This window comes from Leptidea sinapis, chromosome 24 (assembly GCF_905404315.1).
Source record: "Leptidea sinapis chromosome 24, ilLepSina1.1, whole genome shotgun sequence".
NCBI lineage: Eukaryota > Metazoa > Arthropoda > Insecta > Lepidoptera > Pieridae > Leptidea > Leptidea sinapis.
Window position 1 is genome coordinate 7,730,510 of NC_066288.1, and position 72,089 is coordinate 7,802,598.

Below are 72,089 nucleotides of genomic sequence, written 5' to 3' on the forward strand. Positions count from 1 at the left end.
ATGGCTGCGAGTTAAGCATACGATACTCCGAAATATTTTTGCATTTTGAATTAATTTCGGTCGATTTCCGTGTTATTTATACTTCAGTAATGAACGTTATAAAGTTCCGAATTTTTGTTGTAAATAGTTTTCCTATCGATGTACAAAAATATGTATTGTTTTTAACAAGATCTACTAATTAGAAGTTCTAATATTGACTCGACTTTGTTTCGGAGCCATCATAAAATATATTGTATGGAGGGGAAGCGGAGCCCAAGTTCCTGACAGATTACGATTGAGACAACTTCTGCAACACTTCATTATGGGATACCCAACATATAAGATACCATTATAAATAACATATAATTATAAAATAATTTTCATTATATTATACTAAAACTTTGCTGACTGGCCATTTTTAGCTAGCGGTATATCATAAACCATAAAAAGGCATGTATTTCTCAAAATTTATCTCGTTAGAATTCTTTTTGATGTCGTTTCTAATATACTACTACCGCTTCGAAAACAAATGGCGCTCTGAGAGAGAAGAAGCGACGCTAGGAACTCTCCCAGCATTTTTTTACGCTCTTTTTAATTAAATATACAATATCGACATAATATATACAATATAGACAGCTAAAATTTGACAGTTACCGCGATAACTATAACTAACTTTTTAGCAACATATTTAGAACAGAAAATATATCTTATCAGAATTATCTTATTAGAATTTATATTTACCAGGTCTTTGCATGTAACTTGCACACCAACATCTTTCCGTGCTTTTACATTTTATTGTTCTTAAGTATAGTCATATCCTTAGACTTGCAATTTAAAACTTCTCTAAAAGAGTTACAACAAGATAGAAAAGGTAAGCAAATTTGTTGCCACCACCGACCTGTATAAGTACCACTGGACAGGCTGTTCCATATGTTTGACAGCAATTTTTTTGTGTCTATTTGAAGCGCCACTAGCGAGCGTCCAGAGAACTAATTTTGACGTATAATACAAATGGCTGCGAAGGAACGTACAATACTCTGAAATATTTTTGCATTTTGAATTAATTTCGTTCGTTTTCCGTGTTATTTATACTTCAAGAATCAACGTAATAAAGTACGCAATTTTTTTGTAAATAGTTTCCCACCATCTACGTTTGCTGAGGTTGTCATGTCATTTTAGTACCGCAGATTCTCGCTACATGGCCAACAGCGCCAAAATGGTGACTATCAAACAGGCACAAAAGCACTTTAACAGCCGCCAGTCCAGTGGTATATATATAGTAGAGGTCAGTGGATGTCACCCACTAGCTAACGCATAATCAAATCAAAATTGGTCATGCTCTATCGAGCTGTTAGGTTGGTTTATTTGTTAGTTTATTTTAAAGATTAAAGAGTTTATTACTCCATTATATTTACGTAAGTCAATATATTTTTATTTTTTACATAATGTGTTCAGTGGATACCTGATAATTTTCACCCATCGATTTCCTATTAATGTTTGCTGCAACTGCAACATTATTTATTACTAGGATTGAAATATAGGTGTGTGCTTAATAATATTGGTGGAAATTAGATGTATATAACAACATAGGTAATTGTAATAAATAGGTTTTGTTTACTTTTATTGTGTTATTGTTTTATACCCTTCATTCCGATCAACACATACAACTGCGGACGCGGGAACACTGGTACTAGAGCGCCGATGATGTGTCAGGCCTGGAGGCGGAGCTCGAATACAAACAAGTTTGTAGTTTGATCAGCAGGAAGAAGGCAAAAATTAGTGTCTGTTGCAACAATACAACGCGGCTGTTTTTATATATGACGGCCTCGGAGCAATAATATAAAGCATGCAGCGAACATTTAATTGAACATATGTAGCCGTTTTTAATTTCACTAAAGTAGTGCTTTCCACTATAATATCGACAAAATATCGATTAATACAAAAGTGTGAACATAAGAAATAAAGACACATGCTGTTCACGGACGGGTAAAAAAAGAAGGACTCCGTGTTACCTACACAACAGTGAAGCATCAAAACAAGCCTACATTTTTTTACTCGTCCGTGATGCTGTTGGGCTATATTAATGTAGCTCTTGATCTCTCTCCAATCTTGATTGATATACAAAATTTACATAAACCTGCCGATACATTTTGACGTGAAAGGACAAACCAAAGAGGATGTAAATACTACCTAATAAGAGGCGGTACTGCCTAAGTAAAAATTGGATGTATGCATGTTACATAAATTTAGTTCAATTTTTTTTTTTATCTTTATTATTATTGACTTTATCTTAAATAGTTTTTTCTTATTACATTTTTGCTGAATAACAAATAATAAAATAAACAAAAGTGCAATAAATACGCGCGACATATAAAACATCGAAACGCAACGCTATTGGTTGAAGCCAACTGTGACGTCAAAGTCTAGATAAACATAATCACTGGTATGGGGACTAGGTTTTATTTTCGGTGGTTAGCGATATATTAAATTTTATGCTGGATTTTTCATATTCAATAATCTATATAATTTTATTTACAATGACTGAAAATGGTATTTTTAAAGGGCAATCCGCAATTTTATTCTTCCAAAAATAGACGTGTTTATTATGCTATTGATTATTAATAACATAGTATTTGTAGAATAGAACAAGTTTTTAATGGGTAAATAAAGATTTAATATTATTATTCGATGACGCGTTTTATGTGTTTCAATCCTAGATTTTATTTGTGCAGTATTTAAAAGATTGAAAACTACAATTAATTATGTGAAAATAAATTTAATAGTTAAGTTGTTTCAATTTATATTTTCTCACATTAATTTGTGAAAGTAAACATAATCTATAAATGCAGAAAATTAAAAATTTAATTGGAATTACTATATTCAATGTTTTTTCTGTTATTAAAGATTTTAACGAGAATCATATCAATGTTAAGGGTCTGTTATAAATTTAAAGTAAAAAACCATAAAATTATAAACTAAATAAAGTATAATATATTCATTAAACTCAATTCAAAATTGGTACCTTGAATATATATGAAGAGAGGACAAACGTGCGTCATCTGATGTTAAGTGATCATCGCCGCCCACATTCTGCTGCAAAACCTACCAGAGGAATCACAAGAACGTTGCCGGCCCTTTAAAAAAGCGTAGTATGCCCTTTTTTAAGGTATCGACGTCGTATTGTCCTGAAAACAACAAAGAAGCTTATTCCACAGCTTTGTTGTACGTGGCAAAAAGTTCCTTGAAAACCGCACTGTAGAGGAAGGTCAGACGAATGTGCCTTATCAAACAGCTCTTCAGGATCACCCCCTGTGATGAATGTGGCAGAAGATACACAATGAAACGACGTATCTACGCAACGCCAAGTTATCTAGCCGTTCACAGAGCACTGGGTCGGGGTAGTTGAGTCTCTTGGAATTATGACAAATACTTTATCTAGTGCACTTTACGAAGTATTTTTGTACGTCATCATCATCAGCCGGAAGACATACACTGCTGGACAAAGGCCTCTGCCAAAGATCTCCACGACGATCGGTCCTGCACTGCCCTCATCCAACGTATTCCTTGCAAAGTATTTTTTGCACATAGGCACCAGAAAATACTTTTAAGTAAGATTTTATTCACAAAATGTATTCAAATTTAATATATTTCACCAGAATTATTACAGATTTGTTTATACTAGGCAAGTGCTGACCCGGCAATACATTGAATTATCACAATTTGAAATGTCATTAATGGGTATTTCTAACTCATCAAAATATAGGTTCCAGATAAGTAAACACCAACTCGTGAATGCGAAGCCATAGCGAAGGAATAGTTATACAAGTGGAAGTGCTATGCCATCTCTGGTACCCCAGTATCAGCTCGATCCACCACCACGATCCGATTAGACAACGTTCACCGCAGAGCAACTCAAATCGTTGGGGACTTAATTTTTTGTGAACGGCTGAATCACTTTTCCTTGCGTGTGGACGTCATGCATTCTGTGTCTTCTACCGCATTTGTCACGGGGAGTGTTCCGAAGAGCTGTTTCACCTGATTCCTGCCAATGAATTCAGCCTTCGCACGACACGCCACAAATAGGCTATCATCCCCACCATCACCATTGATGTGTGGCGTTGTTTCACAGCGCGTTTCACTGTATGATGAGCTGCCTTGTGCGGTGTTCCGAGACGATACGACATAGATACCTTAAAAAAAGCGCGTACACTTTCCTTAAGGGCCGGCAACATCCTGTGATTTCTCTGGTGTTGCAAGAGAATGTGGCGGCAGTGATCACTTAACATCAAGTTACCCGTACGCTCGTTTGTCCTCCTGGATGCTATTTATTTTTTCATTATTTCTAGTTTCACAAGCAAATAAAGACCTTTTCCCTAAAAACCAAATATTCAATCTAAATATTAAAAATGTGATAATATGCTTGTTTGTGTTTCACGTCAAAACGTATCACTTCGGAAGGTTTGTGTGAATTTTGTATGAATATAGTAGAACAAGTCACATCAATTTAACCCAAGAACATGTTTCTACTTATTTACGATATTTTGTCGATGTTATTGTGGCACCCACTATCTTTCTGGAATAAAAAATGGCTCCATATGGATTTCAATTGAAGCATTTCCGAAAGACGTCTAGTTCTATGGCACCAGTAGGCGTATATGATAAATTAGTGCCACTACATAAAAATGTTCAATTAAATGCGCGCTCTCCAGGCTTTATATTATTGCTCCGAAACCTAAAAATTGAGTCGCTAACTTTCAAAACCAGCCAAGACACAAAATATTGGCTAATTACTTTTTTATTGTCTTTGGTAGAGAAAGTAACTGTCTAACTACTCATTTCATCAAAATAAACCAAGTCCCTTTATATTTCATACAAAACGCCTTCGAAAACAAGCATTTTTATCAAAATAAGCCAAGTCCAGTAACAAACTCTTATCAAAACCAGCCATGTCCCCGTCAACCAATCAGAGCTTCCGCATGGTCCAAGATGGCTGTCAGTCGTACTTCGGCATAGCTACTGTATTGAGACCGCGTTAGATATTTTAATCGATTTTGATAATAAATTTGACAAAAAACAATGGAAAATATACCAATTATGCCTCCAGATAAAGCAAGGAAACAAGTGATACCAAAAAGTTCAACCAAAAGTGAGAAACAGAAGGAGAAACGGTATGTTTATGTTCCTATTTCCCACTATAACCTCGATTTAGCCATGGCCGCATCACGCACGTTTTAAAATAACGGTCATAACTTAGCAAACCTCTGGAGTCACTGCTTTTGTTTGGAATATATTCTCATATATTTTTTATGTACTTTTGAATTAAATTAAACCCGATATTTCATTTCAAACTCTTAACCTATTTGTTATCTTTTATTTACAAGTTTCAAATAAATCAATTAGGTAATTTAAGTTCTGTTGTACATTCGTAACACGCACTTTTTTCAAATAAGTAGGTAGACACCTACTTACCTACTGTAGACATATTTTAGTCAATACTAGTAGTAATGTGAGTAGAAAGTGTAACTGTAGTGTATATAGGTACCTAGGTTGGTTTACTAACTAAATACGAGCATACATTTTACTTTCATATATTCAGCGGCTGGTCTACCGGTAAAACCGAAGTACACACATAACACTAAACAGATATATCAGTGCAGCCATCTGACATCCAATGACGTTTTCCATTTTCATGCAAATTTTTACCGCAAAGAACAAAGTAGACCAAGACAACTACATATTACAGTTCTGTAAGACTGCTAAGATAGAACGAAAGCGTCCTAGAGACAATACAAAAAACAAAAATATGTCTGTTAAATACTTTGTGAGAAAGCACAAGACAAAAACCAACATTCAAGTGTGCCGGGCAGCCTTTATTGGCATTCTAAGAATCACTCCAAATCGGCTTAAAGGTGTGCTAGCAAGATATTGGAAGTCTGGCTGTATAGCCACAGAAAATCGGGGAGGAGACCGAAAAGAGTTTGAATTCCGGACAAGAAAAGAAGCTGCCATAAATTTCATTCGAGATTTTAAACCTCTTGAAAAGCATTACACACGCGACAAGATAAGGCAACGAATCTATCTAGATCCATCACTCAACATCATAAAGATGTTCAAAATGTATAATGACCAAGCAGCGCCCGGAATGTCAGTATCAGAATCATTATTCAGAAAAGTTTTTAACCGAAACTTTAACATTGGATTTGGATCACCAAGAACCGATGTGTGTTCAACCTGTTTACAACTACAAGAACAAATAAAATTTGAAAAAGGGACAGCTGAAAAGACAGTTAAGAATCCACAAATTGAGAGCGAAGGCGTTTTTTGACAAACTTAGGGAGGTGAAAGACGAAATGATCACCATCAGCTTTGACTGTCAAAAAAACCTACCTTTGCCGAAAGTGTCTGATCAAATGACGTACTATTCCCGGCAACTTTACCTCTATAATTTCACTGTAGTTATAGGGTCTTCTAATGCCGAGCTTCAAAAAGAAAATGTCAAATCATACGTTTGGACGGAAGACATCACTGCCAAGTCATCAAATGAAATCTGCAGTGCATTATTGCACTGCTTAAATTCAGTGAATACTGAAAATATAAAGACTATTCGATTAATGTCAGACGGATGTGTGGGCCAGAACAAAAATTCGTTTCTCATCGGCATGGCCAGTAAATGGCTTTCCGAGGCTCCGCCCACGTTGAACGTTGAAATTATTTTTCCAGTTACAGGGCACTCGTATATGCCAGCTGATCGCGTATTTGGCCTGACGGAAACGAAGATACGTAAACTTGAAACAATAGTTGATCCAAAAGAATATGAAGAAATATTGGCAGAGCACGCAATGGTTTATAAATTAGGGACTGAGGTTCCCGTTCATGATTACAGGACTGCCGTGGGAGAAGTGGTGAAGCCTACTAATAAGTGGCACTTTCAGATAACTAAAATAAAAAGAGTTATTTTGAGAAGAGGCAAACGAACCCACAAAATTTTGACAAGGGGTGAGATCTCATACCAAAGCGACACTGGAGTAGCGAAATGCCTACTGCGTCCCACCAAAACTTTCATGGATATGACTCCAGAACAAGTCCAGCTGGGAGTCGGCGTGAAGGAAAAGAAATTAAAAGATGTGGAAACCTTGCTAAATACACACTACGGCTGTAACTGGGCTAACCTAGAGGAGTTGGCATTTTATAAAAACGTACTGGCCACAGAACATGAGATAATTTTGTTTTTAAGAATTTAATTTTAATTATACCTACGTTTCTTTAATAAACTTGTTCGTTCTATTTATTATTCCTACCTAATATTAATCCTTTATCATTTTTATACTAATATTATTATAATATAATCAATATTCCTTGTCCTTAGTCCGTCCACTTGAGAGCTGTTATTCAAACTCCTAACAAACGCAGCCAAGTCCAGTACTTCGGTCTCCGTTTGTCAAAAACTGCTCAAGTCCAAACAGAAAAATGCGTTAATGCTGTATCTGCCACACTTATTCAACTTAAATGTTAAACAAAGATAGAGGATAGTATAAAATAGATAATTTGCCAGCAAAAAAATAAATGTGTACCGTTACTACGTAAAAACAAAATAAAAAAACGTTTTGTGGCTAGACAACCTTTTTGGACTTGGCTTGTTTTGAAATTTAGCGACTCAATTATTGGCTGAATGCACAATGCAGAATAAAGCTGATTGATAGTCTGACTTTCTAGAATCATGACAGGCGACAGTTGACGCCTGACAAGTGACAGCTGACAATGATTATTCAAGAGACAACTAGGGATGGTGATTTTTCCTGACAAGATCTATTTATAAATCGATGCGAATCGTATGCTGATGCATCGATTCACAAAAAAACCAATATCAAAAAATTCGATTGCTATAAAAACGTTATTTTATCCAGTTTGCATTTATAATGTAAATCAATCAGCGGTTTTACCTCAGGGAATTTGATAAAAACAATCTTTTTTATTACCAAATCAAAGTCAGATCAGGTATGAAAGAAAATGTTTATATACAAAATATTTTTTTTTTACGATAAAGTTAAATTTTCCAATAAAATATATTTAAACTAGGTATTTAGAAATAAGTTTTTCCAGTCTTTTCAGATTCTAGCGGTTCCACTTATCACTTGCAATTTCGTGGGCCATTGAAAAAACCGCTCATTAGGAACGTATGATCCCATAATACTCGTATTTTTTTATGAAAGCTGAGATAAAGTTTTTTTTGTTCTTACCAGTATAGTTTACGTACGTAAAGATTTTTTTTCCTATAATAGAGGGAAAGCAAACCATACAGTCATCTTACGCGTTAGTACTTATCCCTACTTTCAACTAATTATTATTGAAAATATTTTTTTTATATTATATGATTGATAAATAGCTGAGTAGCGATTTTTCAAGGGTGAAATGTTGATTCACTGGATAAAACCATGCTGCATATCGATTTAAAAAATCGATGTTTTCGAACTGAAAGATCTATTTTTCGATTATTCGATCTTAGATCGTCATCCCTATTCCCTAACAACCAGATATTTTAAAATTTTTGATTCTTGTTGGTTACTTCTTGTGTGAAATGTTATTTTGACGAAATGAAGCGTTGGACTTGGCAAACTTACAAGCGTTATACTTTAATGTAGTATTTATATATAATCATAATATTGAGCTGTCGATAAAATATTCTTTGATAATTTAAAAACCCATGTCATATTCTACTTTGCAAGAAAACCCAGTGCAACAGCCATCTATAATTCCAGAGTCGGTAAAGGTTAGTTCCTGGATACATTTAAGTTGTTTTAAAGTTTGTGTTGACATATATTAGTTATGTTTTTAACATTTTTACAGAAAATAATCTCAATGGAAAAGGATAATGAAACTAACGCTAATCGAAAGTCACGAATTGACCTAAATGCACTGCCGGCTCGTCAATACTTAGACCAGACAGTGGTACCAATATTGCTGCAGGGATTATCAGCACTCGCGAAAGAGAGACCCTCAGAGCCTATAAACTACTTAGCAGCTTATTTATTAAAAAATAAAAACTCTTTTGACATTAATAATTCTAATGGCAATAATAATACACCACCAAATCCACAGACATAAATTAAGTTTATTATTATTTCAAATTTATATGCTGTGATGAAGCCAAGAATTAGGGTTACACCCTGTGTTCGGAGACTTTTTTTGTACAAAACATGTAGGTATAATGATACATTAAGATTTGTATTGATAAGCCATAAATTGAAAAGGAAGTGTTGTATTTAAAGTAGACAATTTGTTTTTTTTATTTAATTTTTTGTCAGTTGTACAAAGGTAAACTTTTCGAGTTGAAGAAATTGTAAGTTTGAAGTTGCTTTTCAGATAAATTAGTATTGTATGGTTATTGTCAATTGTAATTCTGAAAGCCATGAAAATTGGTAAGGTCATCCTGTCTTATGTGTCTCTATGTAAGTGTTGATGCCTCTATAAGTATATAGAGGAATATATGTATAAGATTTTTAGAGCATCCTATTAGCTTGGTATACTATATAATAATTTTACCAGTAGGAGGCTGCTTTGCACAGGATGCCGGCTAGATTATGGGTACCACAGTGGCACCTATTTCTGCAGTGAAGCAGCAATGTGTGAACATTACTGTGTTTCGGTCTGAAGGGTGCCGGAGCTAGTGAAATTACTGGGCATTTAAGCTTTTTCCAATAATCCTGAGTACTGTATTGTAATGGCCAGGGTGATCAATTACCATCAGCTGAACACCTCGCTCGCCTCATTCTCTTATTTTCATATAAAAAAAAATCAACATTTTATTTGCAGCCCATCCATTTAATACTTTTCTTGATGTTTCTATTGATCACAGTAATATACATACTATACACAGAATAGTTTGCTCAGAATTCTTGGTAAAATAAATTTGACATTTTGGAAGAACATAGTCTTAAACACAAATTTTGGTCACATATAACTGCTAAAGAAGAAAAATATATTCATGGAAATGTTTTCTAATGGAATGGAAAAGTTACTTAACAAAATTGTAAATTTTTGTACTCAAAGTATAATAAAGCTGTGTAGATAAAATATTGAGTCTATTTGTACTGGATAAAGCATTTATTTGTCAAAATTCAAATTACTTAATATGTATTCAATTTATATTGATGTACCATAATTTATACTTGTTAACATCAGCGTAACTATCATTCAATATGAATTCTATCTTATTCATTGTAATTATATTATATTAAATACTTTTAACTCATGCTTTCTGTTTTATTTAAATATGGTTTATGAATAAATAAGATATTATGTAGAATCAGTTTTCAAATCCACACAGTTGAAGCGGTCATTAATTTATTCATTATAAACAAATTACATTTACAAATTTCACAGCTTAGTACAATCTTGTGGATGTGATTACTAATTGACAGTAATCACAACCACCATTTTCACAAAGCATCCTTACACAAACACAATTCAAGCTTCAGATAATTTATATATTCGATAATTATATTATACAGTTTATTCTTTTACACTATTCATATATTGGATGCAGCACCTTACAAACTAATTTTTTATTTATATTACAGCAATTGTAAAATACCCTATCTGATTGAAAAGAATGGCTGTTGAGTTTCTTGATTGTTCTTCTCACGAGCTCTACTTTTTCCGAACATTTAGTAGAATCAGTATTTCAAATTACTGAATCATTTTTAATCAAAAGCACATAGGTGCTAAAACATTACACAACTTTAAAACTAAAGAATTTACGAATACCCTCAATGTCACCAATAAAAGTATAATACTGCATACAATGTGTCTGTCTCTTGCTATCATTTGCCGTTATGTATCTTTATCTACACCCATGCTTTAAGTCCTCTATTAAAGATTCTGAAACAGTTAGCTTATTGGCAACATTCAAAACACCCAATGTTCTAATAACCATTACATCATCCAAACGAGTGTTGTAATGTTGTACTGAATTTTACAACAACACTCATATGTTTTTGGAGTTTACTCCTTTAGAATCGATTTTCATATAAAGCGCCCGGTATGAGACAAAAATTTTGACAATAAAATCTGCTCATCAAAATTTTATAGTACCGTTTTTCTCATTTAAATAAAAACAGACTTTGTCAGCTTACAAATAAGGCAACAATTAGCATTGTATTTTCCTGTCGGCCACCTAGCGTTACTTTTGAAAATTATTTTATTTTGCAAGAAGAAGTGTTGTGGCTAATGAAATTTAGTTTCCTGAACTTTATTAGATGGCGTTGAACCACAGACCCCATCTTGGTTCAAATTAAAAACAAATAATACTAGATTAAACGTCATCTAGTGTCACTTTTATAAACTATTTCGTATTTCCAAATCGAACGCTGAATCTTTCGAGTAATACGACAACAACTTTTTATTATATTGATATTGGTTGATATTATAAAAGACACTAAACTTAAACTACATAGAAATTGGAGGAAAACCCAGCGGCTATATGACTTCCGGGCCTTTTCGGATATGAGAAGTTCATTAAAACGTCGAGCTGCTGAGGCTTACAAAGCATATATTACGCGTAGAAAATAATATCAAATCTAATCCGCTTGAATTCTGGAAGCACATAGCAAGTCTTCATTCCAAAGAAGGTTTTGAGCTAACGGTAAAGTTCCAGGATGACAGTTTTACGGGAGCTGCATTTGCCAGATTCTTTGCAAGTGTGTATTCTACCAATATTCCCCAACTAAATACAGCACAAGCCAATAATAATGACACTTCTCATAATAGCAACTATGTAAATATACTTAAATTCACATCTCAGGATATTCTATATGGTATTAATAAATTAAAATCTTCCAGTTCAGTAGGACCTGACTGTTTGTGTTTTAACATTAACAGAATTTATATCAACACAATTAGATACACGATGCCTTCGACAGGGTTAATAATGACATCCTGCTTGCTATACTTTGTGCTTAGGTTTCTTTATGTGGATGACCTAAAATTATATGCGATCATGCAAAATGAGGCACAATATGAGGCTATGGAGGCTGACATAGATGCTGTTTATAATTTGGGTGTGCATAATAAAATGGAACTTAATCTCACTAAATGCTATATTGTCACTTTTTGTCGAATGCGACACCCAATCACTTTTCAGTAATTAATTAAAATTAATGGTAAGCTCATACGTGGGCGAAATTCAATGAAAGATCTAGGTGTGACATTTGACCAAAAGCTTACCTTCCATGACACAATCACACGACCTCGATATAATAACAGTCACTCAAGAGTCCTTTATGAGACTAGGGTTCGCATTAAGGAATGCGCGCGATTTCCACAGCGTCAATATAATACTGCTTTACCCTTGTGCGTAGTAAGCTTGAAGCGAGCTCGTGCGTATGTTATCCCTACGAAGTAACCTATTCCCTTATGCTGGAGAAAGTACAAAAAGCATTTTTGCGTTTCCTGTATAAGCGGAAACTGGGTTACTACCCGTAGTTGTACTCGTCGGTTGCCTCGATAACACAACCCTCTGGAAACCAGACGGGCTCTCGACCAGGCTATTTGCTACCTGGTAACTACCTTACCTACCTGGTAGCACGCACTGCGGCGCCCGTACCGCGAGCCTTGAAATTGTTTAATCACCTCGTAGAAGCCCGCCCTGATTGTTATCTATTTATTAATACACTTGAGATGTTGGTGCAGTTGCTGCTCCAACTTTGTAAATCCTCGCATTATAGCGTCTAGCAATAGTATAATGTACTTGATTAATGCAATTGGTGTTGTAACCGATTTATTCAAAATAAATAACGGTTTTCGATAGATGGCTTAAGAAAAATCACTATTAACTATGAAGTTATTCTATTTTTTTAATATCTATATTTTTTTAATGAATACGCTTTTATTAGCTTCTGCTATTTCTCTGTTTGTCTGACCGACTCCAATTGGACTTGATTTGGTTTAGTTCCTGTTCAAAGACAACCGTTCTTGAGGAGTAAACTCCAGTCGTGCGTCGGAGCTGACATACACGCTTTTTTTTCGATCCCTTCATGCGCAGAGTTTCAATAGACAGCCACATTCTTATTGCCCGATCCGTGGTATCTGTATGAATTTAAAAAAAAATAACGGTTTCGTTTACGCACGTTCCATACTACTAGAACGTCGCGCGCCGTAAACAAAGTAGGTTATTCGAATCCTCGCCATTTTTCTTCGATATTTTTATTGTTTTGTTTACAAAAAATGAGCGGTTCAAGTTTTGAAAGCACACCGCCAGATATTTTAAACGCTGCAAAAGAACATAATATTCATAGATGATATTAGGTTACTACAAGGACTGGCTATTTTAATGTTAGCAGTTAGACAACTGCTTCTGAATCTTTTAGAGGATTCAAATTCTGGGTGTAGATAAAGTCTTGTATGCAACTGTTGATGATTAGATATTAAAACACTCATGTGATACTATTATCGCCCTCGGCTTCGCCTCGTGTGATAAACCCACATTCGTGTTTTAATACCCCTTATTACACAACAGTTGCATAAACAACTATTGCGTCTTTATTGCTTTTTATGCAGAGTGAATTTTTTGTTGACTAACAACGTAAGACGTGACAACAACGAGGAGGGTGAAAAATAAATATTTTATATCCACGTTAATTCACATGGAACATTAATTTAGTTCTGAAGGTAATATTGTTTTAATTTAAATTTCAGATTTTTTACTGTTTAGGCTAGTTTCATCTTACTTTTTAAACACTGTCCCCCTTATTCATAATAGTCTGCTAATTTAAAGCATTGCTAATTCTCACTCTGTCTTCTTCTACTGACCTAAGTCAGAATGAGAAAGAACACTCCTTAGCGACTGTTTTAAGTTAGCGGACCATTATGAATAAGGGGGTGAGTCTCTCATTTTAGTAGTTCTTTAACTTTATTTAGTACTTCCTTTGGTGGGTATAATGTAATTTTTATGGTTCAAGGTGGTAATTTGCAATATTCAAATGGTTAAAATGGTAATTAATGGATTTTTTTTTTAATATTAGGCGGTACAATTGTTTTTAAGATTCGCAATTGCAACGCATAAATTTTGTAAAGGTGACTTTCATAGGACCTTCCAAAGCTTGACGGTTCATAATTTAAAATTGATTCAGCCAATTGATACTTATACAGTAATAGTTGAAGTCGAATCTGAAACAAATAAATAATGATTAAATTGTATACAGTAATTTATCTTGTCACTGTGTTGATTCTGAAAAAAAGGAAACCGAAATAAGTTTATAAAACCTATATTTATATAGGATTAATGTGATGAGAAATGTATATTATTCCATTTGTTAAATGGAGAGGTGTTAATCAACTGGTATTAAAGGCATTACCGCTGATTCCGAATTACAATAAGGCCTCCACAAGAATTGGCCAAAATACACACAGGCAGAATTTCATTATCTATGGTTCCTACATACGTTATAATGGGGCAATATAGCTGCTGTTCTAATACGATTTTTGGGCTGCAAAACTGCTGCATGATGCATTCCAATATATTCATGATTATATAATGAAGGCATGTATTTCTGTACTATCGTATTTTCCTACAGTCATAATAAACAAGTCGTATAAAAGGTCGACATTCGCTTAAACACGCATTTACTAAGTAGGTAACTGTTTATCATTTTATCTACACCCATGCTGTAAATCCTCTATTAAAGATTCTGAAACAGTTAGCTTATTGCCAAGATTAAAACACCCAATGTTCTAATAACCATTACATCATTCAAACGAGTGTTGTAATGTTGTACTGAATTTCATAACAACACTCCTATTTTTTTTTCAATCCCTTCATGCTCAAAGAGTTATAACAGACAGCCACATTCTTATTGCTCGATGCGTGGTATCTGTATGAATTTAAAAAAAATAACATTTTCGTTTACGCGCGTTCCACACTACCAGAACGTCGCGCGCCGTAAAAAAAAGTAGGTTATTCGAATCCCCGCCATTTTTCTTCGATATTTTTATTGTTTTGTTTACAAAAAATGAGCGATTCATTTTAAACGCTGCAAAAGAACATAATATTCAAGTGAATTTTAATTATTGCACTAAACAAAATGTAAATTACTACTAAAATAATTGTTTCATTAATAAGTACTTAGTTTATTTGTAGTAATGGATGATATTAGGTTACTACTAGGATTGGCTGTTTTAATGTTAGCAGTAAGCTAACTGTTTCAGAATATTTTAGAGGATTCATATTCTGGGTGTAGATAAAGTCTTGTATTTAATGTTTGATAATTAGGTATTAAAACACTCATGTGATACTATTATCACACTCGGCTTCGCCTCGTGAGATAAATCCACATTCGTGTTTTAATACCCCTTATTACACAACAGTTGCATATAACAATAATGTTACAATAACTATAATTACACACTAACAGTCCACCAATTGTCATACAATCTTTTTCGTGGCAATATAAACCCAACTGTTTTTTATGATTTTAGAATTGTCAGCAGGTTCATGAATCAATTATGTCGATGGTACCTACCAAAGAGAATTTTAACACTACGTTAAGCTACGGCACATTATCGGATTTTTAAAAAAGAACAAATAAAAACTTGCTATACTCTTCGCCGAAGTCGTGTTATTCTCTATTATTGTATGGAAGAGGATGATAAAAGCTGTGTGTGATGATACCCTATGTGTCTAGTGATACCTATATGATCACCGCGGCCCGTAGGTACCTTACATCAGAGTCTTGTTGAACTTATGAAGCGAAGAATATACGTTTATATGAATTCGATAGTAGGTACATTGATACTTGGTGGTCGAGGATCGAACCAGGGCCACCATGATGAGTGTCAACTGTTCTACTGCTACACCAACGCGACGCAGTTAACTGTTTTGTTGGATAAAGTAAGTATATTCTTCTTCGACAGGATCCCTTCTACAAAAAGTATAATTTGAATGGTTTTCCCATATAGTTAAGTACATTTACCTATTTATCTTTGGTGGGTCTGTTAATTCTCAAAGAGCTTTTATTAAAAATTGATTCGAAATAAAGAGAGACCTTACCCATATACATCGGCAAGTAGTTGTTGATAAGCAACTCTTGTATCAATACTACTGATACAACAATCGTATATACGACTCCATAGACACAAGTTACAAAGCACACAGCAACGCTGGAAAATAATATGTCATTATTACTTAAGTATATGTTTCATATTCTTAGATTAAGGCAATCCTCCGCTGCGCTCTAACTAGATGGCGTAGTCACAAAGTGCGGCTTGCTCCGTTGCAAAATACTAGGCCCATGTGGGCGTACTCGAGCCAGTCTCGAACAATGTGTGACATTGACGTGCCACATATTCTGTTAAACTTTGCTAATAATTGAAACTAAAATGCTGGGTTGCTAGTAAAACTTTGTTAAAAAAATACAATAAAAAATAATGATACTGAGATCACATATCATCAGTAAGTATTTTGTATTTTATTAATTTCAATGTAAAATAACACGAATCGTATGTTACAAAATATGAAAGATGCCACTGAGTGTCAAGATTCCGCGCACACAAGCATCTAATAATTGCCGTAATAAGACAGTTATTGTACTTAGGTAGTGCGGTATCTAGTTAGAGCGCAGCGGAGAGCAATACTTTATCTAGTATTATATCCTATTAATATCCTATATATAATGAGGGGATTTTGTCCCGAATGGGACGATCTTTTGTTGACTAACAATGTAACACAAGAACGACGACGAGGGTGAAAAAATAAATAATTTATATCTATGTGAATCAAAACATTGAGTTTTGACAGAGATTGTGTTTTAATTGAAATTTCAGATTTTTTCGCTGTAAGTCTTGTTTTATTTATTTATTTGTTATATGCAGGCAGTACATTAATAAGGTAAGGAACCAAGTAGTTGAGCATGTTCTTACCATAAACATTTGAAAATCTTGGTAAGAGTTATTTTAAGTCTTCCATACTACAAGTAGGTACCTACATACTCGTAATACACTTATAGCTTTCGTCTTTCTTTTTAAATACTTTGAGGCTCTCATTATAGTACCCACTCTCCCTTTAGTAATGCAAATGTAAATTTTTTATTAATATTTTTTTATGGCAAAGGAGGTCAAACGAGCGTACGGGCCACCTGGTGTTAAGTGATCACCGACGCCCAGATTATCTTGCAACACCAGAGGAATCACGCAAGGAGCGATGTCGTCCTATAAGGAACACCTAATGTGTAAAATAAATATTATTATTTCTGTGAAGACGTTATTCTTTATCAGTTTTTACGTCACTATGTGGGTACAACAGCACTTCAATTATTGTGGTTTAAGTTATATAGATTGTACAATTTTTATTGCTTTCAAACAATTACAAGCTCACTCTGCAGTTTTCATTCTCTCCCTACCACACACATTAATTTATTTATGTTCTACTCTAACGAAATCGACTGTAACGTGGAGAGGGCTTTATAAAGCACCTTATCGGCGCCCCTTTATTATAAATAGTAATAGTACTTATACAATTACTAATATTATTTAACAACGAATAGCCAGGTTTTCCCTAGTTTTCCATCCCTTAAGACCATAATATTGTAATAGCTTATAAGTTTAATTAAGTCTAAGTTATAGAAATAAGTTTTCTGATATCTACATATAAGACCAAAATTGTTTATTGCTTCTATAATTAAACGTATCAAAGAATTTTGTAATTTGATTTTTTACAATTACTAATAGGAGTTAAATTAATGTGTCAACCTGGAAGTCCAGCTACATAAGCTGGAGTTCCAGGTTTCATCACAATCGGTAACAGTCTTTGCTATACAATTCTATAAAATTAAAGAATATTTTACTAATACTTAGAGAAAGAGGGTGTTTCATTTGAGTGACTGAAAGAGAAATGTCAGCTTCTCGCTTGCTTTCAGTCACTTTATGAACAAAATCTTACAATTTTAGGGACGTGCTAATTTACCTTACAGTGTCTCTGCTCTTAAATAGTTAGTATATGTTAGTCAGTAAACTTACAATACCTACTAATTTCTTATACAATTTATACGTCTAGATAGAGTCTCTCGCTGTTAGGCAACCGATAAAAACAGGCCAGAAATATTAGTTTAGTGTGTGTGACAAGCTACGTCTTACATTCGCGATTTGTATGACACTTTGTGTCAAATAGAGGTTTTCACATCTGTCATAGTCTATCTAGACGTATAAATAATCTTAGAGTAATTTTAATTAAGTAAAAATAGACTAACGTAGTAATAATTTATGAATTTTTAATAGGTGGACAAACGAGCGTACGGGTCACCTGTTGCTAAGTGATCACCGCCGCCCACAATCTCTTGCAACACCAGAGGAATCACAGGGGCGTTGCCGGCCTTTAAGGAAGGTGTATGCGCTTTTTTTGAAGGTACCCATGTCGTATCGTCCCCGAAAGACCGCACAAGGAAGCTCATTCCACAGCTTTGTAGTAAGTGGAAGAAAGCTCCTTGAAAACTGCACTGTGAAGGACCGCCACACATCCAGATGGTGAGGATGATATCCTAACTTGTGGCGTGTCGTGCGAAGGTGGAATTCGGCGGCAGGAATCAGGTTAAATAGCTCTTCGGAACACTCCCCGTGATAAATGCGGTAGAAGACACACAATGAAGCGACTTCTCTATGCAACGCCAAGTGATCCAGCCGTTCACAGAGCACTGGGTCCCCCACAATTCGAGCTGCTCTACGTTGCACGCGGTCAAATGGATCGAGCTGATACTGGGGTGCGCCAGACCAGAGATGACAGCAATACTCCATGTGTGGCCGGACCTGCGCTTTGTAGAGCGCTAGTATGTGGGCCGGCTCGAAGTATTTCCGTGCTCTATTAATGACGCCCAGTTTCTTTGAAGCCAATTTGGCTTTGCCCTCCAGATGACCACGAAATTGGCAATCGCTCGAAATTTCGAGACCCAGTATGCCGATACTAGTATCGTAGTAGTTAGTAGCGAGGCTTTAAGGGAAGTGTTGTCGAAGAGCGGTGATACGACAAATGGGGTTTTTTTTAGTGGTAAACGCGCAAAATTGAATCTTCTGAGGGTTAAATTGGACAAGGTTCAATTTACCCCATTCCGCGACCTTCTCAAGAGAGGACTCGATAAAAGACACAAGATTCTCCAGGCACTGGTCGACGATTTCCCGAGAGAGCCCTGCATGGCCCCTGTATACGGCATCACCAGTGCTGTCGTCTGCATAGCAATGAATGTTGGAGGTGTCCAACATATCACTGATATGCAGAAGAAACAGCGTGGGAGACAGCACACAGCCTTGGGGAACTCCAGCATTCACGAGCATCGGGTTCGAGCAATATCCGTCGACAACGACCTGTATGCTGCGCCCAGTGAGGAAGCTGGAGGTCCACTTGCACAAGCTCTCGGGAAGACCAAATGATGGAAGTTTTGAGAGGAGCGCCTTGTGCCAAACACGATCAAAGGCCTTCGCTATATCCAGGCTAAATGCCAGGCTTTCCCCCTTACTTTTAATAGCCGCAGCCCATCTATGTGTTAGGTATACCAGAAGATCACCTGCTGGCCGACCATGGCGAAACCCGTATTGTCGGTCGTTGATCAACTGGTGACCCTCTACGTATACCAAGAGCTGACGGCTAATTATGCTCTCCATGATTTAAGAGAGCAGGAAGGTAATAGCAATAGGTCTGTAGTTTGCCGGATCGGAACTGTCTCTTTTTTTTTTGGATCGGATGGACAAGGGCTGACTTCCATGAGTCAGGGACTACGCCTTTAGAATAAGAGTGCCGGAATAAACGCGTAAGCACCGGCGTCAACTCAGGGGCACACGTTCTTAGCACGATTGGAGAAATGTCATCCGGTGCGCTCGTCTTCCTGACGTCCAACGAAAACAGAGCTCGCCTAACAGTTTTCTGTCTGAACAATACTTCAGGCATAGAGCTCTGACACCGCGGGATGGTCGGCGGTGTTTTTCGGCGAGATCGGCTTTCCCTTTGCAGTATGGGCCAGGGTGTCATTCCTCATGTGCAACGGCGGCATGGACGGCTGGCTGAAGCTACCAAGAGCAGCTTTCGACAATGACCAGAACTTGCATGTTCCGATCGGGTAACTGGAAAGCTGCTCGCCGATTTTGACGACGTGTTTTGACTTTGCACGGGCGATTTGCCGCTTAAAAAATCTGGAGGCACGGTTGTATTTCCTCTTAAGAACTATGCAGTTCGGATCCTTTGTGCCCAGCGCCGAAATCCAAGTTCGATACGCCTGTTATTTTCTATCAGATGCTGCTTTAACTGACGCATCGAACCAGGGCTGTGATCTGCCACCGATCGGTACTACAGAGCTTGGTATAAAAATATCCATGCCCGGCAGTATCACATCGGCTACTGCAACGGCGCAGGCACTAGGATCATCCGACGGGGAAACAAACCCTGTCCCAAAGGTAGGATGCAAAAAAGGAACGCATCCTATCCCATTCTGCTGACTTGTAGTGCCAGACGCGGCGGGTCGCTGGTGGTCTGCGACGTTGGCGTCGGATAGGCACTACACTCCTGACCAGGCAATGGTCAGACGTTCCGAGAGGGGCGTCGACAAAGACCTGGTAATCATCGGGATGTGTAGTCAGCAGAAGATCTAATAAGGACGGCATGTGGCTATCCACATCCGGGAGCCGCGTTGGCGACTCAACCAATTGGGACAGACCATACGCCAATGCAAAATTATGCACAGATCGCCCTGCGTAGTCTGTGGTACGTGATCCAAGCCATTCGGCATTGTGCCCGTTGAAATCACCCAAGACTACGATTTCAGCGGAGGGGATCTGTGCAAGCACGTCGTCAATTGCCGCTTGAACGCAGCCCATGAGATGATCGGTTTCTGCGTTACCACTATGGGACCTGTAGACACACGCATAGATGCGGACGCGGTCCTCTAAATCTACGCGGAGCCAGAGAGTGGACAGGTGGACCCTTAAAATTGCTGAGACGGCGACAGCAGATATCCTCCCTAACTTACACACATACCCCGGCATGAGGCATAAAATTGTACTCAATTTTGTACCCGGGGTACGATAAATATGACGTTTCGCTAGGTCGAAATATCTGCGTCTCCGTAAGGAAACACAAGGCCGGCTGCGCCGTCTCAAGGTGGTGGTGGACGGCGTTTGTATTGGAGTGAATTCCCCTAATATTGCAAAAGTCCACGTTGAGTGTGTGGGTGTTACTGCCTCGTTTGTCCTTGGTCATGCGCGGTTCTGTGCCCTCCCCAGAATACGAAGGGCAGCCCGAGCTAGAGTGCTCGGGGAGGGATTCTCCGACTTTGGTAGAGCCGGTTCCCTCCTGGGGTAAAATCGCTGTCGCTTGAAGATCCGCTGTCATATTCGGGTGGAGAGTGGGGGGGGGGGAATGGCCACTGGTCCTCGACACTAACTTAGCGAAACATAGCGGCACTAGGCCGCTACTTCACGCCGGTATTCTGTGCGAGTGTGGTAATTAACCCGGACGAGTCTGGCCCGATTATGCTGACGTCAAAAGACGGCAATGAAACGTTTTATATAAGTTTATTTTTCTTACAAACATTGATATAAACCAATATAGTCCCTCTTTAAATACTCGAGAAATGATTATCGATCGATCGATCGACGATCTATTAAGTATAATAATATTACTTACAATACATCTAAGTATACATCGTTGCAGTCGTGTGTCATAAGAACCAAACCAAACATCATGTATGGCCGGCAAACACTTGTTAAACCCAAGTGCAATGCGTAGACAAGTGTTAGAAACGCAAGCACGTGGCCACATAGGTAATGCTTATAATTTTCTCTGAAAATATAACAGTCCCACCTGGAAGCATTTACATAATGAATGTATTAATTAAAATTATATATCTGCTAATGTTTGTCTGATGATAATAATAATGTTTGGGCAAACATGAGACGGAATGTTTCATGGTTCGAATCCTTATGTTAAGATTGTTAAACTTTAAAATTTTTATTACCTACTTCTAAATATAAAATACGTCAGTTTAGTCCCATAACCCTAAAGTTTACCTACAAGGATTAGATTATTAGATGAAATACTTTATATTCATTTTGTCTAATAAAAACAATGTAGAAAATATTGTTCTTGACTTGGCTTATCCCGGTAATCCAGAATATCTCTACTCTTTCAATACTTAAACTATGTCCATCTCATTACATTAGATATATATTACAATACTTGATTGTGGATTACGCATTTTGAAACGCCTTCTGAACTACGGGTTGAGGCCCGCGCAACACGGTGTCCGATAAACATCCTCGATAGTCGATACACACTCATATAAAAAACTAACAACACCTAACAGTACTGAGTCTTTACTCAGACTTTACTTACGAAAACCTTAGCTGAGTGTGATAAATCGCGAACTTAACTTTTGTATTGGGCTGTCGTAGCTTTAAGCTGAGCATAATTTCAGCTGTCAAATGACTATAAAAACGAAATCAAAGAATATGCTAAGCTTACCTAGTAATTACCTTACTTACTCAGGTAAGTTTTACGTGAGTAAATTCTGAGCAAAGTCAAATATCGCTCTATGACTACAGATCTATGCTTTAGAGCTATAACGCTGTACGCACTGTAGACTGATCTTCAGCGATTCAGCGACTGTGACACTCTATGGTTTACGCTGACTTCTAGTAGTGTTGTCTTTAGTCAAGACGACTGGATACCGCGCACAAAAATGGCTCACGCTTCCGGAACAGATTTATCGAGTAACTAGTAATTCTAGTAGGATTATTGGAAGGTGAGATTATCAGATGCGGAAAAAAATATTTCGTGCTTGGTCTCCATTCTAGTTGCCTATGGCTTATACATAATAGCTCTTATTCCTCAAACCTGACGACGTGTTTATATAAACTTTCAACAAAAAAAAAATATTGAAGTAGGCGTTACTTTGCGGAAATCCATAATTATACAAATGCTTTAAGTTTTCTTTAGTGTTAATTCCGCCAATATATGTTTTGAAACTATTCGACACGTGTTTCGCCTCTACACGAAGCATCCTCAGGACGTGTTGTCTCGCCAAAATCTGGCACGAGACTACACTCAATTATGCTCAATTTGTAAATGATTTAGAGACAATGTAACTAATATTTAATTCTAATGAGTAAGAAGCTGGTCCCTGCAAGGAATTTAGTACCTAGATCTTGCTTTGAAAATAATTGAACTCTTTACAACAACCAACTTTTCCAAACCTTACGTTATCCTTCAGTTTCCAAACATCCTTTACTAAGTTCGTAGATCCTGTGGCTTAGGCTCTACGTTGATGAGTCTATACAAGTAATGTTAGATCATTTGTACGTATAGATAGACTGTGACAGCTGTGAACACGTCGAAAGAAAATTGAGTTTAGAGTTCACCTTTATTTTGAACAATGCACGCACACTAACACAAAGTGTCATACAAATCGCGAGTGTAAGACGTAGCTTGTCACGCATACTTAAAGTAAACCTGTCCTGTTTTTATCGGTCGTCTAACAGCAAGAGACTCTATCTAGACGTATAAATTATCTAAAAAAGTATATTTAAGCAAGCAATTTAATATTTTTTTTAATTAATTAAAAATCTGTCTTGAAATATTTACCATACTGAGCGAAAATATATTTCTACAATTCCCTTCTGATTGTAATCTAATTCTGATGAAGTTTCGATACTGTAATAAAATATTGAAAAATAATTATTGTGTTATTCATCAAATTAATATACATTTTTTTGTTAGGATGGTAGGTGATCACCTCCGACTCGGGGCAAAAACACCCGGAACATTTTAGATCGAACACATCTCTTATTACAGGACATCCACAGTGTCTGCGAGGCAAGAAATTCAAAAAGAAATCTTCTTAACTTTGCCATTTTTTTTTCAATATAATAATATGTTTTTAATTTATTCATAGCTCATTTATTTTTATTTTTATGTAAAAATACATGAAAAAGAAATATCATTAAATACTTAATATTATTTTTATCTTAAACCAAAATAACTTGATTTACGCGAATTTTATATTTTGCATCATATTTTAAAACTGACACAAAATATAGGCCTATATCACGGAGTAGTAAAAAAAGAAGGACTCCGCGCCGTGATATTAGCAAGTGAAGCACCTTTATGCTAGTGTGTGTGCGGTTACGGGGAATACCAGTTACACAATTTTTTCTCCCTATAATAATCATATGTCCACAAATACTTTTATAGTATTGTTTTTACACTTTTTCACAACGCACGTCGGTTTTTTTAAAATATTTTATTGCGATGCAAACTGATCTGTCACAGACGATGGCAAATCTCATAATGGCGGCCGATCGGCTTGTATTAGTGTGAGTGTATGCGTGGAGCTATGTATTTACACGTTTACCGGCTTGTTTTGGTGCCTCAATGTTGTGTAAGGTGACACGGAGTCCTTTTTTTACTCGTCCGTGGCCTATATGAGTTATATCACTCATTACTTTCTTTAGCATAAATTAAGTTCTAGGATAGAAAAATATATGTCAATGAAAAGATCGGATTTACAATATTATATGAACTCATTATTATTCGTAGCTGGTAGTTACCTGCAGTCATTCTGTTTTGCTTCCTTAAGTAACTTCCATTGTTCCTTCATTTTGTTTAAACAATACCATGTACTTGATAAAAATATAAGAAATACTATGTTCTCTGTTGGAGTAATCTTGTTTAGCATTATAATTCCCATCTCAAACACCAGGTACATGTAAATTATTGTGGCCAAAGTCCAATAATAGCTAAATCTGAAAATTAATACTGCACTTATTAAAGTCGGTACTTATAATTTCCACGACTTGGAACTGAGAAAGAACCTTTTGAAAACGTACTTTTGAATTGACAGATTCGATTTGCCTTGATCTGACGTTTCACATTGTATCAGTGATGCGAACACTGACATGTATAAATACCACTGGACAGGCTGTTCCATATGTTTGACAGCAAACAGCTTTTTGTGCCTATTTGAAACGCCACTCGCGAGCGTCCAGAGAATAAATTTTGACGTATAATACAAATGGCCGCGAAGGAACGTACGACAATCTGAAGTATTTTTGCATTTGGAATTAATTTCTTTCGTTATCCGTGTTATTTATACTTCAAAAATCAACGTTATACAGTACACATTTTTTTTGTAAATAGTTTCCCACCATCTATCGATGTTTGCTGAGGTTCTCATCACTAGTTTTAGTACCGCAGACTCTCGCTACATGGCCAACAGCGCCAAAATGGCGAATATCAAACAGGCACAAAAGCACTTTGACAGTCGCCAGTGCAGTGGTATATAGTAGAGGTCAGTGGAACAAGAAACGTTGGTGCGATTTCGCTATGATTAATTTAATTTCTAGAATTCAATAGGAATTAATTTTCATTCAGGGACTCGCGCCATAAAATATTATTTTGCGCACGAGATTGTTTTTCGCATTTTGCATTGATTTTGTCGTCCTGGCCGCTAAAGAGACCATGCCTTGCGCTCTATCCGAGGAAACGAGTGTATGTCGCTTGATACAGCCGCCCACATTCTCTTGCAACACAGAAGAAACACAGAATCGTTGCTGCACGATGTAGACGCTTTTTTCGCTGATGCCGCTGAAGCTCATTCCATGCCAGGCTGTACGTGGCAGATGGGTTAAAACTTTTTTTTAAACCGCACTCCACAGGAACGCCACACATCCAGATGACGAGAATGATCGCCGAGTTTATAGCATATCTTGAGATATTGGAATTGGGCGGCAGTCAAAGAGCTCTCGGAACACTGATGATAAATGCGGTAGAAGATACACAATGAAGCGACGTCTATACGCAACGCTAATAGTCTAGTCAACAAGTTGAAAATGGTAGAAAATAGAGATACTGTTAAATTTATGCTTTACTCGATATTTATAGAGATACTCTTAAATTTATGCCGTACTCGCTTTTGACGCCACGCGTTCAACCTAAAAATGTGTCGCACAGACCTATTTTCAGCGTTAAATTAATATTATAAATAATGGAGATAGAGTTCCGGGAGTTTAGAGTTTTTATTGGAAACTTCCTCTTCTTTCGAAATCTTTTTTTGAAATTTCTTAAATTTTACTTTTCTTCTTTATGAAATATTAGCAAAAAACGAAATGCCATTTTTTTCATCTTTAATTGTTTATAACTTTTGCAATTTTTTATGTGTCATTCCGGATCCAATGAGCTATCGCACATAATTTTAAGAGCAGAATCTCTATTTTGTACCATTTTCAATGTCGATTAGACTATAAGTGATCCAGCCGTTCACAGAGCACTGGTTCTTCTACAATTTGAGCGGCCAATAATATAATAAGCTTACTTAAAGTGCTTTATTTCACATAGGTATTTATTAAAATTTGAGCCCCTCTGAAAACGTGATCCTGCAAAGGTCAAGATACGTCGGGTTAAAGTTTAAACAATAATAAGATTGTAAGTATAAAGTGACACGCGTTTTTACCCTTTAGAAGTCATTTTTTGTAAGTTAAAGTTTACTTATTCTTAATTATCATAGATACATATTTATTTGCAGGAGAGCCGTCTGCGGTGGCGCGGTCACGTTATGAGGCGACCATACAACCACATGAGAAGAAAAGTGCTAGATATAGAAACTAAACCCCGAGGACGAGGAAGACCCCGAATCACATGGATGTCTATAGGAAATAAGAACCTCAAAGAAGCCCAAATACACAAAGAGACGACCCAGGACCGAGCCACCTGGAGACAAACGATACAGTGGGCCGCCGCAAATAAAATAGGAGAGGGCCAGGCAAAGAAGAAGATAGATAAATATTAATTTAACCTCATACCTGTTTCTATGATGTTTTTTAAAATGAACATACAAGGCACATATTCCAGTGAACAGCACAACTACCACTGTGGCTGCTTCCGACAGTGAAGCAATTAGTAAAAGACTTGGGATCAGAACAAATGGCAAAATTCGTTCTATCTCCATTATAATAAAAACTGCGTTTAATCTGTATTGATACTTCCGTAAAAGTTGAAATTTTAGTTCACACCTAACCTAATATTTACATAATACGAAACACGTTTCAGCGGAACGCATTGAAAGTTATAATAGTTTGTCATGAAACTAGAATTACATCGAAATAGTAACTACCTACTTATCAATCTTCGGAAAAACAAAATGACCTTGAAACAAATTTATTGGAACACCCTTTTTTGCAGAATATTAAGTATGTAGGAACTAAATTATTTTTGCGTGCCTGATATAAGACATGATATAGGCACAATTACAGGTGTTGGGTTCCTCATCTATTAAGTCGATGCACGTTTATTAATTTCGAAAAACACTTTCCCCTTATTCATGGTCCGCTAACTTTAAACAGCCGCTAAGGAGTGTTTTTTCTCATTCTGACTCAGGTCAATAGAAGAAGACAGAGCGAGGATTAGCAATGCTTTAAGTTACCAGACTATTATGACTAAGGGGGTTAATAAACAAACGTTATTATAAGAGTATATGTTATAATATTATACTAGCCGTTCCCGCCCGCTTCGCTGGGCGAATTTTAAAAGGAAATAAATTAAATTTTATTAATCTTATTACAAATACACTAAAATAAGTAGCCATAAACCATCTAGGATAAATTTCGCAACGAATGGTGGTAGTTTAATGTCGATACGATCAGTAGTTTATGCGTCAAAGAGCCTTAAACATAGACCATTTTCATTATATGTAATAGATAGAAGATAAACTAATCAAGTATTATAATAAATTAATATAAAAAAATATAAATGTATGTTGCTAAGCGCAAACACTCGAAGTTCATTATGGCAAAGCATAATATTATGTAATAATCACAACCATCATGTTCACGAAGCATCCTTACACACACAATGCAAATTCAAGCTCTAAAGGTTGATGCAATATACTATAATTTATATTTTTACAGTTAATTCTTTGTTACTTTTTATGAAATATTTAATATTATTTAAACACGATTCATATATTGGATGCAGCACCTTACAAACTAATTTGTTATGTATATTACAGCCATTGTAAAATACTCTATTTGATTGAAAACAGTGGCCGTCGTTAAGTTTCTTGTATGTTCTCCCGAGCTCTACTATTTCCGAATGTATGGTACATTCATTAATTTAATTATTATTTAGTGACGATTCAAAATCGCTTAGTTCAAGCCTAATTGAATAATGTTTATTTGACTTTGACGGTTTTCACAGTTTTCAGGACACAGTTAAAAAACACATCCTCACTATAGGTACCATGATACTACGGAAATAGTCTTAGGGAAATATAAGAGATAGACACTTTATCACATTTATTTTAAGCTTTCTATTCAGTGCCCTCAAGGAACTGCTGCCTATGCAACAGCCATGAGTCATTATCATTTCCGCCTTCCTCTTCCGGAGTCACTGAGGGCGGCTCAAAGTGCATCACATCGGTTTCAAAACTGCCCGCCGACAACGAAGGTAGGGAGTCGTGGATGGGCAGAGGGACTGCCTCCGGCGGCAGGAACTCGGCCATGTACGCGGTTACGTTTCGCGCACGCCATGTTGCTATTTTACCTGAAACATTCTCATAGTTACAGTTACATACAAACATACATATAATCACGCCTCTTTCCCGTAGGGGTAGGCAGAGACCACTTCTTTCCACTTGCTACGATCCTAACATACTTGTTTCGCTTCGTCCACTTTCATTATTCCTTTCATAGATGCTCTTCGGTTTAGGGAACTCTTGACCTGGCCTTTTTTCAAGAGGTCCCTGATTCGATCTCGAAACGTCAGCCTAAGTCTACCCCTTCCAACACTTTCATTCACACTGGCCTTATACACTTTCTTCATCAATCGTTCTTCATTCATTCTCTCGACATGTCCAAACCATCTCAGCATACCTTTCTCAATTTTTGTCACAACATCTTCTTTCAGACCACAACGTTTCCTTATCTCACTATTTCTTATCCTGTCACTCAGCTTAACTCCTATCATACTTCTCAACGCTCTCATCTCAACTGCATTTATTCTGCTCTCATATTTCTTCTGCCATACCCAACTTTCACTTCAGTACATGTGTGTTGGAACCAACACTCCCTCATGCACAGCCAAACGAGCCTTATTAGACACCTTCTGCCTGTTCATAAAGGAGTGCAAAGCTCCATTCACCATGTTTTCTGCATTCACTCTTCTTTCAATATCACTCTCATACTTTCCTACTGTCATACTTTCCAGTTACGTTACATACGTTACAGTTACAATGAGTATATATTTTGGGGGTGGAATCAATGCAGTTTTATACACATATAAGGACATATCTTATTCGCAGTCTGATAGCGGAACGAACAAGTGTGCTTAAAGACAACTTAGTCGTCTGTCAACTGTCACTGTCCGAATCAAACCTGAACTGAATAAATATTTTACATTGCTGCTTATTGATTAATAGATGCGGCAATGTATATATACAGCAGTCGAAGGTTTGGTAATTTGTGGCATGTTCCAGATCTCGGCTTCCTTCTTATATGACGTGATTTGTGTATATGTAGATAACATCATAAGGCCGGAAGATGCTAAACGCTTAATATATCTTGATAGTATAAGATTAACAGAAATCGGATTAAACACTGGATTGTGACTTTTTTAGAAAACGGAAGTGACGAGCTATACAGTCATCTGATGGTAAATGTTAGCCCTGCCCAATGTAGTGCAAAAATGCAGTGCGGCTCAAGATTCTTGATTGAACCCAAAATTTTGTTGTGCATGAACTGCACAAATTACTTTATGGCCTCCGCCTTAAAGCGTTTAAAGAGGTCTTTTGCAGTATACCAGGGCCAGACGTTGACCCTTTTTTACACCCTTTTTTAATACCGCCTTAAAAATTAAATAATGCATTTTATATGACGTGTCGCCACGCATATCTGTCGTTCTGAAAATCTGAATACATAAGCCATTAGTCCAGTAATTCCACTAACTACGGCGCTCTGGAGAACTATTATGTGTTTGCTGTCGTCGCGAAATTTTCTATAATGTTTTTTTGTTCCGATTAGGATTCTTGAATAAATCAAAATTCAGAGCGGCATTGTAATTGATATCGTCACATTGAGACATAAGATGAAAGATCTTACTAGCCCAGTAATTAAGTGAAGTAATTAAATGAGACCACATTTATTACACAGCTAGTGAGCAAACACAATACTACTTGATGGCAGAATAAAGCGTTCTGTGTCTTATCTACCAGTGGGAGGATACTTTGCCCTGGATGCCGGCTAAATTATGGGTACCACACGCCTATTTCTGCCGTGAAGCAGTAATGTGTAAGCATTACTGAGTTTCGGTCTGAAGGGCGCCGTAGCTAGTGAAATTACTGGGCAGATAAGACTTGACATCTTATGTCTTAAGGTCACAAGCGCAGTTGTAGTGCCGCTCAGATATTTTTCATTTCAATAATCCTGAGCGGCACTGCATTTTAATGGGCAGGCGTATCAATTACCATCAGCTGAACGTCCTGCTCGTGTCTTCCTTTATTTTCATAAAAAAATCTGGAGTTTGAATAATTATACTCCGTTTAACGATAACTATGGCTAAGGCAGAAGCAATTTCTCCTCCGGACCTCCTCATTTCTGATTCGATCTCACAGGATGCAGAATTTCCATTTAAATATAATCATACCAATAGTTTCATCAATCTCAATCTCTTCTTCGCCCTCCTCCATCTTCTCTTCCTTAATTTCTTTATCCTCCTTTTCTTCCTCTCCTTCTCCAAACTCTTCCAGGTTCGGATCTTTCATGAGCAAATAGAAACCATGTTGCATGCAGTTCGTGTCGAAAACAAAGCATCCAGTACCCTTTGGTTTGCCTCTTGTCCATGAACCGTGGTATCTTACCCGAGGATACATAATCTGACCAGGACCCTCGATTTTTCCTTCGACCCAGGTGCCCATGAATTTTATCTGAAAAAGAAACGGAGTACTTATGAATTAATTACGAAATAATAAAGCACTCACCAATTAAAACGGTAATTGGTAAATGAATATGTGTATTCGTGGCTAGCGAACATGACAAAAATGAGCTGCTTGTCACTCGATTGTCAAAATGTACTAAGATGTGCTGAATATCAACAAACATACCGATCATCTTCAGAGACCTAACGGTAATACCAGAGGAAATTGCAATAGTGTTGCCGACCCTATAAAGACTTGAATAAATTAACATATTTAATTCAAAAACCCATAACACAAGGATCGGGGGTACCCTGGTAAGAGTCAACGGATCTGCGTATTGTGCCACAGATGCTATGAATATAAAACTTTTATTTTGTCCTATAATATCCTGAAAGACCAAATACCACTTAAAATCTGGCCACATTATATATAGATATAGTAGTGAACCCGACAGACGTTGTCCTTACACACGTCTTAAATTTGGAAAATCGGGTCAGCTGTTAGGAGGAGTTCACTAACATACGCATGAGCAGTAAAATTATATTATATGGACGGAATTGAGAATCTAAACCAATCTCAAATTCACTAGAACACACAAAAAATTCATCAAAATCGGTCCAGGCGTTTAGGAGGTAGTTCAATTGTGAATCTAAACCATTCTCGAATCCACCTGAAGACACAAATCAATCTTAAATTCACTGGAACACACAAAAAAATCATCTAAATCCTGCCGTTTAGGAGGAGTCTAGTTACAACAGACGCATAAAAGAAATATATATATATAAAGATTTTCATTCAACTACCTCTGTATATCCCCGAAAGGGATAGGCAGAGACGTATAGGTACCCACATTTGTACCACCCAGCTATATTTCTAAGTCCCACATAACGAACGGCTAGTGCGTATAATGGACATAACTTCTGGGTCCGTTATGCTACTGACAATTTCCTCACATACAAACACATTACCGCTTGCAAAATCGGGAATCAAATCTGAGACCTCAAGCACAACAGGTCACATTTGCTACCGCTGTATACTTAAATATGTACTCGTATATAAAACTAGCTGACCCAGCAAACGTTGTATTGCCGACTTTAAAATCGCGATACAAAAGTAACTGTTGATCGTAGATGGGTGAAAATCTGAAGTTGTATGTATGTTTTAATGCCACATTATAAAAAAATAAAAACAAAAAATTTCGTCCAAAAATTAAAAAAAAAAAATTAAGGGTGAACAACCCTTATTACTTAGGGGTATGAAAAATAGATGTTGGCCGATTCTCAGACCTACTCAATGTGCTCACAAAATTTCATGAGAATCTGTCAAGCCGTTTCGGAGGAGTACGGGAACGAACATTGTGACACGAGAATTTTATATATAAGAAGAAGATATAAAATTGGAGTGTCTGTTTGTAATATTGAAATAACCGTTTTTTACTACATTTTTAATATGAATATTTTATATATTCATATTAAAAATGTACATACACCAAATAACATTTTTTACAATTTTTGTCTGTCTGTCTGTGTGTTCCGGCTAATATCTGAAATGGCTGGACCGATTTCGACGGGACTTTTATTTGCAGGTAGCTGATATAATAAGGAGCAACTAAGGCTACGTTTATTTCAGATAAAATCTTTATTTTAGATAAATAAAGTAATGTTGCCATGTCCAAGAAACGGTCTAACTCTAAAAATGATTTATATGGCAAAACAACGTTTGCCGGGTCAGTTAGTAAAAAATTAATAATATAATAAACTGCAGTGGACAAAATAAGCAAAATATGGAGAAACAGAAATATTACAAAACCCACAAAGACCAGGCTAATGCGAACGCAACTTTTACCCATATTTTTAATGTCGCTGAAACGTGGACATTGTGAGTGGTTGAAAAGAAGAAGAACTCTGGAAATATGGTACTGCAGAAGGATGCGTCGGGTATCGAGAATTTCGTACAAACGTTTCGATACTCCAGGAATTAAAAATTAAACAGCGTTTACCTTCAAAATTGAAATTAAAATATTTTTATTCAAAATCACTTATACACTACTACCACCCAATCAAAAAAGACTGCCTTAGACCTGAGAAGAACGGGCGCAACAAACTCGGCGGGCTTTGTTTATAAAAATATGGATTACAATGTAATATCGTACAATAAACATTTATAATAAAAGAGCCTGAGGGTGTTCACTTCATTCCCAGTCTGTAGGTACAAAATTCCATACTTACATCAAAGTGCAATCCCGCATACTCGCCTTCTATGGACATGTATCGACGAAGCAGCCAGTCCATAGAACTCCTTGTCACCTAGAAGGCATTAGAAGGCGTGGAAGGTCACCTATGCGATGGACCGACCAGATCAAATCTGCTGTGGGCTGCCCCGTGCATGAGTGTACATGAATGATCTCTAATAGAGAGAGATGGCAAGAAATTGTGAGCGCATTACATCTGCACATATTGAAACTTCTTGACAATCACGACCGCTCTGTCAAGAGTGGACCGAGCCGACCGAGAAGAAGAAGAAGATAATAATGATAACACAACGAACATAAAGAAGTTTCACTTGAAAAATGCATAAAAAATATCTATGCGTACCTATCGTATACGTTCGAGCGCTGTTTGCCTAAAGTGTTGGGAATACCTCGCCTTAACGAAATAATAATCAAAATGTAACTTTAACGCAAAAATCTAATGTACAAAGTTATATTACACGCGTTTTAATCATTTAAAAAGTGTTTGTATAGTATAATTACCTGATACTCAGAAAAGAAGTAAGTCCCCAATCCGTGACGTTTGCCTTTGAACCACGCTCCCTCGTATATATCACCATTGGGATAGTAATAGGCACCAAACCCCTGCTTCAAGTCGTGTCTCCAGTCACCTTCGTACTTTGAACCATCAGGGTATATCATTTCGCCGACACCATATTTCATAGCTTTACGCCACTCTCCTATAAACAATAATTCAATGTTTGGTTTGTGTTTGCAATGTACAAGGTTTATTAATAAGCCGTCAAGAGGAATTTAATACATTAAAGGTACCTCTTTGTCTTACTTTCTTTTTATGACAGTACATCGGAAAGACGTCCACTGTTGAAAAAGGCCTCCCCCAACGATCGCCATGACAATAGGTCCTGCGCTGTACTTATCCAACCTATTTCGGCGGTCTGGACCAGATCGTTCATTCTAATAGGTCGTGTTATATTATCTTCATATATATCAAATTCTCGTGTCACAATGTTCGTTCCCGTACTCCTCCGAAACGGCTTGACCGATCCTCATGAAATTTTGTGAGCACATTGAGTAGGTCTGAGAATCGGCCAACATCAATTTTTCATACCCCTAAGTAATAAGGGTTGTTCACCCTTCAAAATTTTTTTTTAATTTAATTTGAAATTTTTTGTTTTTAAAAATACATACAAATTCAAATTTTCACCCATCTACGATCAACAGTTACTTTTGTATCGCGATTTTAATATCGGCAATACAACGTTTGCTGGGTCAGCTAGTAATATATATAAATTACGTGGCACATTGTTTGTCCGCGTGGACTCCTAAACTAATGAACGGATTTTAATGGGGATTACTTCATCAAGTGCAGTTTAGTCCAACTTAAGACAGGATAGTTTTTATTTTGTTTTGAGACCCATAATTATTTTTTATTCCAATATTTGTTTTGTATGGACATATTTTCTATGGTAGAATTTATTGACGCACGGTTTGACAGTTCTGCTGTGAAACAATTTCATTATAGTTAACAACAGTGGCCAATGACGTTCTATACATAATATAGAACGTCATTGACAGGGAGCATATTTTACAAAATAATTCTTGGTGTTATTGACAAATTCATAAAAAAACAGTATTTTATTTCTTATGCACAGAACAACGTCTGTTCGGTCAGCTAGTAATATATATAAATAATAAGAAATGAAATAGGCTCATAATTGAAAGATAACTTAAGAACTAAGTATAGGTACATGGCAGTACTATCACCGCCCCTATTTCTGCCATACAATATAAAAAAAAAATCTGTCGTATTTTCAACCAATAATCTAGCCACTTGCTATTTATAAATGTATCACATTGCTTGACATTTATGTGTATAATAAAATGTACATACATAAATACATATTAATTAATCTATCACCGGCAAGCACCATTACACCCTTATGCTCGTTTGTCCAGTTCCACTAAACGAAAGTAACCTAAATTGTTACATTTAAAACAATTTTAATTATAATGCATCTAAAAAATGGCCAACTTACAATTACCAAAACCCCAAATCATATATAGTTAATTAGATAAGTCACACCTTCATAGCGAGCACCATTCTTGAAGACGTAAAGTCCTTTTCCGCTTCTCATACCCCGACAGTAGCAGCCCTGGTAGAAGTCTTTATTGGGCAGAATAGCCCAACCCTCACCATGACGATCACCTGCAGCGTTTCTACCTCCTACGTAAATCTGGACAAAATGTTACGCGATATAAGATTGCTAGTGAAAGTTTTCAGGCGTTACCGTTTTGCAGGTTTAAACAAATCGACACAAAAGGATAATTTTAGTTTAATTAAGAAATATGGAAGCTGATATTCTAAATTACTGGCTGCAAATTAATGAATACTTTTAAAATATATTGAAGCGGTGTAGCCATGGCTTATCCATCCTATCGTGGCAAGCCGTTAGCAGAATAGATACCGTTGATTATCGGAGATTGTAAGTGCGGCAATGAAATAAGAAGAAAATATCAAAACAATAATTTACCTAATCGCCATATAACGTTCTTTTTGTGGTGATTTAAATAACGAAAATCTATGTTTTGATTCTGTGGCGGTATCAGTGCTGCACCCATAACAATTTCAGGTTCAAAGTTGTTTATTTGTAATGCGGTTAAAAAAATTGCGTAAATGTGCATTTGGTTTTTCTATGCCTCTTGTACTATATGAAATAATAACATAGTAAAGAATATCTCTCCAGGCAGACCGCATATAAAGAACAAAGAAGATATAACAGTGGGAAGCTACTTTGCACAGTTTCGGTCTGAAGGGTGTCATAGCTAGTGAAATTACTGGGCAAATGAGACTTAACATCTTCTGTCTCAAGTTGACGAGCGCACTTATAGTTCTCAGAATATTTGGCTTTTTCAAGAATCCTGAGCGGCACTGCATTGTTATGGGTACGGCGTATCAATTACCATCAGCTGAACGTCCTGCTCGTCTCGTCCCTTATTTTCATAAAAAAAAGATATAAGAACATTTTTCAATGCCCTTAAGTAAGTTTCTGTCACAAAAATATATCTGAACTATAATTTAAAACTAATTTTATTAATGAATTGTATTTCACTTTATAACAATCTAATTCATAATATGGATACAATATATTCAAATACTACTATTTAAACTGTTCTGTAGTCTCAAGATCATGTATCAAATTATTTTAATAATAAATATATGTAAGCATTTAATTCATAAAAATAATGGATTAGTTAAAAAAAAAATTATTTACTCCAATAGTGTCCACATCTTCCGGCCCTTCTCCCTTTTCTTCTACCATCTCTTACTTAAAATGATAATGCAACAATTGCGGCAAAATAAACAATTTACTGACATTAATATTTAAAATGACATTTTAATGTCACAGTTGTTTGTCATTACTTTTACTTTATTTTACATAGAATATCTATTAAGCTAAAGAGAATTAACTACTAAATTGTATACATTTTTAGTCTGTGTCTGTAATTGCACATATTTTTTGTTTTTTTTTTTATATAATAGATAAACGTTTTATGAGTGACTGACGCCAATTATACGATTTTTAAATTTTTGTTTATCTGGCTGTCTCCACGTCCTTTCATAAGTCAAAAACGGCTTACACAATCTTGATTAAAATTGATTTTTAGTAAGATGTTGTTTTGTTCATAATAAAAGAAACTTTTGCGGTTGGAATTTTGTAAAATCCGTTCTTTGATGACCTGTACTCGCCGAACGGAATATTTATACCAAATTTCATGCCTTATGGTTCCAGAGATATCGTGATGAGTCAATACATAGGTGAAAATCTCATATAAATCAAAATCAAATCAAATCAAAATCAGTTTATTCACGTAGGTCACGGAAATGACACTTATGAATGTCAAAATAAAATAAAAAATATTTTTCTTATTGAATCTACCGCTACTTCGTAAATGGTTGAGCTAATGAGAAGAAGTAGCAAGAAACTCATTGCCTCTCTTCTATATCAAGATTTACAGATCATTTCAATTACAATATAATATGTAAAATGATGCAACAAACACACTCAAACGATATATTTATATTAAGATGCATGTCTGTATTCTGCCCACAACTTTATCCGTGTAAATTTCGTAATCACACATGTTGGAAAAAATCCCAATATAATATACCCTACGGTCTTTCCTGCACAGGTGGGGCGTTGGCTAGCTATAGACTTTTTATTTTTATCATTCCATATGTGTGTTCGTTTGTGTGTTCCAATATAAGTCTGTCATTGTTTATGAGAAAAAAATATTTGTGTGAAGTATAATGTCGATTGTTTCAATATTATTTCAAACAATAACCGGTTGGGAAGAACTTGAGATGGCAAAATGGGTGGCCAAAGCTACCCTTTTCTGCAATAAAATTTTACAATTACCCTGGTGGTTCAATGTGTTGAGCATAACAAGAAGTGGCCAGGAAGCCATTGGCACTCTATTAAATTAACATAATAACAGCCTCAGTAAATTACATATTTTTATATAATTTGTTCATGGCAAACAATACAAAAAAATGTTAACTCGAATGTTTCAACTAATTTGAATAAATTAAAATAAAAAGTAAATAAATAAATTTTATGAGTTTAGCATTAAGATACCTAGTGAATGAAATGAAATAATTTTTTTAAACTGTAATAATAATGAAAAAAAAAAATATTGACTAGAAATGACATTTTCTTAATCTGCTCACTTGATCGAAATGATTTTTAATATCACTGAGCAGTGCATTAATTACAATGCCCTTGATGGGAAAGGTAAAGGGTTTAGGGTCTTTATTCCTATCCCTGCTATGTACATACAGAATAGATAAGAGTTGGCAATGATACACCATTCTAAAATCAAATATCATAAAGTGCATTATTGCACTTTTAAAAGTTAGTTAACTTCCCCAGTGCCACAACTACAGAAGCTCATCCGACGAAGCCATAAAAAACAATTACATTGTTGTGGGTTGTACAGTTTTTATATTATCACAGCACACGAACTCTCCTGCCACACCAGAGGAATCACAGGAGCGTTGCCGGCTGGTTTTAAGCCATGTCGAATCTATAGAAAACACCGCGTAAGGCAGTCCATTTCAAAGTTTGGTCGTACGTGAAAGAAAGTTCCTTGAAAACCGATCAGTGGCATGAGGTTTGTGCGATGATGGAATTCGGAGTCGAAATACTAACATCTTCCTTAGTTCTCGTCTTCTATTTGCGTCTTACTATATTTATGGCTGACCTGAAACTTGACATATTTGATGGGGTATACTTGAAACATGAAATATTAAACATAAATTACTGGGCAAATGAGACTTAATATATTATGTGTCAAGGTGACGAGCGCAATTGTAGTGCCGCTCAAATTTTTTGGATATTTCAGGAGTCCTGAGCAACAGTGCATTGTAATGGGCGGGGCGTATCAATAACCATCAGCTGTACGTCCTGTACGTATAGTCCCTTATTGTCATAAAAAAAATGCAATTACATAATTAATACCATGGGTATAAAAAAACGATCAATAAAACGTCATAATATTTAATTCGGCAAGTCATCAAATAAATTAACAATAATTACTTAAATTAAAATTTATATAAACATTCAATAGGCTTCGGATGAATTTCAGATGCAAAACAGAACACACAAATAATTGAGATGTACGTCTTTTAGAAGTCCGTAGACCAGTTATTAATATAGTCACAGAATTACATCTACAATTAGTTTAGCCTCATTCTCTTACCCTGTATGTGAAATCGTGCTTTTACTTCATAATTTCTCATGTATATTTGGTTAAAATATTTAATGTTATAGTCTTCATTATTTGGTTATTTGGTTTAAGACTGTTCTGTGTGAAACCTACTAGGAATATGAAAATCATAGCACTTATTCACCACATATCTACAACTTACAAATAATAATCTGTTTGATAAGTCACAATACTAAAATAAATTAAAAGAAAAACTTCTTGATAGGTAAATTAATAAATAATTTGTACTTTAAAGTTACTGATACACGTTTTGAAGTCATATATTTTCTCGCAGACTGGAACCGTCTCTGTAGCCTATAGCCATAGTTTAGAAATAATAACTTAGCTCTGCGGTGAACAACACAAATAACTGCGATCAAGGTCAGGTTATATTGAGTTCTGTAGGTCACGTTGAGCCACTTGGACTGTTCGACCTCAATGGATTGAGTACCAACCGACCACTGCATACTAAACAGGTTTTCACTCACTTTTCAATGGGCAAGGAAGTAGCATAATAAATTCCTGCAATGATTCCGTTGTAACTGGTATCAGCGCGGCGGGGCCTGTGGCGGACAGTCTTCTAATTTCCCCCAGACAACATTACACATCTCCCTCACTAACGCTTGCTCACCAGTATCTAGGTCAGGTGCTGGTCTTCTTCGTTCTCTCTCCACTTGTTCTCTGACCTCCAAAACCTGCAAAGCTCGCACAACTGCTTCTGGTCTTTCATTGAACCCCGTTCCTAAGCCCTTCTCAGCCTCTAATCGCCGCACTTTTTGCTCCAGGTCCTTAACGTATTGAACGGTACGCTCGGCTAATTGAGGATGTGTTATTGATATGTTCGAGGGAGGCGGCCTTGATACTTCTTCAGCATTAGTTCCGCTACTGCTTCCGTCTCCTTCGTCTCTTTCCCTTCCATTCGCCCTTCCACAACTTACACATGTTCCTCTATCTCTTTCTTCATCTAAGTAAAGGCATAATTCCTTCAACTCTAAGTTATCTCGAATGAGCTCTTGTTGTTTATCATCAAGTTCTCTCAGCTTGTTTTGATAAGCTGACACTTCCTGTCGCATTACTGATGCAGTGTACCTTCCGAATCTTTGCCACTCTCGTGCCAACTTGCGTCCCTTTTGTCTGTCGTCATCTAAAAAGCAACATAGATCACGTAGTTCTTGGTTATCTTCACTGAGCCGACGATTGGTTTCCTTCAAAGCTTTGATTTCATCTATCAGTGATTGAATGTGACGTCTTTGATCTGTCGACTGTCGGGTACCCTCCGGTTCGACACGCTTTGTAAACTTAAGCATATCCGCTGACCTTCTATGTAATTGTTCCTCTTCTAAATTCCTTTGCAGACGTTGTGTATCGTCAGCACTTCTCGCCCTGGCAGTACTTTCAACAGGCTCGTGCACAAGTGCTTTAGTAACTATCTCCCCTGGTGGTCGCTGCATGCGCAAAGCAGCAGGCGGCACAGGGTATCCGATTGGGTATCCCTGTAAATAAGGTGGGTATGAAAGGCCCGGGTATGCCGTTGGTACGCCTTGAATATTGTAGGGATAGTGAAACTTTTGATCTAACGGTGCTTTACCAGCATATGGTTGCTTGAACTCTTTAGCAGATGTTTCTATAGTGGTTTGCTTGGAGCCCGCAGCGACAGGTGGTGGGTGATAGCGCGGTGGAAAGCTGACCGGTTCCGGCGCCTGTTTGCCTACTTGTTGTTTGTGTTTATTGAACTGGTCCGCATTCTGGCTGCTGGACATTGTTGAGGTCAACTCGTTAGCAGTCATCAACAAACCGTGTATCACACTTATACATTAACATTTCTACATCACGATTGCGTTCGTGCAATTGTTGAGGCAACATGAGTTCAACGATTGAGCCTTGAATGAATGGTGGGGAACGCGGAACGCGGCCGACCGTGTACTTGTGTAGGCTGTGCCGCGACCAAGACGTAGGCCGTACACTATACAATATATAAACTCACTAAACACTTTTCACCGTATTCAACACTGAATGCATTATTAAGTAGAGTCAACGGCAATCACTTTTCGATATTGTTTTCGCGAGGTTATGTTTATAATGTGTGTTTGTTTGGTAAGAGTTGACGAGCGCACACGATGCGCGTGTTACCATCCGCCGATCTCGGCCGAACTATATTACCTGCGTACTCTGGGAAGGCTGCGGTGGTTGCTTTGTCTCGCTCTACCGCGCACTACCTTACCTGCCCACACGCTCCTCTATTTCAGTAACATAATTCTGTCGGATGACAAAACTGTATAGTTCAACTCGAACACAATAGCGCTTTTTCTTCGTGTGAAGTTTTTTGGGTCAAATAGCGATAGCGACTCTACCAAGTATCATGCAATAGAAATTCTAAATGTTTCGCAGCTATTCGCGATGAATTCGGAATTCTTTCAATTAACTTGTATTGTAAGAATATAAGTTAATATTATAAGAATATAATTTAATAATATATAATAAGTTAATAATGGAAAGAAGGTTATCTGTTTATTGAATGTTTTTGAATGGATTATAATTGCTGTTCTCTATGTAATACATTTTTTGAGCGTGTTATTATGTAGATATTTATATCTATTCAGTCCAGGAGAAATCGGCGCATGAGTACCGAAAACTATTCCACCTCAATTTTTATGCAATTCTCTTCAAATTGTCCTAATGATGATATAAATGCACATTGCCATGGGGCTACCCCGTGCCATATTGTTTAAACAATTTCGTTTTAATTTGCAACGAATTGTTATTTTTCATTCGGCCACTTTTTTATATAATTTATTAAAATACAAATAAAAAGATCCAGATCCATATTAATAATTTTTCACGATAAAGCTAATATTTTTAGAGATATGATTATAGCAAGTTTCGAAAAGACTCAAATTTGGGTATAACCCACGAGAAATATATTAAAATAAAATATGTAAATGAAATATTTTTTAATAGAGATTTAAAAAAAATGTTTATACCTGTTTTTTAATTTTTAATTTCGCGCGCTCTCAAATATGAGTCTAAAACTTTATTAAGATTGTTTAAGAGAGCAATGTTATTAATAATTTAATTGTTTTCAACAATTTTTTTTTTCTGGAATTAATTTTACAAAAATTATGTCAGTTAAATCAACACTGAATAAATTTTCATCTATTATGAAAACAATTTACTCTCTGAATTGATAATTTAAAAAAAATTATACGTTATATTTTCTTTGTAAAACGACTAAATAAATTACTACTTACTATAGGTACTAAATATCTGGTGTTTGCTTTGAAGTACTTTAATTATCGAAGTTATATTAATTAAAATGATAAACTAGTTTTAAATACATGAATCTCCACGTTACTGGAGTTATTTAATATATTATTTACGTACATTTTAAGACTCTCTAATTTAATTTGAAAAGACTCGCTGAGATTGTTGCCCTTTCTGCTCAAATCTGCGCATAACTTTTTTGATTGGATGCTATATTTAACGTTCAATAACTGATTTTAAAATAGTATAAAATACACTGGCCTTCAAAAGTAAGTATCACACTTTTAAAATTGGGATAACGTTTTAAGTTCACAAGATATACTTTCGAAATAAAAAGGACTCCAAAGAGAATTTAATTTTGTACATAAAAACTTTATAGTCGGTAACCTTCTTTTAAGAATTGGCTGAAAAAAAACTTCAAAAACAAAACCATTCCTTTTTCAAAGTGGACGTTTCCGAATTACAATTTTACCATTCACATTTTTCTTTCTGTTTTAAATTTTTTTCAAGATCTATGGGTCATGTTTTAAAAATTTATTCTAAAAAGCACATAACATTTATTTATCATGCCTCTTTCAGTTGAAGAATGTGCTAGGATCATGGCTTTTCTGGAACTAGGCATCAGTATGCGTCGCACTGCAAGAATGGTGGATGTGACGGTACGAACGGTCCAGAAGGTAAAGCGAAGGTACGAAGAGACTGGACACCATCTGAGGAGACCTTGTAATGGCAGACCCAGGTGTACCAGTGCCCGAGAAGATCGTTATATGATTTCCACTGTGTTAAGAAATCGCCACCAAAATGCAGTTGAAGTCCAGCAACAGCTACTTCAGACCCGGAGGGACTACATTAGTGACAGTACAGTGAGAAGAAGACTTGCTGAAGCAAATTTGAAACCCCGAAGACCAGCGAGTGGCCCAAAACTCGAGAGACAGTATCGAGTAGCGAGACTGCGATACGCCCGTGAACACATCCAGTGGGATGAAGAAGAATGGTCAAGAATTTTGTTTGAGATCAGAATGAGTCGATTCTCCCTTTACACTTCTGATGGAAGGCGAAGTGTTTACAGGCGACCTGGTGAGCGATACCTTCAAGCCTGCATCTCGAGAGAGTCCAATACGGTGGAGGCAGTGTACATGTATGGGCTGGCATATCTTCAGAAGGTCGCACAGAGCTAGTAGCCATAGATGGCACCCTCACTGGGCAAATATATGCTCAAGAGATTCTCAATGAGTATGCAGGGCCGTATTTAGCAAATATGGGTGATGGGTCGATGCTGATGCATGATAATGCCCGTCCACACACACACGGCTCATATCGTACAAGAGTATATTCAGGAGGTCGGTAACAGCGTGATGGCTTGGCCATCAAGAAGTCCTGATCTCAACCCGATTGAACACGCCTGGGATGAGCTTGGGAGGCTAGTCAGAAATCGGAGACCACCACCTCAGGACACTAAATCAGGCCCTGGTAGAAGAATGGGAGAAGATTCCCCAACATCGGCTCCGAAACCTAGTGTTCAGTATGCCAAAACCAGTGTGTATAAAATTTATTTTATTGAAGATTCATTAACACACAATAAACGGTGAATATGAAATATTAAATCTACGAAGTCTAATTGCAGTTAAAGGCGTTCTTAATATTTCTGATAAATACATGAAATATCTGATAAATCAAATTAAGAACTATTAGGAAACTATGTGAGTTCTTGTCTGAACACCTATTTGTGCTGCAAAAAAGCGTAATATTTGTACTGCTTGTTTGAGTATAAATAGTGCTGGTGTAACATGAGACCGTCTTTAGTCCCAGGGTGGCGGGTGTCGTGTGGTGAGTTTGCGGTTGTATTGCATGAGGCGTAACATCGCTACTTTTGTGTAGTTTTGTTATGCGTTACGACTCCTATTATTTGTTACTGTTTATAAACGCAATCGAACACGTACAGAAAAAGCATGCCCTGTACTTTCTCCGGGGCGTAAAAAGAATAGGGGAGTCCCAGGCCCATGGGTGTCGTAAGAGGTGACTAAAGGCTTTTTAGAAGTGGGAGAGTCACGCTGCCGTCTTATGACGTCAGCACAATCGGGCCAGACTCGTCCGGGTTAATTACCACACTCGCACAGAATACCGGCGTGAAGTAGCGGCCTAGTGCCGCTATGTTTCGCATAGGTTAGTGTCGAGGACCGGAGGCCATCCCTTCCCCCCCCCCCCCCACACAAATTATGAGAGCGGTCCGTAAAAAGATATTACCCCAGGAGGGTACCAGCTCTACCAGAGCCGGAGAATCCCTCCCCGAGCACTCTCGCTCGGGCCGCCCTTCGTATTCTGGGGTGGGCACAGAACCGCGCATGACCGAGGACAAACGAGGCAGTAACACCACGGCACCCCGCTCCACGCTCAACGTGGACTTTTGCAATATCAGGGGAATTCACTCCAATTTAATCGCCGTCCACCACCACCTTGAGACGGCGCAGCCGGCCTTGTGTTTCCTTACGGAGACGCAGATATCTCGACCTAGCGATACGTCATATTTAACGTACCCCGGGTACAAAATTGAGCACAACTTTTTGCCTCATGCCGGGGTATGTGTGTACGTTAGGGAGGATATCTGCTGTCGCCGTCTCGGCAATTTTGAGGGTAGGGACCTGTCTACTCTCTGGCTCCGCGTAGATTTAGACGACCGCGTCCGTATCTATGCGTGTGTCTACAGGTCCCATAGTGGTAACGCAGAAACCGATCATCTCATGGGCTGCGTTCAAGCAGCAATTGACGTCGTGCTTGCACAGATCCCCTCCGCTGAAATCGTGGTCTTGGGTGATTTCAACGGGCACAATGCCGAATGGCTTGGATCACGTACCACAGACTATGCAGGGCGATCTGTGCATAATTTTGCATTGGCGTATGGTCTGTCCCAATTGGTTGAGTCGCCAACGCGGCTCCCGGATGTGGATAGCCACATGCCGTCCTTATTAGATCTTCTGCTGACTACACATCCCGATGGTTACCAGGTCTTTGTCGACGCCCCTCTCGGAACGTCCGACCATTGCCTGGTCAGGAGTGTAGTGCCTATCCGACGCCAACGTCGCAGACCACCAGCCACCCGCCGCGTTTGGCACTACAAGTCAGCAGATTGGGATAGGATGCGTTCCTTTTTTGCATCCTACCCTTGGGGCAAGGTTTGTTTCCCTTCGGATGATCCTAGTGCCTGCGCCATTGCAGTAGGCGATGTGATACTGCAGGGCATGGATATTTTTATACCAAGCTCTGTAGTACCGATCGGTGGCAGATCACAGCCCTGGTTCGATGCGTCAGTTATAGCAGCATCTGACTGCAAAAAACAGGCGTATCGAACTTGGGTTGCGGCGCTGGGCACAAAGGATCCGAACTGCAAAGTTCTTAAGAGGAAATATAACCGTGCCTCCAGATTTTTTAAGCGGCAAATCGCCCGTGCGAAGTCTAAGCACGTCGTCAAAATCGGCGAGCAGCTTTCCTGTTACCCGACCGGAACACGCAAGTTCTGGTCGTTGTCGAAAGCTGCTCTTGGTAACTTCAACCAGCCGTCCATGCCGCCGTTGCACATGAGGAATGACACCCTGGCCCATACGGCAAAAGAGAAAGCCGAGCTCCTGTGCGCTCTTTTCGCCTCCAACTCGACTCTTGACGACAACGGAAAAACACCGCCGACCATCCCGCGGTGTCAGAGCTCTATGCCTGAAGTACAGTTCAGACAGAAAACTGTTAGGCGAGCTCTGTTTTCGTTGGACGTCAGGAAGTCGAGCGGGCCGGATGGCATTTCTCCAATCGTGCTTAGAACGTGTGCCCCTGAGTTGACGCCGGTGCTAACGCGTTTATTCCGGCACTCTTATTCTAAAGGCGTAGTCCCTGACTCATGGAAGTCAGCCCTTGTCCATCCGATCCAAAAAAAAGGAGACAGTTCGGATCGGGCGAACTACAGGCCTATTGCTATCACCTCCCTGCTCTCCAAAATCATGGAGAGCATAATTAGCCACCAGCTTTTAGTATACCTAGAGGGTCACCAGTTGATCAACGACCGACAGTACGGCTTTCGCCATGGACGGTCGGCAGGTGATCTTCTGGTATACCTAACACATAGATGGGCGGCGGCTATTGAAAGCAAGGGGGAAGGCCTGGCAGGTAGCCTGGATATAGCGAAGGCCTTTGATCGTGTATGGCACAAGGCGCTCCTCTCAAAACTTCCATCATTTGGGCTTTCCGAGAGCTTGTGCAAGTGGACCTCCAGCTTCCTCACTGGGCGTAGCATACTGGTCGTTGTCGACGGATATTGCTCGAACCCGAAGCCCGTGAATGCTGGAGTGCCCCAAGGCTGTTTCTTCTGCATATCAATGATATGTTGGACACCTCCAACATGCATTGCTATGCAGATGACAGCACTGGTGATGCCGTATACACGGGCCATGCAGGTCTCTCTCAGGAAATCGTCGACCAGTGCCGGGAGAAACTTGTGTCTTCTATCGAGTCCTCTCTCGAGAAGGTCGCGGAATGGGGTAAATTGAACCTTGTCCAATTTAACCCCCAGAAGACTCAAGTTTGCGCGTTTACCACTAAAAAAACCCCATTTGTCGTATCACCGCTCTTCGAGAACACTTCTCTTAAAGCCGCGCCTAGTATCGGAATACTGGGTCTAGAAATCTCGAGCGATTGCCAATTCCGTGGCCATCTGGAGGGCAAAGCCAAATTGGCTTCGAAGAAGCTGGGCGTCATCAATAGAGCACGGCAATACTTCAAGCCGGCCCACATTCTAGCGCTCTACAAAGCGCAGGTCCGGCCACACATGGAGTATTGCTGTCATCTCTGGTCTGGTGCACCCCAGTATCTGCTCGATCCATTTGACCGCGTGCAACGTAGAGCAGCTCGAATTGTCGGGGACTCAGTGCTCTGTGAACGGCTGGATCACTTGGCGTTGCGTAGAGACGTCGCTTCATTGTGTGTCTTCTACCGCATTTATCACGGGGAGTGTTCCGAAGAGCTGTTTAACCTGATTCCTGCCGCCGAATTTCACCATCGCACGACACGCCACAAGTTAGGATATCATCCCCACCATCTGGATGTGTGGCGGTCCTCCACAGTGCGGTTTTCAAGAAGCTTTCTCCCTCGTACTACAAAGCTGTGGAATGAGCTTCCTTGTGCGGTGTTTCGGGGACGATACGACATGGGTACCTTCAAAAAAAGCGCGTACACCTTCCTTAAAGGCCGGCAACGCTCTTGTGATTCCTCTGGTGTTGCAAGAGAATGTGGGCGGCGGTGATCACTTAAAGGTGTACGCGCTTTTTTTGAAGGTAACCATGTCGTATCGTCCCGGAAACACCGCACAAGGAAGCTCATTCCACAGCTTTGTAGTACGTGGAAGAAAGCTCCTTGAAAACCGCACTGTGGAGGACCACCACACATCCAGATGGTGGGGATGATATCCTAACTTGTGGCGTGTCGAAGGTGGAAAATCCATCTAATTCCTTTGCACCTACTCCGTAATCTCGATGACATCAGCTTTTTAATGAAAATTGCCCAAGGATTTGTCGACAGCCCTCAATTGTTTAATATAATTCACCTTAGAGTCCCACTCCGCAAGGAACCGCCTCTGCTTAATATCTCTTACCATCAAACACGTATCGTTAAAATAGCTTCTTATTTAGAACCTCCAATTTATGCAATATTTTTAACCGACTCCAAAAAAGGAGGAAGTTCTCAATTCGTCGGTATGTTCTCTTTTTTTTATGTTTGTTACCTCAAAACTTTCGACTGGGTGAACCGATTTTGATAATTCTTTTTTTATTTGAAAGCTGGTGCTTCCCGTGTGGTCCCATTGTAATGGAGTCCAATTTTTGGAGTCGGTGTCATCCAAGATAGGTTTGTTTCTACATACATAGTTATAGGTGAGATGTGCTTGAGTCGTGAGGAGGCGAGAGGCGAGAGCGGGTCGCGGCGGAAGGACATCGATTCCAAAAATAACAGTAATCGTTACTAGAATTAAATTAAATAATTAGTTTGTATAAAAATACTCAATTATTTTTATACTTTTTAGTGCACATTATATCTATTGTTTTGGAATAGTGTTTGTGAAGGCGGTTGTTTTTTTGTTCAAAAATTATGTATAATAGTGACTGTAATATTCAATTTGATTTATTTGCTAGTAATCTAAAAAGTACTAGATGTGCGCTTAGTAAATATTATATGTTGGCGCTTGATTAAACTTTATTTATAAACTTAATTGTAAATCTTTCAAAATAATTTGTTAGATATAATTTTATGTACTTAGAAATAATCTTTCTTTTTCCATATGTGGTAGCTTTTAATTGGCCTTATGTTTATGCACATGTTTTAAATGTATACCAGTGGGAGGCTCCTTTGCACAGGATGCCGGCTAGATAATGGGTACCACAACGGCGCCTATTTCTGCCGTGAAGCAGTAATGTGTAAGCTTTACTGTGTTTCGGTCTGAAGGGTGCCGTAGCTAGTGAAATTACTGGGCAAATGAGACTTATCATCTTATGTCTCAAGGTGACGAGCGCAATTGTAGTGCCGCTCAGAATTTTTGGTGTTTTTCAAGAATCCTGAGCGGCACTGCATTATTACAATGCAGTGCCGCTCAGGATCAGGGCAGGGCGTATCAATTACCATCAGCTGAACGTCCTGCTCGACTCGTTCCTTATTTTCATAAAAAAAGTGTATTGTGTTTGTGGCTGTAAGCTTCCCTTATAAAATAAAATGATGACACGTTTCGTAATTTATTCCCCTACAAGAAGGTGTAAAGTTTAAGGTCACCTGGAGTTAGGTGTTCTCTGTTACCCTAAAGAATCATCTCTGATAACATCTGAGTAGCTACGATAGCGATGTTAAATCCAGGCTTTTGAGCATTTCTTTGCCTCATTTCAAACACAAATTCAAAAATAAAAATTTTTATTCAAATAGTATTTCAAAATGACTTATTATTAAAATTATATAGCCCAATCAAAAAGATATGCGAGAACTATGTCACAGCGGTTATGATGTTACTTTTATAATTAACTAGCTGACCCGACAGACGTTGTTCTGTATATAATAAATAAAATAATATTTTTATATGAATTTGTCAATAATATATCATAACATCAAAAATTACTTCGTAAAATATGCACCCTGCTGTCGTAATGAAATTGTTTCACAGCAGAACTGTCAAACCGTGCGTCAATAAATTCTCTCATAGAAATTATGTATGGACACATCAAAGGAAAAACAAATTTGTTGTTTTTATTTAATTTAGCAGCCTTTTCCTATTTATTTTACCTTTTAAACCATTCCTGGACTTCCATAAATAATTCAAGACCAAAATTAGCCAAATCGGTCCAGCCCTTCTCGAGTTTTAGCGAGACTAACGAACAGCAATTCATTTTTATATATATAGATACACACTTTACACAAATTATGTTGCCCCAAGTTAAGCATATATAGCCTGTGTTATGGGTTACACGACAAAGATATATTTAATACAATATACTTACTTAAACATACATAAATTCATATAAACAATAATAATAATAATAATAATAATATAATTAATCAATCATATAATTGGTCACTATATTTGCACCTTTCCTTAGTACTTGCACTTAGCAAAGTGTAAATGAGCCTTAATGCACACGCGAGGTGATAGTAGATCCCCGCCACGTCCTTCACAAGCAAATCACTTAACTTCAGTACTACCGCGGGTTTCCCACGCGCAAGGATGCCTCCGTTACGTGTTTGGGCCCTCCTTATTTTTACGCACTTTATTATTATTGGTAAGTTCATTTATTGAATTGAAACTGTTTCCTTTTTTTTTTAAATTACCAGCTAGTGATCTTTAACAACAAAATGTTTTTCTGTATAAGTTGCTTTTTATTTTATTTTTTTTTTACTTTTTAAAGTTGAGATTTGTGTTTGAGTGTAAATGTACTTAGATTATTATGGGGCTGACATGTACGTACATATAAAAGGCCTTAAATAAATAAAGAAAAAAAAATGATTTTCAATGCGTACTTTTTAACCAAAACGAGAGATGTTTTTAGTAATTTTTGATTGTGTTTCTTTTGTGACAACTTAAAAACAAATCTCGGTGAAATAATTCTGTAACTATTAAATTTGATTATTATTTTAATGAAAAAAATATGAATACCTTTCAATAAACATCTCGAGGACATAATTTTAAATCCAGTTGCTTTCATTACTTAATCGTTGAATTGTATTCTCATAAATATTTTTGATATATTGCTATAAAATTTCACATTAAATGAGTTACCTAATATTTTAAATGTCTTCAACATTAACTTACAAGGCACAGCATTAACTGTAGTTTGCAAGAAATATAGAACATTAAGTGTATATTTTTATTTAGCACACAAAACGATAGTTAATGTAATATATAAAAGTTTCGTGCCCCGGTGTTTGTTACCAAACTCCTCCGAAACGGCTCAACCGATTTGTATAAAATTTTGTGTGAATAGGTAGGTCTGAGCATCGGCCAACATCTATTTTTCATACAACTAAATGATGAGGGTGGTAGGGTCAACCTCTAAATATATTTATTTTTATTTTTTGACAATTTGATAATGAATGAATGAAAAATACAACTTCGAATTTTCACCTCTCTACATGATCAACACCTATTTTTTGTATCACGATTTTTATACTATTCTGTTCCATCCACAGATCCGCAATAGGTTTGCAAGATGACAATCGAATACAATAATTGTAGTATGATATATTTGGTCGGTCTGAGAAATAGGTCGTCATCAATAATTTTAAACCCCGGAAAATTTTAATTCTTGAAATTCTTTTTTTTTTCTTTATATGGCAATACAACGTTTGCTGGGTCAACAAGTATTATTATAGATTTACTAAATCCCTAACTAATAAATGTGAACGTAAGTTTGTTTGTAACTTTTACGCCGGAGCTACATAACCGATTTTGATGAAACTTCGTACAGCGATAGACTAGAGCTTGGGAAAGGATATAAGCTGCAATTTACCCCGGAAAAATCGATGGCTCCCGCGGTATTTGTGAAAAACTGGAATTAACGCCGAAGAGCTATAACTATACCAATAGTAGGTTTAGTTTGCCATAGCGATTTTCCTCGAAATAAGATTCATATAAAATGTTGGGAACGGGAGCGAAAACGGCAACCGGAATTTCAAGAAAAAAGTATACTTTATAAAAAAATATTTGAATTTGAAAGCATTTCTAGACACCTGTTGTTGCGGGTGTCCATGGGTGGTTGCCTCACCTCTCCCCATCACGTGAGCCTCTTGCCCGTTTGCTCGCATGTATAAGAACATATAAAGAAAAACTGGAATATGATATGAGTGAATCTTCAATTCCAAACTTGCTTATTATTTTTAAAGTCCCTTATCTACCCGGACGATTCGCGGGCATCAGCTAGTATTATATCATTTAAAAAGCGTCGGTGCCTTAGAATCGTTTATTCTCACGACGGTGCCTCCGGTTCGACCCTGGCCCGCCACGTACTGTGTTTTAGGATTCATATGTAGGTACGTTTATTCAATGCTTTATCAGATCCGCTATTCCCTTGTGATTCTTCTGGTGTTATAACAGAGAATGGGCCGCGGTGACCCAAACCATCAGATGACCCATTTATATGCTAATACTCCCGTCCATCTAAAAAAGATTAATACTCAGAACTTTTTCCTTAGAATTGTTATATGTATACAGGTGAATTTTCCAAGTACTATGAAAACACTGTTTCCGAACCGGTACTAATATTAGAAATTGGAAAATGGTTCGAATATTGATTTTTCAATGAACCATTGATGCAGTTTTAATTTTTATCACTACAACTCTGGTACTAAAATTCTGGTAGTAAAAATCATTACCACTCATAGGCACTTGGTTGCATCAAGAGTGATGGCGACCCACGTCGATCGCGATGTCGAAACACAAGCGAAGGGACTTCGATCCAAAGTTATTCATTAAATATTCTTTTCAACTTGCAAATTACAGATTAAGATTGGAAATTTGCTGCCGGAATCTAGCAACAATCGAGATGTTTAACCCTTGGTCATTTATACGTCTAGATAGAATAGAAATAGAAAGCTGTGTAAGTCGGCAAGTCGGTTGTCTAACAGCAAGAGACTCTATCTAGACGTATTTTTACTATTGAAGGCTTAACCATACTGACAATACCTTCATTACAATTTGAAATCATCAAAAGCCGTTCTACAGAAAAAGCTTGTTACAAAGTAGTTATTTACATTAATAGGATGACAAGCAAGCGACGTGAACTCTTCCACCCATATACCAGCACACGAGAGAATCATAAGAGCATTGCCGTCCGTCGAGGTTTAATGGGTGTACGCATTTTTGGTAAAAATACCAAAAATACATACACAACACCGCGCAGGCATAGAATATTCCAAGCGAAGCGAGTGCAGGATGACCTACGTGCGCACGAGTATCGTATACTATTTTTCCTATTAAGTTGCGCAAAGTTCGATCACTATGAAGTATAATTATTTGCAAACATTCCCGCACGCTCAGCTACATTCCCGCACGCTCTTGTCAACGTGTGGGAAAGTGGTACTTTGCGAACGCAAATGCATGTGCAAAATCGAACTTTGCGCACGATAATAGGAAAATATATTTATTTGCCATAGTAAGCGACAATAACGCCACATATTTCAACAACACTTGGTAAATTTTATGAAGCTACATCAGTTTCTATAGGGGCTTTGATATGGGGAGATGAACTCTTCATGAGAAACTCTTAGCCCATCTTTTAAATGATAGTACAATCCAACTGAGTTAGTCTACTAGCCTATGAAACAGAACCAGTCAAATACGAAGCATTATTAAATTATCTTCTATTTCTATATAATCTACTATACCATAGTAAGGCATAAAAAGGCATAAAAGGCATTTATTTTCTCAAAATTGATTCCTTTAGAATTCTTTTTGATGTCATTTCTGATAACTACTAGATACTACTACCGCTTCGGAAACAAATGGCGCTCTGAGAGAGAAGAAGCAGCGCAAGAAACTCTCCCAGCATTTTTTTTTGCGCTCTTTTCAATAAAAATATACAATATTGTACAGTCACTTCTATCGCTATAAAATAATCACAATCTAGTCCCAGGCTGTCCGATCATTTAGATATTCAGCAGTGGAGTAATAGGATTATCTTAAATTTATGCAGTGAATTTATTGTCTGATATTTTATTTTAAAATTTAAAAACAATTTAAAACCAACACGTAGAGTTTATTCTTTCTTTTTGAATTGAATGAATTTGAGTCACAATTTACCTTGAGCTTTGTGATGTTTTTTCTGACATACATTACATTCATATACTATACGAGTATGTATGTAAGGACAAGGAAGTTCTAGTTTGGTTGTGTATCATTGAACCTTTGTACTCATTGGTATGGAGCTCCAAATAAAAACTTACGAATAAAGGCCCAAACAGATTTGTTATCACGAAGCCTTATTATACAGAATAGGTATAAAAAACGGATGTGTTTTAGACCACACGACTCAAGTAGAACATAATATTATTGTATTAAATTGTTCAAGAACGAAATAATCATGAAATCACCGTTCGCGTGAAGCTAGCGTTAGTTCGTAACATCTAACGTCGTCAGCTTACTCCCTAAGTCAAGAAATCACCGTTCGCGTAACGCTAGGGTTCGTTCGTAACGCTCTCGTCGCGCATTCACCAGCTCACTCTCCAGGTTACAATATTATTTGGTAACGCTTTCGTCACGTATTCACCTTTCACCATAGGTACTCGCCTCACTAAGTCAAGCGCGCGTAAAGAAGTTTAACTTCAATAAAAGTTATAGCATGTTTATATTTTGGCAGGAGTGCTGTCCCAAAGAAAACCGATCAAGGAAGCCCTATTCCTGAACAGCGACACATTCGGGAACGCGACGCTCGATGACTGTGTCTGGAAACGGGACCGCGATGTCTGTCCAGACCCCAACATCACGCTCAACTTGTACACAGAGTCTTATCCATTTAAGAAGCAGGTACTGTTTAATCTATAAGTCTCATTTTTTATTAAGCTATTGCTTAGCTTCTATCGTGGTCCATGAGCGTAGAGACCGAATCCAGAAATTCCGTAACGAAAAAAAACCTAACACACCACTTACTTGCCGTGGAACAGCGGTTATCACGTAAGCTTTTTGTGCAGAAGGTCCCAGGTTCGAGCCTGGGGTACGTCTTGATTTTTTTTTAATTTATTCATTTTTTTATCACGTTTTTTTAATTTTCATTATTATGACAAGCATTTTTAATTTAATTTCACCTGTCCCGTTGTCTGTCTGTAATCAAATATTGCTAGTTAAATTTTACTCACTTCCCGTTGGCTTTTTTTAAATTAATTTTATTAAAAAAATACTGCATAAATAAATAATTATAATTGCATAAGTTGATAAATTATGCTATGCAATGGCTTCACCGCGGCAGTCCCCGAGTGCCACACGTCTTTTTTAAATAAAGAAGTGATCTTCTTATGGGAGGGTAAACCGATTCGTAACGTAACGCGTTACGGCACCAGTCTGTCTGGCTTCCCTTTCTCTCACGCATACGACAGTGGTAGGCTGGTAGTCCTACTCTCTCACTCTAACTAATTGTTAGTTTTATAGTATTAAAAATGATACTAATAATGTACAATCACAATATTCTTATGTATATATATTATTTATAATCATAAAATATTTTATTAATAAGTAACCTCTCCTTACATTATAATATGTAAGGAGAGGTCCCTGTCTGTGTCTTCATTTATATAATACTGTGTATTCGCCTAAATATTCTATTGTTTACTTATCTTAACATTCTGTTGTCATGTATGTAAAATTGTATTCTTTTGTGTTCTCAGTGAAACTATTCTAGGATATATCAAATATTGTGATTTGTATATTTATTTAACTTAATTTGTACTATAGTGATGTATCTGTTTGTTTCCTTAATAAATAAATAAATATTAATATACATATTTTTTTTCTAAAACCTAAGCTTTTCTCAACTTAAACAAATTCAATATTAAATTGTTCAAGTTAGATTAAGTTTAAGTTATCACTCCCAAAACTTCTAAAAAGGCATAAAAGGCATTTATTTTCTCAAAATTTGATTGCTTTAGAATTATTTCTACTATTACTACTACCGCTTCGGAAACAAATGGCGCTCTGACAGGGAAAAAGCGAGCGGCCGTCCCGAGACGCATTTTATTCAAAATAGGATTTTAAACCACTTATTGAACGTCAAAACTACTACACATTCAAAAAAGTATGCCTCGGACCGGAGAAAACGGTTTTAAAACCTCAGCGTACAATAAAAGGGACAAAAAATAGGGAAGATGTTCTATTTAATCGGGGCCGCGCGCTCCAAGTGCTTTCATCAAATCAAATCAAATCAAAATCACTTTATTAATGTAGGTCACGGAAATGACACCGACAGTGCCGAAGCCTTTGAAAATGATAAAAAGTGAAACAAAATAATAATAGGATGAAACCCATTGGAAAAGGACGAGAATATTTAACAAAAATTAAGGGAAAAATAAATTACGGGCGATCTTAGATCGGGAAGTGGAAAAGTGGGGGTGTTTTAGGGTAAAAAATGGTTTATCTCGATTTCCGGCAAAACTACAAGTCCTATGGCAAAAAGTTAAAGGGCAAAGTTGTAGGTAATAAAGAGATCTACAACTTTTGTAATTACATTTTTTTCACATAACCTCAAAGTTTGTGTGAAAAATTCAAAAAACCAAGTTTTTGGTTTTTTGTTTTTATCTTTTACAAAATGAAAAATTCTTTCACGAAATATTGTAAAGAGTTCCCTTTTAATGTCCCAAATACACTGTAATTTATTTGAATTGAAATATTTATTTTTTCACCTTATTTTGACTCAGATATCGGAAAAGAACCCTTATTTTCAATTTATTTTACAAATAATTTCAATAACAATATATTATGTAAAGTGATGCAACAAAAACACTTAAACGTCAAATAGTCAATGCCTTACACGAGTAAGTCAAAAAAGTAAATGTAAATTTATACAAAACAAAAGTTTTTATATAGCTGCATCATCCATACACACCGTAAATAAATAAAAATATTTTGGATGCACTTTATAAGCGACTAGCGAACCCGACAGACGTCCTGTAAACATGTCTTAAGTTTGAAAAATCAGTCCAGCCGTTAGGAGGTGTTCACTAACATGGGCAGGAGTAGATATTATATATGGACTGAATTGAGAATCTAAACCATTCTCAAATTAACTGGAACACACAAAACGAAACATTAAAATCGGTCTAGCCGTTTAGGAGGAGTTCACTGTCAACACACGTACAGAAGAATTATATACATAAAGATTATAAATAAAATATATTTAATCAATAATTTTAAGTCTAAATAATAAATGAAAGTAACAGTTATAATTATTTACTTCAATGCCCGCATGAAGCGTAATCTGTGAAAGTTTCGGACCTGTTTTTGAAATCCTTATTGATATGAAAACAAAATGTTGTACGTAAAAGTGAAAGTATATACACTATCATAAATAAATTAATGTATTTTCATTACACGAGGTGTTTACAAAGACCAACCTATTGTTTACATTTAGGTCGTTGACGTGTTAACCATAATTATTAGGACATCAAAACATTTTCTATCTAGAATCTATAAGTAAGTTGATTCAAACTTGTTTGCTAAAGTCTTGCTAATTTATTCTGAGATTATTTATTATGAGAAATAGGAGATCTTTAATAATAATTAGAAGCAAAAGGAAGGTACCAATAAAGTGTTCTTTCGGGACAGTACTGCTGCCCCAACTACTTCAAAAAGCGGCCAAGTGCGAGCCGGACTTGCCCATGAAGGGTTCCGTAGCAGCAGGTAACATAATATAAAAGATAATTAAAACTAATAATTATATTTGAGTTGATTGAATGAAAGGTAAATTGCTTTTTATGTATTTATATTGCGTTATTGAATTTATGCATATTTAAAATAAAAGTACTTACTAGATCTCGTTCAAACCAATTTCGGTGGTAGTTTGCATGGTAATTAATGAATATATTTTTTTTAGTTTTATCATTCTCTTATTTTGGAAGTTACAGGGGGAGGGGTGACGTTTTACCATTTTGGAAATATCTCTCACGCAAACTATTCAGCTTAGAAAAAAATGATATTCGAAACCTCAATAGTATTTTTGAAGACAACATCGTTCTTATAGTTTCGGAAAAAAGTGGCTGTGATGTACGGACGGACAGACATACATACATGACGAATCCAAAAGGGTTCCGTTTTTTGCCATTTGGCTACGGGACCCTAAAAAGCGGCAATGGCGTAATAGGTAGAATCGTTAACTCTCACCACGGGTCTTTCTCCTGTCAATCACCGGATCGATTCTCGCCCGCAGCGTACCTATGTAGTTTCGGTTTTCTAATTCATATACACGTACTTAGTTGGTGTGTTTGTCTATGGATTTATTTATTATTATAATTTTGGCAAAGATCCTATGAGCCCTCTGGTGTTACAAGAGAGAACAGATCACAATCTTTTGGTCGCAAGACATGGCTACAACAAAACAGACAAGGTTTAAATAATGAAATAAACAAGACTATTGCCCATGCAAAGAATTTTCATACGGATTTAGATGTTCCAAATTAAAATCAGTTTTAACGTTATCATAAGTACCATTAAAGATGCAAGTCGAAAACTCCTAGGCTGAGATCAACTTTGCTCAGACTTTACTTACACACCAGTGCGAGGCTCCTTTTCACAGGATGCCGACTAGATTATGGGTACCACAACGGCACCTATTTCTGTCGTGAAGCAGTAATGTGTAAACATTTTTGTGTTCGGTGTGAAGGGGGCCGTAGCTAGTGAAATTACTGGGCAAATGAGACTTAACATCCTATGTCTCAAGGTAACTAGCGCAATTGCAAATCGTAAAGAATCCGAGGCACTGCATTGTTATGGGCAGAGCGTATCAATTACCATAAGCTGAACTTCCTGCTGGTCGCGCGATAAAACTTAGCTGAGTGTGATAAAACACGAACTTGACTTTTGCATTTGGCTGTCGTAACTTACGCTCAGCATAAATTCAGCTGTCGAATGATAAAATATGAAAATCAAAGATTATGACAGGTTTACACTCAGCTAAGTTTTACGTAAGTAAAGTCTGAGCAAAGTCTAATTACGCTCTATATATCTCTGCCCTAGATTGGAGTAAAAAAATACAATTTTAATTTGTACAAGTATACAGTATTAGGTATCTACCTCTGCGTTCTTAAAGGAAATAAAAACTTACTTTACTTTGACAGTTCATGTCATAATAGGACATTGTCGAGCAGCAGGTGTGAAAAATGTATACCTAATAACTCGTTTGAATTCTTTACACACACACAAATACTCACGCCTTGTTCCCGTCGGGGTAGGCAGAGACAATAGAATGCCACTTGCTTCTATTCTTACAAACCTCACGCGCTTCCTCTACATTCATTACTCTTTTCATACATGCTCACCGGTTGCGGTTCTTCGAGCCTTTCCTTTTCTCAAAACGTCCGCAATTTGGTCGAGGAATGTCCTACGAGGTCTCCCGTGACCCACTTGCCTTATAAATTTGGTAAATCATTCTTTCTTCACTCATTCGCTCCACGTGTCCAAATTCTTTAAAGTTTCATAATTATTTATATAAATGTGTGATACCATTGGTATTCGAAGATACACAAGAACTTATACTTCCAATTATTACCTCAATATTAATAGTATACTATTGTAAATAAATATTGCAAAAGTAGGAAAGCAGTTCACGGCCACGACGGTATGCTAGCCCCTAAGTGTTATAGACGTGCGCGTGCGCAGGTCGTCCGTTACAAAATCCTCCACAGCATACTAATAAGATTTTACGATTGGGCTGCGATAACTTTCTATTCATTCATAATATAAATTTAAGCATAAATAAGTTTTTGAAGTTTTACTTCTATTGGCGCGATAGGGAAAAAATATCAGAGTGAATTTTGACGATTCGCGCACACCGTCACGCAAATTCGACACCCTGACGATAGATGTTCAACTAGACCATTTGTATAATACTTCAGCTACCAAGTCTCATAACTCTTAAGTTTACTGAACCACAACCAATGGACGAGAATTTAATAAACTTCAATGTAATAATTAAAAAAAAAATCTCTCTAATTGTATAAAAATAATTTATTGATATTTAATTACACGTTATTTAACTAAATTATGCGGTGTAATAATATTTTAATTAGTCTTTCTTTATTACAATATTGTTTTTTCTACAAACGTAAAATAGCACGAGAAATATTTTTTTAAGGATTTTTGTTTTGTTACGCCAAAGAAAAATTACGTGTATATACATAAGTTTGAAGATCTATTAAAATCATTCAAAATACCGATTTTATAGTTTTAGTGACGTTACAACTAGGGTATGTCTTCTTGCTTTCCTTCTACAGTCTTTAAGACAGCCTGCACACACACCAGAAATGGCCTGATAGTCCAGCAGTTTTCGTATTTATATAACCAATATTTATTTTCGCGACGGTAGAATTTCAAATATTCCTTAGGGCGGATTCCCCCAAACTAGTAAATTATTAAGCGCGCTATTCAAAGTTTAAAGCTAATTTTGTATTTCAACAACCTAATTTGTTTACGGCCACGTAAATTGTTTCTTGCCTTCAGTATTTCCAACAATGATAATGACAACAATGACAATCATGAACAGAATACCTTTACTTATTTATGGTGTATGTGGATGATGCAGCTACTGTACTCAATAACTTTTGTATTAATTTACATTTACTTTTTTGACTTACTCGTGTAAGACATTGACTATTTGACGTTTGAGTGTGTTTGTTGCATCATTTTACATTTTACATATTATATTATAATTGAAATGATCTGTAAATCTTGATATAAAAGAGTGGCAATGAGTTTCTTGCTACTTCTTCTCATTAGCTCAACCCTTTACGAAGTAGCGGTAGATTTAATAAGAAAATATTTAATATTTTTTTGACATTCATAAGTGTCATTTCCGTGACCTACGTGAATAAACTGATTTTTATTTGATTTGATTTGATTTGATAAACTTGGAGAGGTTACTACTCTCGTCTTCCATCCGTTTTATAAGGTCGAAAATATCAAAATAATACTCGAACAATATTAAAATATGCTGAATGCATATCCTATACCTCTATACATATAAATAAAATTGGAGTGTCTGTTTGTAATATTGAAATAAGTTTTTTTAACTACATGTATATGAAAATATTACGGTACATACAACAAAATATTTTTTTTTACAATTTTTGTCTGTCTGTCTGTTAGTAACATCTAATATAACTGGAAAATGGTGGCAGTTTTCAAGAGATATGACTTATATGGTTTATGACAACGTCGTAACGCAGTTGTTCACAAAGCATGCAGCATTATCTATGTAATTAGTGGAATGTACAAATGAAACAACTTCTGTGTCACAACGGAGTAGATAAATAAGTACTATGTTATTGTGGATAGTAAATAATAATACTAATTAGGTAGTATATCATCATTTACAGTAGTAGTCTACTGTACTACGTTTAGCCCAAGTCTATTTTTAGTTATTGTTTATGTCTAAGTTTAATGTTAAGAACAGTAGCAAAGATCTATCATCAAACGCTCCTGTTATTCCTCTGGTGTTGCAAGAGAATGTGGGCGGCGGTGATCACTTAACACCAGGTTACGCTCGTTTGTTCTCCTTTTTCCATATAAAAATCATCTTCCCTTTTTTTATTTAATTTTTAAGCTATTGCATAGCTTCTATCGCGGGCGTTGAGCGTGGAGACCGAATCCAGAAATTCCGTAACGAAAATAACCTAACACTTACTAGATGTATATAGATATTTCGGCAAGGTCGTTACAGTTGCCGTGGAACAGCGGTTATCACGTATGCTTTTTGTGTTTCGCAGGTTCGAGCCTGGGGTACATCTTGATTTTTTTTTAATTTCTTAATTTTTTTTAGCACGTTTTTTTAATTTTTATTATTATCACAAACATTTTCATTTAGTTTCACCTGTCCCGTTGTCTGTCTGTAATCAAATCTTGCAAGTTAAATTTTACTCACTTTTTTTTAAATTAATTTTATCAAAAAAAAATACTGCATAAATAAAATACATAAATAATTATAATTGCATAAGTTGATAAAAAATGCTATGCAATATCTTTACAGTCCCCGAATGCCACACGTCTTTTACTTATTGAATTAATTCAATCATCGTTGAGCTCGTAGACATAGAGAATAGTAGACTGACGATTCGTTTCTTACTTATAATTTAAATAAAAAATATGTGATAGAGATATACTAGATGTAGACATTAGTTATCTATAAACAGAATTCAAATTGGCTCATCTGTTAACCTTCAAAGGGCATATGAGTCCGTAAAAGTGAGAGAGAAAAGAGTTATTGGAAATAACGGACCACGTTGTCTCTTCACATAGATTGGTCAATATTTAAAACCATAATTAATTAAATATTGGGACTAGACCAGTCTTTGTTCAGGTTTACAAGGGTGAAGGTTTAACGGTAGTCACTAAAGCCTAGGTAGGTATATACCTCAAAGCACACTACACTAAGTATTAAAGTAAGTACGTAGCTTATTCGTTTGCTTGCAAATATTAAACAAAGAGAAAGCTGCAAACCTCATTTTCAAAAACTTAATATTTTAACTTTACCGTGCACATACATACTCGAAATATGTAAGTTTGAAAGAAAACACCCAAATCTTTACACTAAAATCATAGACGCGCCCCGGCACAACACACCTCGCTATAAAAATAATCTTTTGCAAACTAAACCCCTTATTCATAATAGTCTACTAACTTAAAGCATTGCTAATTCACACTCTGTCTTCTTCTATTGACCTAAGCCAGAATGAGAAAAAACACTCCTTAGCGGCTGTTTAAAGTTAGCGGACCATTATGAATAAGGGGGTAAATCTAAATTTACATTACACAGTTCCGGTCCCTACCCAATGTCAGTTAAATTTATAGATACCAGAACATTTAGCCGAAACCAATATTAAAAAATTCATAAGCTCTTTTAAAAAGGTACTTTTGGAAAAAAGTTACTGTTCTATTAATGAATACTTAGAGGAAAAAAATATTTAAATGTCTGCCCCTCTGTTGTTCCTTGCCTTACGAGGTGCATGTGATATTTATTTAATACTACAATTTTGTTTAGTAACCAAGTCGCATATAACGCAATTTAAATAAATAAATAAAATAAAACAGGTAAAATATGGCATAGTTGCCTTGTACATAATTTTTTTTAAAGTGCGTGAAAAAGCAACATGGCCTACCGGCTAAATGGAGTCAGCCATGTTGCTTTATGGAAAAAATTAATTTTTTGAGAGTTTCTTGCGCCGTTTCGGATCTCTCAAAGTGCTGTTTGTTTCTGAATCGGTGATAGTGCTTTTTTATGAGAAAAATTTAAAGAAGTAAACATTTTGACTGATGCTTTTAAAAAAAATTTTGATAATGTTCTATATGTTCATAAGCACATTGAGGAATTGACAACCATAATGTTAACACTAGGAACAAACATAAACTTGTTATGCTTACTACTCGGTTAAGTCGAGTTAGTAAGTTTTTTATTGGGCGATGTATATGTTTCTACAATATGAACCCAGAAAATGTACAAAACAAATGTGTTACGAAATTTAAAAGAATTGTTGAAAAACGTTTGCGTTCAATAAGTGATTTTGAATCCTATTTTGAATAAAAATGTTTGAATTTGAATTTGAATAGCCTTTTAACAAACCTAGATAGGTGTTTAGCCACCAATTATTGGCGTATTACCTAACTTTCATAAGAATCAAATTCAAATTCAAATAGTTTTATTCAAAATAGGATTTAAAATCACTTATTGAACGTCAAAAACTACCGTCCATTCAAAAAGACAGCCTCAGACCTGAGAAGAATGGGCGCAAGAAACTCAGTTTTTTTTAATATAAAATATGGATTACAATGTGATATCGCACAATAAACATTTATAATTAAAGAGCCTGAGGGTGTTCGCTTTATTCCCAGTCCATGGTGTCATTAAGAAAATCGTAAGAGCTATTCAGCTAGTGTGGACTTTATAGTAATTGTTTTCATTGTCGATCACTTTAAATGTCATTGCATTTACATTTGAATCTTTTTCGTCACTCATTTTCGTTTAATAAAATCCAATTAATTTCACCCCTTGCGGTGTTTCACTTCAAAATTTCTGATTTCACATTAAATATTCACCCAACACTGCTAACTTTACTGATTGTTCAATGTCTATACGGGACTAACCAAAATGGCGGCCGCGCTCATTAACAATTAGCGGGAATTTAAAATCTTATTTGGATACATTGCAGGTGGATCTATTTAGCGAAGACTGGTTACGGCAGAGTGACTGGGAACCCTCCCATGAGACGATACTCCTGATCCACGGCTACGCGGGAGGCGATGACACTCTACCCATCATTGTACTTCGTGATGGTAAACAGTCCACTACACCAATTTCTAACCTAAAATACCTTTTTTTCATAAGTTTGTAAATTAATTACTGGGCAAATGAGACTTGACATCTTATGTCTCAAGGTGACAAGCGCAGTTGTAGTGCTGCTCAGAATTTTTGGGTTTTTCAATAATCCTGTGCAGCACTGCATTTTAATGGGCAGGGCGTATCAATAACCATCAGATGAACGTCCTGCTCGTCTCGTGGCTTATTTTCAAAAAAAAATACGCCGTACCTATAACAAAGGAGTGTCACTCGTAATTCTTGACTGATCCTTAAATTCTGAGCGGCAATGCAATGCGGTCGTCACTTTAAGACATAAGACATCTCACATCAGTAACTTCACTAGCAACAGCGCCCTTCAGATCGAAACAAAAAACTTAATACCTTTACATTATTACTGCATTAGGACAGAAAAAGGCGCCGTCGTAGTACCCAATTGGCATTCTGTACAAGAAGGTCACACTGGTAACTACTTGGACTGTTACTTAATCTTTGGTAATACTATGAATACTGTCTGCGTTGCCTATAATGGAATCGCATCTCTACTTTATAATAGAACAAATTTTACGTTGTCGTAAAATAGCACTGTAGTTGCATTGTAATTGTGTTACAGCTTTTTGACGTGATAATATAATAATGTTATAATGTAAAAATTAAATTATTAAAAATTAAATAAATAAAAGTTAAAAAAAACTCAAAAGGCAATCGAATATAATGATTATTGTGGTACGACAAATTTTATGTACGATATATTTGGTAGGGCTGAAAATCGGTCGTCATCTACTTTCTATGGCAATAGATTCTATCTTTTTTTTACTACTTTATATGGCAATACAACGTTTGCTGGGTCAGCTGGTATTCTTATAAAAATATCATATGCTAGACGTTCCCAATTTTTTGTGATGTTTTGACATGAAATCTCAGTCTATTTTCTTATATAAAAAACTAACATACAAAGTTTGTGAGGTTGTAGGCTTTTTAGATAATTTATAATGTAATCTCTGAATCTACTGAACCGATTTTGAAAATTCTATTACCAATATAAAACCAAATTATTTGTGAGTGTCATAAGCTATATATTAACCTGAAAAATTAAAAGACTTTCGTAGTAGTCGCGTTTAAAAATAAGTCGAAGAAAAGTCAGTCGAACGAAAACGGTTCTTACAAACACTAAACACTAAAAAGGTTACACTGGTAAATGGTAAATACGGATGAAGTCACGGGTAATACTGAGCTAGTTTTAAATAAAAGTAGAGTAAAAGTAATGTAAGTAAGATGTATGTATTCATAACATTTCAGCCTAGATTTTAGATATCCTTTTCCGCAAAAACAACACCATACAAAATTATAACGTAGTTGATTTTAAGGACCATTTTTAGAAGTTGTAGGTGAGACTATCGTCAACCTAAAACCTTTACGGCCTTACAAATAAACTTGATATAAAGTTATACCTGAGACTAAGCCAAGAATATGCAAAATGTTTACAAATATACATTGTTCTTATGATTGGTTTACGAGTACTTGGACTTTTAACGTTTCCCGCGTTTAATTGCAAGGCTGCCTGACATTGGGAAAACTTCAGAATTATCATTTTATTGACAGTGATGTCAACGATATACTCAATATTCTGCATATTTTTGGATTATTCTCGGGTATTACTTAGTTTATTATACGACGACCTGTATAGCCGAGTGGTTAGCGATCCTACCTACTAAGCTAGAGGTCCCGGGTTCGAATCCCGGTAGGTGCAAGCATTTATATGATGAATATGGATGTTTGTTTCCGAGTCATGGATGTTTAAATGTATCTATGTATGTTTATAATATGTATTTATGTATGTTTAAGTAAGTATATTGTATTAAATATATCGTTGTCTTGCAACCCATAACACATATACATACATACAAAAACTGTAAGATACAGATAGAAAAAGGTTATAAAATAAAATTACCAATGCTCCTTAGTATAGGATAGATTATGGGTACCACAATAGTGCCTTTTTCTGCTGTGAATAAGTGACTGAAGGGTGCAGTAGCTAATGATTTTCTGGGCAAATGTGAATTATCGTCATAAGTCTCAAGGTGACAAGCGCAATTGTAGTGTCATTCATAATTTTTGGGTTTTCCAAGAATTCTGAGCAGCACTGCATTGTAATAGCAGGGCATTATATCAATTACCATCAGCAAAACACACTGCTTGCTCATCCCTTATTGTCATAAATATTTAAATTAATATATAATATTATCAAGAACAAACAGGCATTAACTGATTTGTTCCCATCCTGTTTTAATATTTAAATATATAACCTTTCTCCTTAATTTTCTTTATATATAGTGCTATATATGATTAATTTTGGGCAAGATAATTTGTGTAAAAAGAATGTCCATATTATTATTATTTGTAAGGCCGTGGAAGTATAATGTGTATCCTGCACGGAAGAAATTCAATCACATAAACAAAGTGGAGTAGGAACTTTCACTGTTTCCTACAACATTGCAAATAAGGCTTCAACTAAATAGCTGCATTTCGATACTCCCACGGCTTTCTCCTCAGAGACAACGAACCTCTTAACCTTAGTCGTGCTTAACTTACTGTCTTAACAAACAGTTACATTGCAGCGCTGACCTGTCCATATACTTGAGGTCGAGATGAGTAATGGTGATATAGAAAGTATGATTAGATTATGTAAAAAATGTTAATGTAATGGAAAATCAAGTAACTAACAACAAATAAGTAACAGGCTCCTTTGCACAGGATGCCGGCTAGATTATGGGTACTGCGACGGCCTATTTGTGCCGTAAAGCAGTAATGTGTAAGCATTACTGTGTTTCGGTAGTGAAATTACTGGGCAAGTGAGACTAACTTATGTCTCAAGGTGACGAGCGCAGTTGTAGTGCCGTTCGTGGGTTTATTAATCCTGCGCGGCACTGCATTGTAATGGGCAGGGTGTATCAGTTACCATCAGCTGCACGTCCTGCTTGTCTCGTCCCTTATTTTCACAAAAATAAAAAAAATAAAAAGGCTGTCCGACCACTTGGATGTTCTGCTGTGGAGTAGTAGGATTTTCGACAAAGCCATTTGTAATAAAACATTTAAATTTGTTTATACATAATGCCTGAACTGTGACTGGGTCTTTATTAAAGCTATTATGTATCTTATGTAAAGTTCACTTTCAGCTTATATTCGTCGTGGCGGGTACAACGTGTTGATGGTGGACTGGGGGAAGCTATGTCAACCTCCATGTTACGTGGCCGCCGTACACAACCTGCGCCCAGTAGCCAGGTGTGTGGCTGAAGCCCTGGGAAACCTGCGGAAGACCGGCCTGAGACCTGACAGGCTAACGTGTGTCGGTCACTCGCTAGGAGCACATCTCTGTGGCATCATGTCTAACTATCTCAACTTTAGATTGAATAGGATTATCGGTGCGTATCAACAATATTTTTTTTTAGATAACTTTTAAAACTACCATGGCTTTGAATAGTATACCCACTAATTACGCAATTTCCAAACGATATGCAATCATTTTCGTTATTACATTAATATCTGTGCTCCTCGTTTCAAATTTAAGTTTAATTAAAAATCACTGGCACACACATTGAAAAAAAATATCAGTAATACAAATAGTATCTATGTACCACTATTTCTGGCTGGTTGAAAATTGTCAATTTTACGAACTGAATTATATCAATATAGCTTAGTAATTTATGTTTATCATACACCAGTTGTATGATGAGTACGTATTTATATACAAAAAATCTACAGCTTATCTATATATTATTACTGATTGTATGAGTAATTTTATTTCAGTGGAGTTTTATTTGGAATATATCTATGATACACTAGCAAAAAACTCCTTCTTACCAGGATTATCATGTTCGTCTAATCAACATGAATGGCAATAAAACTTATTGTACTTATTCATTTAAGAACTAATGCTTTTAAAAGCTGCCAGACTGCGCCAAAAGAGGCGTGACTGGCGCTTCGGAATGGAATGCTTGTCGCCACGTTGATGTACGGAAGTGAGAGATGGGAATGGCAGGAGAAGAGAAGCATAAAAGCAGAATTAACGCAGTTAAGATGCGATCACAGCGTATCACAGTTACACATGTGCTGCGTACTATGTGTGGGGTGATACTTAATTCCGAATGCGGTAATACGAGCGCACTGTGGTCTGAAAGATGTCGTGACAAGGATTGAGAAAGTGAAGTACTTGTGGAGCCACCAGTGGGAGGCTTTTTTGCACAGGATGGCGACTAGATTATGGGTACCACAACTGCGCCTATTTCTGCCGTGAAGCAGTAATGTATAAACATTACTGGTTTTTGGTCTGAATAGTGCCGTAGGTAGTGAAATTACTGGGCAAATGAGACTTCACATCTTACGTCTTAAGGTGACGAGCGCAATTGTAGTGCCGCTCAGAATTTTTGGGTTTTTCAAGAATCGTGAGACAATGCAGTGCCGCTGCATTGTAATTTGTAATGGGCAGTTCGTATAAATTACCATCAGCTTAACGTCCTGCTCGTCTCGCCCCTTATTTTCATAAAAAAAATTGAATGAGTGAAAAAAGAATGACTAAGCAAATATATAGGACAAGTGTGAGCAAGCCGGTAGCGGTAGAACATTCGTCGACCAAATTGGCGACGTTTTGAAATAAGGAAGGGTCCGTAGCACCCGAAACCGGCGAGCATGTATGAAAAGAGTAATGAATGTAGAGAAAGCGCGTGAGGTTTGTAAGGATAGCATGTGGCGCTCTGTTGTCTCTGCCAACCCCGACGAGAACAAGGCGTGAGTGTGTACTTATGTATTAATAATTTGTGGCTATAGGTTTGGATCCAGCTAGACCTCTGATCAGGTCAGCTCCAGCTCTGCGCTTGGACCCTGGAGACGCACGTGCCGTCCACGTTCTGCACACAAACGCTGGTCGCTACGGAGAGAGCGCCAGACTTGGCCATGCTGACTTCTGTCTCAACGGAGGACGAAGTCAGCCATATTGTGAAGATACACCTAGTACGTTATACATTACTTTAAAATCATATGTAGATACCAGTGGGAGGCTTCTTTATACAGGATGCCGGCTAGATTATGCCGGCAGTAATGTGTAAGCATTATTCTGAATCAGTCTGAAGGGCGCGGTAGCTAGTGAAATTACTAGGCAAATGAGACTAAACATCTTATGTCTCAAGGTGACGAGGGCACTGTATTTTAATGGGCAGGGAGTATCAATTACCATCAGCTGAAAAAAAATGTTCAGTAATTTCTTACCAAAAAGAGAAACAGTACCTACTTAGTACAGTTTGTGGGTACAAAGTTAACCTTAGACTACCATTTAAAAAAAAACAGAAACGCATAAGTAATTTCGCCAATTTAATTTAATTCAAGCAACAGTATTTTGCAAATTTCGTAACTAAGGCTAAGGCCTTAATGCTACGTTTAAAACCAATATTTAATTAATGTGACTTGCGTTTTTTTTTTATGGAGTAGAAGGACAAACGAGCGTACGGGTCACCTAGTGTTAAGTGATCACCGCCGCCCACATTCTCTTGCAACACCAGAGGAATCACAAGAGCGTTGCCGGCCTTTAAGGAAGGTGTACGCGCTTTTTTTGAAGGTACCCATGTCGTATTGTCCCGGAAACACCGCACAAGGAAGCTCATTCCATAGCTTTGTAGTACGAGGGAGAAAGCTCCTTGAAAACCGCACTGTAGAGGACCGCCACACATCCAGATGGTGGGGATGAAATCCTAACTTGTGGCGTGTCGTGCGAAGGTGGAATTCGGCGGCAGGAATCAGGTTAAACAGCTCTTCGGAACACTCCCCGTGATAGATGCGGTAGAAGACACACAATGAAGCGACGTCTCTACGCAACGCCAAGAGATCCAGCCGTTCACAGAACACTGAGTCCCCGACAATTCGAGCTGCTCTACGTTGCACGCGGTCAAATGGATCGAGCAGATACTGGGGTGCGCCAGACCAAAGATGACAGCAATACTCCATGTGTGGCCGGACCTGCGCTTTGTAGAGCGCTAGAATGTGGGCCGGCTTGAAGTATTGCCGTGCTCTATTGATGACGCCCAGCTTCTTCGAAGCCAATTTAGCTTTGCCCTCCAGATGGCCACGGAATTGGCAATCGCTCGAGATTTCGAGACCCAGTAATCCGATACTAGGCGCGGCTTTAAGAGAAGTGTTCTCGAAGAGCGGTGATGCGACAAATGGGGTTTTTTTAGTGGTAAACGCGCAAACTTGAGTCTTCTGGGGTTTAAATTGGACAAGGTTCAATATACCCCATTCCGCGACCTTCTCGAGAGAGGACTCGATAGAAGACACAAGTTTCTCCCGGCACTGGTCGACGATCGACTGGTTTATCTCGCGTCAGATTTAACTCCCGTGAATTACTGACGAGTTAAGGCTAGACTCCCTTAATTAAATGAGATATTAACGAGATTTCACAACTAAACGAAATATCCCATCTAGATCATAGATATAATATTACATATAACGTAAAGCTAAAGTAAAAACTGTGCATTTAATATTTTTTAAACAATTATTGCTGTGTATTCTACAAATAATACTGAAGCCAAAAGAGTAGTAAATAGAATTTTGACAAATAGACAAAAAAGGAAACCAACAGAAAAGATTTAATTAAAAATTTAGAAGAGTATTAACAAGAGGTTGGGAGAACATATAACGGCTACAGAATATTAACACGCGATGTAGGCATAGTATTTAAATTGCTTTAAAGCATCCAATCAAATGATATCGTGCGCGGTAGCTAGTGCGAAATTGGTATTGGTATTGATGCTCCAGTTTCCGTAATTAAACCACTCAGTTCGGTCCATTTTGCTGTGTTGGCCAGTCACTCCAACCAGCCCACCTCCTTCCAGAAGGTCAGAACATTCCTGAGGTGTTCGCAGACTTGTTGCAGCAACCTAGAATTTACTAGGGTTTGGTTGGCCACCCCATCACGTTCCAGGATTAGGTGAGTGACCGTTTCGTCCTCGGCTAGACAGCCTCTGCATTTAGGACTGTCCGTTACTCCGATGGTGAAAAGTTGCTTGTTTAGTGATGCATGACCCCGTTAGGCTACCCATCATGATTCGGATGTCATGTCTGTTTACGTTGCTAGTCCGAAATATAAGAATTCGTCTCGGTTCGTCTGGGAACTTAATTTTAAAATGTTAAACAGAATATTTTTTAATGTTAAGTACGTAAATCGGGATGTTAAATTTCAGACGAGGCCCTGTGCAGCCACGTGTGGTCGATATGCTATCAGGCAGAGAGTTTGTTCCGCGCTAAATCAGCAGCGCCCTGCGGTCGGCGGTGCTCCGTGAGGGTTCCTCCCGCCCGGTCCTCCGCGCTACCAGTGCCTCTGGGACAACCAGCACCTATGACGTATGTATTATATTATATCAATATGATAAAGAGAAAGTAAGATTAAGTCAATATGATTAAGAACGATGCTGGACTCGAACCTCGGGTTCCGCCCGAGCGCGAGAGTCACGCATCGTTCATAAATTTTGGTTACAAATTTAATTTATATAATTCGAAGTGACTATTTGTACGGGTACTGGACGAATAAATTATATTTATTCGTACATTTATTCAATTTTTTTTTTAAATAAAACTTATATCTTTTTCAACATTTCTGTGAATTTTTATTTACTTATTTCATGACCTAGCTCAGTCGGAAAGGTTTTTTTAAATTTTATGATTCCTTTTTTATGTATTAAAAAAGTTCAGAGGTTGTAATTTTTTTTCGTTATTTTCTTGAAAATTGTGTATTGTAATAAGATTAGTAGCACTATAAACGTGGACCAAATCTCTATCACTATGATTTACAAAAATTGGTTAGGTTATGTAAACAACGCACGAGCCGAGCGTAACGGGCCGCGGGAGCGGCCGGCGAGTGCCAGAAACACATTCTAGGCGTTTCCCTTTCTTTCCTCTCCATAATGTCCAACCCTTAAAAATGTCATAATTCGTGGTAAGGTTATAATGCTTTTTTCTCTGGAACGGTGCATTACCTTGTAATTAGAGTGGACTAAAGTCCACGATTATAATGCTACCAATGATGTCTTTTTTCTCTCTTATCCGATAATCGGACGACTAATTAAATTCATTCGTCCAGTTGCCGGACGAATAGCAACAGCCTAAAATAAAATTATTCGTTCGACTTGTGTACGAATAATAATAAATTATTTGTCCAGTACCCGTATGAATAGACTCAGCCTATATAATTAATCCCAGAAGTGAGGGTTATCACAAAAATAACAAATTGTTTATCAATAATATCATCATTGTTATGGGGAGAGATTGCATGCACTTATTTTCATATGCATTTACAGGTTTAAAGTAATCTATTGTTACTTTTAATGC

At 36.9% G+C, this 72,089-nt stretch overlaps 4 protein-coding genes and 1 long non-coding RNA gene across 5 annotated transcripts in view; 2 read left to right on the forward strand and 3 right to left on the reverse strand.

Moving 5' to 3' along the window:
* Nucleotides 1-7,896: 7,896 nt before the first annotated feature.
* Nucleotides 7,897-8,746, forward strand: LOC126971825 (uncharacterized). The gene is made up of 2 exons (XR_007730998.1): nucleotides 7,897-7,974; nucleotides 8,080-8,746. It is a non-coding gene; the product is annotated as an uncharacterized LOC126971825 (long non-coding RNA).
* A 1,696-nt stretch (nucleotides 8,747-10,442) lies between these two features.
* LOC126971820 (uncharacterized) lies at nucleotides 10,443-27,059 on the reverse strand. The gene is made up of 6 exons (XM_050818253.1): nucleotides 26,803-27,059; nucleotides 24,553-24,747; nucleotides 23,588-23,656; nucleotides 21,632-21,808; nucleotides 16,022-16,131; nucleotides 10,443-14,142 (listed from the first exon to the last, which is right to left on the reverse strand). Exons 1-6 carry the CDS (start codon nucleotides 26,946-26,948, stop codon nucleotides 14,117-14,119), a joined length of 723 nt encoding a protein of 240 aa, XP_050674210.1. The 5' UTR covers nucleotides 26,949-27,059; the 3' UTR covers nucleotides 10,443-14,116.
* Nucleotides 27,060-28,276: 1,217 nt separating this feature from the next.
* LOC126971803 (radial spoke head 1 homolog) lies at nucleotides 28,277-36,519 on the reverse strand. The gene is made up of 5 exons (XM_050818228.1): nucleotides 36,411-36,519; nucleotides 35,222-35,372; nucleotides 33,661-33,857; nucleotides 30,638-30,917; nucleotides 28,277-28,540 (listed from the first exon to the last, which is right to left on the reverse strand). Exons 1-5 carry the CDS (start codon nucleotides 36,456-36,458, stop codon nucleotides 28,308-28,310), a joined length of 909 nt encoding a protein of 302 aa, XP_050674185.1. The 5' UTR covers nucleotides 36,459-36,519; the 3' UTR covers nucleotides 28,277-28,307.
* A 2,161-nt stretch (nucleotides 36,520-38,680) lies between these two features.
* Nucleotides 38,681-41,044, reverse strand: LOC126971790 (coiled-coil domain-containing protein 85C-B). Its single transcript, XM_050818208.1, has one exon. It carries the CDS (start codon nucleotides 40,689-40,691, stop codon nucleotides 39,453-39,455), a length of 1,239 nt encoding a protein of 412 aa, XP_050674165.1. The 5' UTR covers nucleotides 40,692-41,044; the 3' UTR covers nucleotides 38,681-39,452.
* An 8,842-nt stretch (nucleotides 41,045-49,886) lies between these two features.
* The window catches only part of LOC126971794 (pancreatic triacylglycerol lipase-like), a 25,824-nt gene continuing 3,621 nt past the window's right edge, over nucleotides 49,887-72,089 (forward strand). Inside the window, exons 1-6 of the mRNA XM_050818214.1 lie at nucleotides 49,887-49,955; nucleotides 54,027-54,193; nucleotides 63,571-63,694; nucleotides 66,893-67,138; nucleotides 68,541-68,723; nucleotides 70,946-71,105. Of these exons, the coding sequence (XP_050674171.1) occupies nucleotides 49,901-49,955; nucleotides 54,027-54,193; nucleotides 63,571-63,694; nucleotides 66,893-67,138; nucleotides 68,541-68,723; nucleotides 70,946-71,105 (935 nt within the window). The 5' untranslated portion in view covers nucleotides 49,887-49,900. The remainder of the gene's footprint in view (nucleotides 49,956-54,026; nucleotides 54,194-63,570; nucleotides 63,695-66,892; nucleotides 67,139-68,540; nucleotides 68,724-70,945; nucleotides 71,106-72,089) is intronic.

Coding starts and splice junctions, on each gene's coding strand:
- LOC126971803 (XM_050818228.1), bottom strand. CDS start 36,458: ATGGTAGAAGAAAAGGGAGAAGGGCCGGAAGATGTGGACACTATTGGA. Junction 33,858..35,221: donor GAATGGTGCTCGCTATGAAG/GTGTGACTTATC, acceptor TATTGTTTATAG/GAGAGTGGCGTAAAGCTATG. Junction 30,918..33,660: donor ACTTCTTTTCTGAGTATCAG/GTAATTATACTA, acceptor TTTCTTTTTCAG/ATAAAATTCATGGGCACCTG.
- LOC126971820 (XM_050818253.1), bottom strand. CDS start 26,948: ATGGAGATAGAACGAATTTTGCCATTTGTTCTGATCCCAAGTCTTTTA. Junction 24,748..26,802: donor AAAAAACATCATAGAAACAG/GTATGAGGTTAA, acceptor ATTAATTTTCAG/ATTTAGCTATTATTGGACTT. Junction 16,132..21,631: donor GATGTATACTTAGATGTATT/GTAAGTAATATT, acceptor ATTATTTTCCAG/CGTTGCTGTGTGCTTTGTAA.
- LOC126971790 (XM_050818208.1), bottom strand. CDS start 40,691: ATGACTGCTAACGAGTTGACCTCAACAATGTCCAGCAGCCAGAATGCG.